The 66,525-nt window shown below is 46.9% G+C and overlaps 5 protein-coding genes and 1 pseudogene across 5 annotated transcripts; all 6 read right to left on the bottom strand.

Moving 5' to 3' along the window:
- Window positions 1–19,963: 19,963 nt before the first annotated feature.
- Window positions 19,964–20,802, bottom strand: LOC140262195 (feather keratin Cos1-2-like; annotated as a pseudogene).
- Window positions 20,803–33,898: 13,096 nt separating this feature from the next.
- LOC140262375 (feather keratin Cos1-1/Cos1-3/Cos2-1-like) lies at window positions 33,899–34,672 on the bottom strand. Its single transcript, XM_072356684.1, has 2 exons — window positions 34,586–34,672; window positions 33,899–34,225 (listed from the first exon to the last, which is right to left on the bottom strand). The coding sequence occupies exons 1-2, from the start codon at window positions 34,655–34,657 to the stop codon at window positions 33,899–33,901; spliced, it is 399 nt and encodes a 132-aa protein (XP_072212785.1). The 5' UTR covers window positions 34,658–34,672.
- A 6,097-nt stretch (window positions 34,673–40,769) lies between these two features.
- On the bottom strand, window positions 40,770–44,170 carry LOC140262521 (feather keratin Cos1-1/Cos1-3/Cos2-1-like). Its single transcript, XM_072356910.1, has 2 exons — window positions 44,111–44,170; window positions 40,770–41,096 (listed from the first exon to the last, which is right to left on the bottom strand). The coding sequence occupies exons 1-2, from the start codon at window positions 44,168–44,170 to the stop codon at window positions 40,770–40,772; spliced, it is 387 nt and encodes a 128-aa protein (XP_072213011.1).
- A 3,630-nt stretch (window positions 44,171–47,800) lies between these two features.
- Window positions 47,801–51,201, bottom strand: LOC140262520 (feather keratin Cos1-1/Cos1-3/Cos2-1-like). The gene is made up of 2 exons (XM_072356909.1): window positions 51,142–51,201; window positions 47,801–48,127 (listed from the first exon to the last, which is right to left on the bottom strand). Exons 1-2 carry the CDS (start codon window positions 51,199–51,201, stop codon window positions 47,801–47,803), a joined length of 387 nt encoding a protein of 128 aa, XP_072213010.1.
- A 3,630-nt stretch (window positions 51,202–54,831) lies between these two features.
- LOC140262519 (feather keratin Cos1-1/Cos1-3/Cos2-1-like) lies at window positions 54,832–58,232 on the bottom strand. Its single transcript, XM_072356908.1, has 2 exons — window positions 58,173–58,232; window positions 54,832–55,158 (listed from the first exon to the last, which is right to left on the bottom strand). The coding sequence occupies exons 1-2, from the start codon at window positions 58,230–58,232 to the stop codon at window positions 54,832–54,834; spliced, it is 387 nt and encodes a 128-aa protein (XP_072213009.1).
- Window positions 58,233–61,862: 3,630 nt separating this feature from the next.
- On the bottom strand, window positions 61,863–65,263 carry LOC140262518 (feather keratin Cos1-1/Cos1-3/Cos2-1-like). The gene is made up of 2 exons (XM_072356907.1): window positions 65,204–65,263; window positions 61,863–62,189 (listed from the first exon to the last, which is right to left on the bottom strand). The coding sequence occupies exons 1-2, from the start codon at window positions 65,261–65,263 to the stop codon at window positions 61,863–61,865; spliced, it is 387 nt and encodes a 128-aa protein (XP_072213008.1).
- Window positions 65,264–66,525: the final 1,262 nt, after the last annotated feature.

Raw genomic sequence — 66,525 nt, 5'->3', positions numbered from 1 at the left:
TTTGTACCTATTTCAAGAAGTCTCACCAAAAAAAGGGAAGCATAGTGTGATGGGAGCACAATTGGAGAATGCCTTCTGGTGAATGAAAGGAAAGGGGAGAACTCTGAAGATGATGCAGATGTCAGAAACTACCATGAAATTTTGGACTAAGAGGAAGCTGGACATGAGCCAGCAGTGCACACTTGCAGCCTGGAAGGCCAACTATGTTCTCTACTGCATTAAAAGGGGAGTGGCCAGTAGGAAGAGGGAGGTGATTGTCCCCCTCAACTTCTTTCCATCTGAGCCAGGAGTCTGGGTGGTCTTATGAAAGCGGATGAACACTGGGATCAGTAGGGAGGATTCAGAAAAAGACTAGATAAAGGCTGAAGGCACTGATTACTTAAAATCAAACACATCAGCCTTCCCTAAACACCTTCAGACTATGAGATGCCCAGGTTGTACTGGCATGTGACACCACTACACAGAGGAAACACTGAGCCTTCATACATGCTGAAGCTGTGCACATGGTCAGTCTAGTTCTGTGCACATGTGCACTGGCACCCAACACGTGTGTATGCACACAAATAAACCTGTATCTTCACACAGGTGTTGTCACATCAATGCATTCGCAAATGCATATGCATACAATGTGCACATAGAAACAAAAGCTCATGCATACTTCAGGTACTTGCACACATCACCCATGATTGTGAACACACATAGATGGAGAGGCAGAGGCTGAGGCCATGGGGAGCTGACTGAGGAGACACCAGGGACCTTTCTGGTAGGGCAAAACTGAAGGACAAAGCAGGACAAAGAATCAGGACAATGGGATGATGGGATGACAGCACAGCTTGCAGATGTGCAGGGACAGCCCAGTGAGAGGAGCCCAAGGAAGTTATGCAACTTATCCAGAGGGCAACTTGATGATGAATAGAATTGAAACCCAGCAGTCCAAACCATCTGTCTGAACATACAACCACATGAGAACTCTGGGGTGAGTTGGGATGGAGGGAAAGAGGAAGACATAGCAAATGTGCAAGAAGGGCCATCATCACTTGCCTGAGCTGGATCCATCTCAGCACTTGAGCTGAGTCCTCTGCCATCACTGACTCATTCCTCGCCCACAAACACTGAGGCCTCTCAATCACAGTACTCAGAAGAAGCCTCCATGAGGGTATGGGTGAGGCATAAGACAGAAAATGAATTAACAGCATTAAGGGAAGCAGCCACACAGCTCATGTCATTGTCTGTTTTCCATTCATCACAAGCACCTCAGAAAATTGTCACTTACATGAAAGCTATGCCTGGGCCTGAGGCAGTGCAGGGTCTATGTTAAAGGAAGCCTGATTCCTTCACCCTCTCATCAGTATCTCTCACCTCTTTCTTCTTGGTAACCAAATGAGTCTGAAGCCCTTCTCCCACATCCTTTTCTGATCATGCCTGTGTTTGCTTTGGAGGAGATGGATTTTCCACTAAGAGAGGGACAACAGTGTTGTTGTACCTAGCCAGTCCCTTCAGATAATTTCTGGATGAAGCAAAGACAAGATTTTACAATATAAATACATAATGGGCAGGTGTCAAGAGGAGCCAGGATCTTTTCAGTGGTGCCCAGTGACAAAACAGGTGGGAACAAGCACAGACTCATACACAGGAAGCACCATCCAAACATGGAAAGATCTTTACTTCAAACATCAAAGAGTAGAGCACTAGAACAAGCTGCCCAGAGAGCGTTTGGAATCTCCTTCTTGGGAGATACTGAAAACCCACCTAGATGCTTTCCTGTTTGACCTGATTTAGGGAACTTGCTTTAGCATGGCAGTTGGACTAGAAAAGGCCAAGCCCCTCCTCATCACAACCTCCCTTCAGGAAGTTGTAGAGTGCACTGAAGTCCTCCCTGAGCCTCCTCTTCTCCAGGCTAAACAATCCCAGCTCCCTCAACCACTCCTCATAAGACTTGTGCTCCAGACGCCTCACCAGTTTCGTTGCCCTTCTCTGGAAATGTTCCAGGGCTTTGATGTCTTGTTGTGAGGAGCTCAAAACTGAACACAATACATCATCTATCAGTGCTTCTTGGTGACTGGTGAAGTCCCAGAAGACTGGAGGCTTGCAAGTGTGACTCCCATCTACAAGAAGGGCTGTAAGGACGACCCAGGGAAACACAGGCCTGTTAGCCTGAACTCAGTGTCGTGGAAGGTAATGAAGCAGATTATCTTGAGGGAGATCATGCAGCAGCTATGCAGGACAACAGAGGGATTTGGCCTAGCCAGCATGGATTCACGGAGAGCAGGTCCTGTTTGACCAACCTAATCTTCTTCCATGATCTATTGATCTGCCTGGTAGATGAGAGAAAGACTGTTGATGTAGCAGTCTTCCTAGACTTCAGCAAAGCCTTTGACACTGTCTCCTACAGTATTCTGCAGAAGCTGGCAGCCTGTGGTTTGGACAGGTACACTCTTGACTGGGTCAGGAACTGTCTGGAGGGCTGGGCCCAGAGAGTGGTGGTGAACGGAGTTAAATCCAGCTGGCAACTGGTCATGAGTGGTGTTCCTCAGGAGTCAGTGCTGGGGCCCATCCTCCTCAGTATCTTTACTGATGACCTGAATGAGGTCATTGAGTGCACCCTCAGTAAATTTGCAGATGACATCAAATTGGCTGGAAGTGTCAATCTGCCTGGGGATAGGGAGGCCCTACAGAGGGATCTGGACAGGCTGGAGAGTTGGTCTGAAGCCAGTGGAATGAGGTTCAACAAGACCAAATGCTGGATCCTGCACTTTAGCCACAATAACCCCAGGCAACGCTACAGGCTTGGGGCAGAGTGGCTGGAAGACTGTGTAGAGGAAATGGATCTGGGGGTATTGATTGATGCTCAGCTGAACATGAACCAGCAGTGTGCCCAGGTGGCAAAGAAGGACACTGGCATCCTGTCTTGCATCAGAAGTGTTGCCAGCAGGAACAGGGAAGTAATTGCCCCCCTGTACTCAGCACTGGTGAGGTCGCACCTTGAGTACTTTGTCCAGTTTTAGGCCCCTCACTGCAGGAAAGACATTGAGGCCCTGGAGCATGTCCAAAGAAGGGCAATAAAGCTGGTGAAGGGTCTGGAGCACAGGCCTTGTGAGGAGTGGCTGAAGGAGCTGGGATTGTTCAGTCTGGAAAAGAGGAGGCTCAGGGGAGACCTTATAGCTCTCTATAACTTCCTGAAGGGAGGTTGTTGTGAGCTGGGGGTTGGCCTCTTCTCTTGTGTAACTGGTGATAGGACTGGAGGGAATGTCATCAAGCTGTGACAAGGGAGGTTCAGGCTGGACGTTAGCAAATACTACTTCTCAGAAAGAGTGGTCAAGCACTGCAATGGGCTGCCCAGACTGGTGGTGGAATCACTGACCCTGGAGGTGTTCAAGGAATATTTTGATGTTGTGTTGAGGGATGTGGATTAGTGAGAATTATTGGTGATAGGTGAATGGTCAGACTCTGTGATCCTGTGGGTCTTTTCCAACCTTGGTGATTCTACAATTGTATGATTCACCACCCACTCAGTGAAAGAGTATATCTGAGGGTGCATATCCAGTTACCATGCTCCAGATGGGGCTGACAGTCATCTCCCTTGCCTTGCTGGGCACTCCTCTTTTAATTCAGCTCTGGATACTTTTCTACCTCCTCATATGGGAGGGCCAAAAGAAGTGGCCACGAATGAGCTGAGGCAGCAGGGAAAAATAATGTGCAGGAGACCCTGGGCATCCAGCTGATACTTTCAGAATCTTATCCTGTGGATGGCATTTCCAACAGCCCCACTGCAGTGAACCAAGCTCAACTTGCTTGCTTTGGACCTATCCACCAATAGATCTGAATCATCTGACTCACCATGCAATCCTGAATGACAAATCTTTGGGTCTTTCATTGCAGTACTTCAAAGAATCCTTCATTACAGAATGGGCATGGCATAAATCTGGAAATGAAAAGGTAGCATTACAAGAAACCAAAACACAGCCCATGTAATGAGAAGGGGTAGCATGTATTCAAGGTTGGCTTGTCAGAAAATTATGGCCTTTATCAGTGGTGTCTCTGGGCATGCAGCAGTGAAGGATCAGTATAAAAGGCAGCCCGATTCCTAGCTCTCCCATCCACTTCTCTTGCATCCTTCTCAGTGAGAACCAGGTAAGTGTGAAGCCATCTCTTCCTCTCTTGCAAAGTGTGACTTTTGCTTCAATAGGAATCTAATCGGATAGTGGAACTCCACAGTATGGGAGACCATAGAGGGGATGACGTCTGTGCAGAGTGTGTTTGTGACACAGATTAAATGGCTTTAGGTTTATATTGTCAGTGAGAGAGCATCCTTGGGCCACACTGTTCTATGTAGGGCCCTGGCATAATTAAGGGATGTGGCATCCTGAGCCTTAGCCTCCATCCTTAGTAGCTGCCTTGGCTCCTTTGTGAGAGGCTACCAAGGCTGTCCCTCACATACCCTCATGCTTTATTTCCTTCTACCTCTCTCTCCCAGGTGTACCTCAAGTCCCAAGAGATGTCCTGCTACACCCAGTGCCAGCCATGCCGGCCCTGTGGCCCAACTCCTCTGGCCAGCAGCTGCAATGAGCCCTGTGTCAGGCAGTGCCAGAACTCCAATGTTGTCATTGAGCCCTCTCCTGTGGTGGTGACCCTGCCCGGACCCATCCTCAGCTCCTTCCCTCAGAACACCGTTGTGGGATCCTCCACCTCTGCTGCTGTTGGCAGCATCCTCAGCTGTGAGGGTGTGCCCATCACCTCGGGGGGCTTTGACCTCTCCTGCATTTCCAACCGCTACTGTGGCAGAAGGTGCAACCCCTGCTAAAGGCTCTGGCCGTGGTCCTGGAGAAATTCATCCGTAAATCACTAACATGGTTCTGAATCAAGTAGGAATCTATAAGCCACTGCTTCAAGATTACCTGACCATCCTCAGCTACTCTACAAAATAATTAGGGGATGGAGCAAGCCTGGGCTTTCTAAATATCTCACTCATGTCTTATCTTCTGTTCCTTTACCTACCTACATACCTGCCTCTTTTACAGCTTTTTCTCTTTTTATTTTCTTTCCTATGCTACTCTTAGCTGAGAGGCTCCTCAGAATCAGCTCATGCTCTGTCAGAAAAGAAGGCATTTGCCTTGCACGAACTGAAATACAAGGTCCAGCAAATCCTGCACTGTGGAGCCTCTTCTTGGAGTGACCTCATTTTTCTCTTTAAATATTCATTAAAGATTTCTGCATCTCAATTTGAGCTTTTGATATTACTTTCCACTGTGTACGGCCTCCAGAACTGCTCAGCTAGAATGGCTCTGCTCTTGATGGGTATGAGTTTTTAAGGAGAACATTTTCCATTCACAGAAGAATAGGAAATTGCAATGCACTGCACAGTCTCCTCACTTGTGCACCTTACCTTGCAGCTGGCTATTGCAAAGCATGAGAATATTGTCTTTTGCCTTGTGGTGTTTTCTGCCCTCAGTTTCCTCCAGATATTGGAAATGGAGAACACAACCTCTTCTCTGCTCACAGGAAAAGCTTTGACTGTGTGGAAGGCCATGGGGGATGCCACTCTGTAGACTCTTAGGAACAGGGCTCCTACTGGTCTCATCAGTGTGGTACTGGGAAATGAGGAAAGGGTGGAAGATCGAGTAGAACTGTGTGGAGATCTCTCTGGTGTCCAACACAGCTTGTATTGTCATATATGCCATTTTAGTCACCTCAAACATAGGCGTATCTGACTCATATTGGCCTCCGTCAGTGACTGCTATGGGGTGGCGCGCTCATTTCTCTCGGGAACTCAGGGAGGTGCACCCTGGTCAGGGTGGAGTTTGGCGGCCCTGGAGGCAGCGACACCTGCGGTCCCGGACGGCACTGTGCCCTTACCCCTCCCGCAGCGGTTCGTGCTCAGCCGCAGCCCCGACTCCTCCCCCCGTGCTATCAACGCGCAGTAATACACCACCGCGTCCCCGAGTCGGGGCCGGGAAGTCACAGGGAGCTGGAACGGAGATCGGCCGACGCCAACAGCCGCTCCGCCTGTTCCGGCGCCTCCTTAGAGGCTGTGACAGTGCTGACGAGGAACGTAGGGCCTCAGCCCGGGAGCTGACGGTACCAGTGGATGTATTCATATGTTGGGTTGTGAGCAGGTGATGCTGATGCCGGTGCCCTCGCTGGTCTCTGCCGATGGCTCCTTCCGCACCTGGGCTCTGCTCACAGCCACTGCCGAGAAGAAAAGAAGAAGAAAACACAAGAATTCCCTTTTCTCCAACAGAAAATGTTACACGTGATTTCAGGAGGAGAATGGAATGAGAGCGAAAGGGCTTACAGGAGGCAGAAGTGAGGAATTTTTAAAGGAATAGAGTAGCGCAGGAAAGGATCGGTGGGTTGGGCTCGCTGGAAGCAGGCGGGAAGAAGAGAATGGCACGAGATCTGAAAGAAGCCGGAGGAACGGAGGCGAGGCCGGCGCCGGTCCCCACAACCCCGTCAGCCCCGAACACCCAGGAGCACGGCGGCCAGCCCCGCCTGGCACTGCTGCATCCCGCCGCTCCGCCGCCCGCGCCGTTCTGCCCCCGCCAGCGCCGCCTCTGCTCCTCCCGCGGCTTCTCCTCCCCGCTGCCGCAGCCAGATCCGCCCAGCTCCAGTCACTCGGGGCTGCTCCGGGCTGCTAGTGCTGGGCACCAGTGCGCGGGGCTTGGGTTGCTGGGAGCTGGACACTGCTCATCTTTTTCTTGGGGTCTTACAGGGACAGCAACTCCATCACTTCCCCTGACAGCCTGTTCCAATAACTCACTACTTTTCCTGAGAATAATTATTTCCTAGTATCCAACCCGAACCTTCCCTGTGAAGGAAAACAAGGATAAACAGTCCTTGCAAATAAGATCTTTAAAGAACAAAGTAAAGATTGAGGTTCCTGCAAAAGAAGATAAAAGTTAGAATAAATGTTTTGGCCAGAAGGATCTGGTTAAACGGACTTATCTTGCAAGTATGTGTCAGTACACACTAGCTTAGCACCTTGCATAAATTTTGTTTACTGGAGAGAAGAAAGATTGATAGAATTTACAGGATACAAAGATAGTCCTAGTTGGGTGAAACAACAAACTCTGAATCCAGATTATGGTGTATGTATAAAAAAAGGAAACAAAGGGGAAGAGCTGCTGGGGGTGGGTGAGCACTAATAGATGAACAGAGAATAATGTGAACCCCAGGTACTTCAGCAAATTGGAATGGGCCCTCCACTGTCAGGGTACAGGGATAAAAGAGGGGCTGTGTAGCCCAATAATATGAGAGATCCCACAGGGGTATGCCCCAGCAGACTTTCCCTTTATTTGAATAAAAAGAGCTGAAGAGATTAAAGAGTTGGGTTGAAACCTGTACATCCAGTGCTTGGCAGTGGAGGAGGGAAAGAAGAAGAATCAAAGATGAGGATTGATGCATCACATTCCAGAGAAATATCTGTAATGCCACAATCTGCCCGCAGAATACCAGCAAAGAGTTTCCTGTACGGATGTCAAGGCTGCTAAAGCTCTCCAGGACGTGAGACTTTATGCTTAGGCTGCAGGGCAAGTCACAACAGAATGCTTTGCTGTAAGGATTTTATATGTCTTTCTCCATGTTGATGGAACAGGTGAACATGCGTAGATAGACTAGTACACACAAGCTCCCAGTGGAGTGGAAGAGAAGGCCAAGAGAATGGTATGAGACTTTTGCACAGGGGAATTCCTGCAGCTCTGCACAGATATGTACTTCCTTGAGAACCTGGGATTCCTCCAAGCATCCTTTGGGGAATAGGATATACTATATTGTGAGTGGGGATGTAAGCCCATAGCCTGTTCTTGACCCATCTCATTATGGCCAGAGCACCCAGGCAGAAGGGCTGAGGGATTCTAAACAGAAGCATAGCAGAAGCTAGAGGAATCTGGACTGGAATGTGAGTGCTGGGCACTCCTGCACAGGCTTTGTCTGCTGAAAGCTGTTCTCATCCTACAACACTGCTCAGGATAGGCAAGTGTGCAGAGAGCTGGGTAAGCTTCTTTGGTGGAGGGGAAAGCAGTTGCCTGCACGCAGCATCCCTACCCACCATGCTGCAAGAAGGATAGGCAGGAGAGCAGCAGGACAGAACAGGATGGGATGGGGTACACAGTATTGCTGAGCTGTGGTACACTGGCTGTGCCCAACACAGGTCAAAGCAGGATGAGCCACCGCACAGATCAGCCAGCACTGCCACAGCTCCAGAAAGCTGGCCACAGGTGTATGGGAACTGTTGAATCACAGCCTGAACCTCTGATTGATCAGCTGAGGCAAGCACTGAGACAGCCACAGGAGCACAGGTGAATGCAAATCACCTGTGTGACCAGAAGGGGTGGAGCCTGGCTTCACCTCTCCTAGATCCCATTTTAGGGCTGACTGCCATGGGGGAAGGATCTCCTTCTGGAGATTGATCCTCTTGGAGTTTTTTTCCTGTGAGCCTACAATATGGATATTTTCCACTTGTTTCCAATTATCCTTTTTTAATGTGGTAATCAGTCTAGCTTTACAGTCTATGAATGCCAATTTGACCACACCACTCTGTTTGTCTGTTGGCCATACACAAAGGAAAAGGCACCAGCTCATGAACATATGAATGGAATTATGTACAAATCTGCACCCACAGACATTTGCACAAATCCAGCACACAGAAGACAGATGTGTATCCTTATGTTCCTGTATATGTTAGTGATATTGTGTGGTACTCAGAGAGACTACATAGAGAGGAAAGGTGTACTGAAAGACTTGAAGACACTGGAGCTACTGATGCTGACAGTGTCTGCTCTATTAAGGCTTCCATTTAAGGCTTTAAAAGCACCTACCTACCTTATCTTGAAGAGCTACAAAAAGGCCTGGAAAGGAAGATACACGCATGCAGCAGTCAGGTGCAAGACTGATCTAGACATGGCCTTGACTGAAGAATGAATGTCAACAGAGTGCCCAGCCTTCCATTGCCCAGGGGAGTGATGGACTATGCAAATTCTATCTAAGTAATTGTTTTCTCACCTGACCATATTAAAAAGAAGAAGGAATTAACCACAGAAGAATGCAATGAGTGTTGCAGTGAACATTTAATGAGTCTAAAGAGAGAAATGATGTCAGTCAAGAGAAGACCCTGAGTGCAGGGAGCAGCAGGAGCAGATAAGGATCTCTTGCACTTTCCCCATCACAGAGTGCCACAGGGCATCCATCTAACAGTTCATCAAACCAGAGAGGCTACTAGGCCACACAGCTGGTTTCTGGGACCTTCAGTGTGAGTTCTGAGGGTAAACAGAAAACAACAAAGGAAAGAGGAAGAATGAGTGGAAGAGAGTATTGGTAGACTTTGGCCATGTGGTCACATAAGCCAGGCTAGGCCTTCTGTCTGTCCAGGCAGCATAAGCCAGAGATGGTCATTTACTCTGAAAACAGCAGCACAAAGTCTGTTCTTCTGTCCAACACCATGTCATGAGATTGTGGGGGTCCTTGTCTGATTCAGTGTCCAGCACCTTTAGCAGGGGTTGCACCTTCTGCTACAGTAGCGGTTGGAAATGCAGGAGAGGTCAAGGCCCCCAGAGGAGATGGGCACTCCCTCAGAGCTGAGGATGCTGCCAACAGCAGCGGAGGTGGAGGATCCCACAGCGGTGTTCTGCGGGAAGGAGCTGAGGATGGGCCCGGGCAGAGTCACCACCACAGGTGAGGGCTGGATGACGATGGTGGAAGGCGGGCACTGCCTGACACAGGGCTCATTGCAGCTGCTGGCCAGAGGGGTGGGGCCGCAGGGCTGGCATGGCTGGCATGGCTGGCACTGATCACAGCAGGACATGTCTTGGGGCCAGATGTGTACCTGTTGAGAGAGGGCAAGGCAAAGAAAGTAGAGGGTGAGGGGGAGTTGGCCATTCCACCATCAGGGAACTATGCACATGAAGTGCCAGGGGGGGAGGCTGTGCAGGGGTGGTCAAAGTCTTCTTGGCCTCTTCCTTCCAGGACTCAGAAAGAGTGACCCAGTACCTATCCAGCTACTTCTTAGATCCTAGCCCACCAAACCCTGCAGTTCAGGCCTGGTTTCCTCCATGCCAAATTTCTTGCATGAGAAGCGGCCCTGGGATTTGGCACAGAATAGTGGTGATAGCAAATAAGAAGTCCATTGAGCTCAGTCCTGAGTCCTCCGGAGACTGAGACAAGAAGGAGCCTCATACTCACCTTGTTCCCAAGAAGGAGAATTTGAGAGTAGTGAATGAGGGAGCAAAGAGCTGGATTCCTTTTTATAGTGGACCCAAGCTGACCAGAGGCATCACTTCATCACAGGTTTATTTTCTGACAAACTGCTCTTGAATGCAAAACATCCCAGCTGATGAAAGAGGCATGTGCTGGCTTCCTGTGCTTCTGTGTTTAATTTTCAGCTTTAGGTCATGCCCATTCCTCACTGAAGGCATCTTTTGAGTGGCATGAAGGGAGGCCCAGGCATTTCTGAACAACAGACATCAGTGTGGGAAACATACTCAGCTCACATGGTAGAATAGTCCAGTAAATGTAAATGATGTTAGCCTGAGTCACTCCTTAGTGGTTTCTAGGGGCCCTTCTGGCAAAAGTGTACCAGCCCCTGGGTGTGTCCCTATCTACACAGCTCTCTGGAAAACTCTTCTGCCCTGTTTTGTCTCATCCTATTTTGCCTCAGTGACCTTGGTATGGGCAGGAAGTTGTGCAGTGTCTTTTCCAGATCTCAAAAGAAAGGCCCGGTGTCAAATGGTGTAATAGAAGGTCTGTTTTAGTAAGAAAGATGATCTGAGATGGCCAGCACAGCTTCACAGGTTGTTCATGCCTGACCTACCTAGTCTAGCCTGCTGTGATGGAGTTATGACATCAGTGGACAAAGTGAAAGCAAGAGAAGTCATCTATCTGAACTTGTGCAAGGTTTTTGACATCATTCCCCAGCACATCTTTATCTCTAAATCAGAGAGATGTGAGTTCAAATGGTGGAGTATTTGGTGGATGAATTGGTTTTATGGTTGTAGCCAGAGTGGTGGTGTTGATGATTCTGTGTCCAGTTAGAGGTTCATATTTGGCCTGGTAGTCTGAAACATCTTAATCAATGACATATGATGGGATCTAGCACGTTCTCAGCAAGTTTGTGGACACTACAAAGGTGAGCAATGCAGTTCATATGGCAGAAGAAAAGAATGCTATCCAAAGGCATCTTGTCAAATTCAAAAGCTGGGCCACTATTAATGACTTGGATGTAGGACTAGAAGGTACTTTGACCAAATTGGTTGATGATACTAGATTGGAAGGAACTGTTGACTCCATCAAGGTTGGAAGGGCCTTGCAGAGAGATCTAGACAAATTAGAGGTCTGGGCAATCACCAACCAGATGAAGTTTAACAAGAGCAGGTGCCAGATTCAGCACCTGGGAAGGGGCAACCACCCTGGTTGTACATACAGACTGGTGGATGAGATACTGGAGATCAGCTTTACCAAAAGGAATTTGGGGATTTAGGTCAACAGCAAGCTGAACACAAGAAAACATTGTGCTCAGGCGGACAGGAAGTCCAGCTGTATCCTAGGGTGCATCATGCACATCACTGGTAGACAGCCAAGGGAAGTGATTGTCCCACTGGCCACTGCATTGATGCTACCTCACCTTGAGCACTGCATGCTGTTTTGAGAGCCACAATACAAAAAAGGCAAACTATTATGTAATGTCCAAAGGGGTACTAAAAAGATATTGAAGGGTTTAGAAGGGAAGCTGCATGGGGATGCACCAAAGAGACAAGTGGAAAAAGAAGAGGCAATCTCATGACTCTCAAGCAATTTTACCTTTCCCTCTGAGTGAAAAATGGAACAGTGAAATCTTTTGGGAGATGCAGTTCTTCTCTTCTGCAAAAGGTACCTGGAGCTATCAACAATCCATGGAACTGCAGCATGAACTTTTTAACTACCAGTGCACTACATGACATTATGTTGTGGAATACTGGTAACAAAGATCATAAAACCATGACACAGTTCCCTGTGGCCTTTAGGAAGTGTACCAAGAAACTCATGGGATCAGAATGCGTTTCATAAATTTATCCAACAGGCATTTCAAATTGCTAATAAGTCCAAAGAATGGGAATGGTTTCATTTGAAACCTGACACTGACACTTGGTTTCATTTGAAACTGACACTGTCTCCCATGGTATTCTCCTGCAGAAGCTGGCAGCCCGTGGCTTGGACGGGTACAGTCTCGGCTGGGTAAGGAGCTGGCTGGAGGGCCGGGCTCAGAGTGGTGGTAAATGGAGTTAAATCCAGCTGGTGACTGGTCACGAGTGGTGTTCCCCAGGGCTCGGTGCTGGGGCCTGTCCTCTTCAATATCTTTAATAATGACCTCGATGAGGGCATTAAGTGCAACCTCAGTAAGTTCGCAGATGACCCTAAATTGGCTGGGAGTGTGGATCTGCCTGGGGGTAGCGAGGCCCTACAGAGGGATCTAGACAGGCTGGAGAACTGGGCTGAAGCCAATGAGATGAGGTTCAACAAGACCAAATGCCAAGTCCTGCACTTCGGCCACAACAACCCCAGGCAGAGCTATAGGCTTGGGGCGGAGTGGCTGGAGGACTGTGTGGAGGAAATGGACCTGGGGGAACTGATTGATGCTTGGCTGAACATGAGCCGACAGTGTGCCTGGGTGGCCAAGAAGGCCAACGGCATCCTGGCTTGTATCAAGAATGGTGTGGTGAGCAGGACTAAGGAAGTCATCCTGCCCCTGTACTCGGCATTGGTGAGGCCTCACCTCGAGTACTGTGTCCAGTTTTGGGCACCTCAGCACAAGAAAGATATGGAAGTACTGGAGCAGGTCCAGAGAAGAGCAACGAGGCTCGTTAAGGGCTTGGAGAATCAGCCCTACGAGGAGAGGCTAAGGAAGCTGGGGCTGTTTAGTCTGAGGAAGAGGAGGCTGAGGGGAGACCTTATTGCCGTCTGCCAGTACCTGAAAGGTTCTTACAGTGAGAGTGGGGCAGGTCTCTTCTCACTAGTGACAAGTGACAGGACAAGGGGAAATGGTTTAAGTTGCGCCAGGGCAAGTTCAGGTTGGATATTAGGAAGAACTTCTTTACAGAAAGGGTGGTTAGGTACTGGAATAGGCTCCCCAGGGAGGTTGTTGAATTGCCATCCCTGGATGTGTTTAAGAGCCGTTTGGATGTGGTACTCAGGGATATGATTTAGCAGAGGTTTTTATAGAGATGGGGAACTGGTTAGGCTGCGGTTGGACTTGATGATCTTCAAGGTCTTTTCCAACCTGGGTAATTCTATGATTCTATGATTCTGTGATTTTCCAGAACATGTAAACACAGAATTTGGCATCAAATTTGGCAAAAGAAGGAGGTTTTGAAGCAATTAACATTAAGTGTTGCTTCTATGTAGACTGAAGTAGTAAGATTTCTACAGATTTGGGAGAAATATGGAAATAGACAAAAATATTGCATGGGGTTCAAAAAGGCAATACTTCTGAGTTTCAAGGAGGCTGACCTTGGCTGCTTGATTTAAGATTATGGATTAAGAAAGTCATAGCTGCATTTCTAGTAATGTTAGCTTTTGTCTGTTGGTGTGTAATATTGCAGTGTATATCTAAATATTACCTCATATTATCACCAAAACCTCAGAGAAAATGAGACTGTCTCACCTGTCTAAAGCAGGGGAATTGCCAAGCAACATTTGCAGAAGTCTTTGTGTGTGTATCTTTGGATATAACAAGTACAGACTTTTATCTAGGTTTGGATGACCATCACTGAAATTGCCAATGTGATCACAGAATCATAGAATGCTTTGTGTTGGAAGGACCATGTTTCTCAAAGCCTTATACAGCTGACCCTGAACCTTGCTAGGAATGGGGTTTTCACAGTTTCTCTAGGTAACCTGTTCCAGTGCCTCCCCATTCTTTTAAGTTCTTCAGAATATCTAATTCAACCTATACTTTTCTAGATAAAAGCTCTTAGCCCATGTCTCATTGTGCTTCCTCTTCTGTTTTCTTGTGCCCTTTAGGTACTGGAATGTTGCAAAGTTATCTCCCTTGAGCCCTCTCTTCTCTAGAGTGTACAACCTCAACTCTCAGCCTCTCTTCACAGCAGTGGTGCTCCAGCCATGTGAAATCATAATTATGGCCCTCCTCTGGACTTGATCCCACAGGTCCACATTGTTCTTGTGTTGATGATCACAGAGCTGAACACTGTTCTTAGTAGGGTCTTCTGTGAGAGGAGCAGACTCACCTCTCTTGAACAGCTGATCATGCTTGTTTTGATGCAGCCCAGGGCACTGCTGTCTTTCTGGGCTAGAAGAACACTGCTGGATCATGTGAAGTTTTTCAACAACCAATATCTTTAAACTCTTCTCCGCAGTGCTGCCCTCTGTCCATTTGTCTGCCCAGACGATATTTGTTCTTAGAATGGCCACCACCCACATTACATATGGTCTTCTTGATTTTTATGAGGCTTGCATGGGCAACCTCTGAAGCCTGTCAATCTTCTTCTAGATAGCATCCCTTACCTCCAGAATGTTAGCTGCACAAAACAACTTGGTGTTGCCTGAAAACATGCTGAGAGTGCACTCATTTCCATTACTGTGTAATAAATAAGGTGTTAAATACTGCTGGTCCCAGTATGGAAAACTGGAATATGCTATTTGTCACTGGTCTCTAGCTGGACATCAAACCATTGACTGCAACTTTCTCAGTGTGACCATTCTGGCAATTCCTTATTCATTTAGAGGGCCATTTGTCAAATCAACATCTCTTCAATTTAGAGCCAAGGATGTCTTGAGGACAGTGTCAAATGCTTTCCACATGATGAAAGGCTCCTGTAAGTCCTCACTTTATCACGTGCAGTCCAGGGCTGCCTTTCATTCCTAGAAAATTGAGGCCACCATGAAAATGATCACATGGAGGCAGAGGCTGGGATGCAGAAAACATTAGTGACTCTGAAGAGGGAAATGAGTTTTCTTCCAAGTGGAGCTGTTGTGCAGGCAGCACCAGAGCTGCCTAAAATCTTTGCCCATCACCCATAGTGAAGATCCTATAGGACATCCTTCTGTCAGCCCCATTGAGTGAGAGAGGATAGTATATTACTCTGGTTGGCTGAAGGGAATTGCACACCCAGAAGAAGGGAATACAAGGAAAAGAGAAAGGAGTAGAAGATGGGGAGCATAGCATATAGCATGGGAAACACTTTCTACCATAGTAATGTCTGAAAATACAGGAGAGATCAATGCACCCAGAGGTGATAGAGACCCCGTAACAGTTGTGGATGCTGCCAATTGCAGCAGAGTGTACAACAATCGTGTTCTGCAGGTAAGAGCTGAGGATGGGGCCAAGCAGGGCCACTGTCATGGAAAGAGGATTGGTGATGATAGTATGATTTTTACCCTGCCTGACTTAGGGTTACTTGCAGTTGTTGGCTGGTGAGGTCGTACGACAGGATAGGCATGACAGGCACTGGTCATTGCAGAGCAAGTCACAGAGAGGCAAGAGAGTTTATTGGCTTCATTCAAACACTTCAGATTATTTTAAAAAATATGTTGGCCCTGAACAGCCCTAGGCCTGGGGGTATCATACGCAGAAGTGATTATTCCCTGTAGTATTCATAATGAATGGAAAACATCCCAGCTAATGACATGGGCAGTGTGGCTGTTTCCACTTACACTGCCTTTTCATTTTCTTGCTTTTGCTACACCTGTTCCCAATTGAACTCTTTTTCTGAGTGCTGGAATTGAAAAGTCCCAGAATTTCTGGTCCAGGAATGAATCACCGGCTGCAGAAGACTCATTCACTGTTGTCCAGTGTGTCCAGTGAAGGAAACTGATGCTGACCCAGAGTCCCTAGTCATTTCTTAGTTCCTTTTGGCAGCTGCTAGGGACTCATCCTTTTCCATTATGCCAGCCTGGCTCCTGAAACAGGTAAAAGAACAATTCTATGAGACTCTGCTGGCTCCTAGGGATGAAATAGCTGTTAGATTCACAGGGCTCTTTCTCAGTGGATGCAACTGGGAGAGAAGGGAATGCCTAGAGAGACCAGTAGGAGAAATTTGATGACAATGACTCAGGCCAATGGCTTCAACAAAACACAAGTGACACTGGAAACATTCTGTGGCAACCCCATCTGCATCACCACCCAAAATCATCCAGGGAATCATTTCCCAATTGCCACCTCACAGGAGAGATTTCCCAGGAGCAGCCCTTCCCTTCATTCAGGCTTGGATTCACTGCAGATTTTTCGGTGGGTTTCCAGAGCCTGAGGGAAATCAGGGGAATTCCAGCATCATTTTCTATTACTCCACAGGGTAAAACACACACACTCCTTTCTTTGAAAACTTTCCCTGAAAAAAAAACAAAACAAACATGCCTAGACAAAATGGTTTGGCATTTGTCAGATGAAATTTCTCCTTTGGAGGCATTACAGATCACATTTCTGAGTTCCCCAGTGTGATCCTCTGCTACTGTTGCCAAACTACTTAAAATTCCTGCTTCCTCAAATGCATATACTGCTCCAGGAAATATGATCACCCACACATTTTCTGCTGTTCTTGCTGTTCTTCTCATTGGACTCCGTCAGCCCTGCTGCCTTGATGCTCTCAACCTGAAGAGATGGAGCCAGGACTAGCCATGGCCCCAATTACACTTCCCACTCATCATAAAGCACATATTATTTTCCTCAAAGGATGCTGGAAAAACCTCAGAAGCACTAGGGAGGCTTGGAAGAACATGAAACTCTATAGGAAAGGCAGTTCTTTGTAGAGGTGGAAGATCTGCCTTCTATACAGGCTTAATCTCTCTCATCCTTACTTTGGTCTATGCTCCTGCCCCACCTCAAATCTGTGTTTGCTTGTGTGTGCGTATGTTCATCTGCTCCATCAACAAGGATAAAGACAGGAACAGAAAGTATTCCTTTGTCTTGCACTGCAAGACAGAATTCTACTACAGAATATTAATCAGACTTTATTACTGGAAATTGATACAAAATAAAGTGAGGAACAAGAAAATATACTGTACTTTAGAGACTGTACTTTGTAGCTCACTTCCAGGAACTGTCATTAAGTAACGAATAGCTGAATGGATAACTGGAGAAGGGTGGTCTAATATTTCTATACCTGTGTCTGGAAGAAGTGAGGGAGACAGACTGTAGAAACTGATACCAGCAGTGATCATCAGAGACCATGAAAAGAGCCACATAAGCTAGGAAAAGACATTCTGCTTGAAGCTTGTTGCTGCTATAATTCAACTATAAAACCTCACTCTGACATCTCCTTTTGAAATCATAGAGCCATGGCAGAAAAGAACAGGACATTTGTGACTGAATTCATTTTCTTGGGCTAAATAAACCATCCCAGGTGGCACTTGTGATTATCTGCTGCTGCACATCTTTCTTAATCCTAATGGCCTGACCTTCGTCAAAGGGTAAGTGACCAGAATCTGAAGATCTCAATGTTTTTCTTGTATCGGCACAGACTGGGTAGCAGGAACATGTTTCTACTATGATTTTATGCCTCTTCTGAGGCTGGCATGTGGGACTACAATCAGTGCCAATTTAATCCATAGAATTTATGGTTTCCATCCTCATCATCCAAAGCACTTGTCTTTTCATGTTAATTTCTGACATCAGCATCATCTTTGCAATTCTCCCTGTTACCTCTCCTTTTACTCAACAGAAGGTATTGTCCACTTCTGCCTCATGTGTCACTGTCATTCTCATTTTCTGAACAGCTTTCTTGCAATGTTTGCTAAAATTGTTTTGCAGTTGACACTCAAATTGTTTATGCACTGGAACAGGCTCTCCTGTGAAGTAGACACAGTACCAAGCCTGCTAGATTTCAAGGAGTATTTGGATTACGCCCTCTGACACAGGGTTTAATTTTGCATTAGCCATGTGCTGAGACTTCAGGTGAAATCATTGACCTTTGTGGGTCACTTCTATCTCAGGATATCCTATGATTCTGTGATGCTATGTGATTCAGAGAAAATAAGATGTGTTTTGTCATCAATTCACATACTCTGCAGCCATGGAAATAGGAAAGTTCTTATCAGTAATCTAATTTATACTCTAGGAGGATTTTGCTATTATCAAGAGAAGGTTGAACCGCAAAAATGTGAGTCTGTTAATCCATCACAGACCTCACCTTTAGATAACAGGTAATTCCAGCCTAGAAGCACCTACTGGTATCATAGAATCACAGAATCATAGAATGGCCTGGGTTGAGAAGGTCCTCAGAAATCATTTAGTTTCAACCTCCCTGCCATGGGCAGAGTCACCAACCTCCAGACCAGGCTGTCCAGAGCCACATACAGCCTGGCCTTGAATTCATCCAGGGAAGGGACATCCACAACCTTCTTGAGCAACCTGTTCTGGTGTGTCACCACCCTCTGAGTAATAATAATATCTAATCCTAATATCTAACCTAAACTTGCCATTTCTCAATTTAAAACTATTCCCCTTGTCCTACCACTACCCAGCCTCATAGATAGCCATTCCCCCTCCTTTTTATATGCCTCCTTCAGGTACACAATGAGATCTCCCCAGAGCCTTCTCTTCTCCAAGCTAAACAAGCCCACTTCCCCCAATGTTTCTCCATAGGAGAAATGCTCCAACCCTCTGATAATCTTAGTGGCCTCTTCTGGACCCACTGAAAGAGCTCCACATCCTTCCTGTACTGCGGGCCCCAGGCCTGGACACAGTAGTCCAAATGGGGCCTCACAAGAGCTGAGTCGAGCAGGACAATCACTTCCCTCTCCCTGCTGGCCACTCCTCTTTTAATACAGTCCTGGATATAGTTGGCCTTTTGGGCTGCAAATGCACACTGCTTGTCCACCAGGACCTCCGAGTCTTTCCCCATGGGGCTACTCTCAAGGGGTTCTTATCCTGGTCTGCATAAGTACTCAGGACTGCCCTGGCCCAAATGCAACACCTTGTACTTGACTCTGTTGGACCTCATTAGGTTCATACGGGCCCACTGAGAAGTCCTGTCCAGGTCCCTCTGGATGGTATCCCTTCCCTCCAATGTATTGAATGGGCATATCAACTCATATTGGTAATTGCCCTAAGGCAGGCACAACGTGTGTTATGTGAAGGAGGTCTCTCAGTTGGAGTGAGAGCTGGCATCCAGACCAAGTCCAGATCCAAGAGTGGCCTTTCTGATGGCTCCACCAAGTCACTGCAGTGGACCAACAGGGAGCCTGACCAAGCCAGAAGGACAACAGAAGGCAAGGCCAGATACAGGTTGCCACTGGTAAAGATTGCCATCACAAGATGTGGTCCAGGCTCTAGGGGACATGTCTAAGCAGAGGCACATCAAGGCAAGGATGAATAGGCATTTGTTACAGTGTAACCAGAGGTGACTTCCTCTGCCTTGAAAGAGGGTGTATGAAAGATGAAATCTGCAGCGTGCACTGGCCTTGAGTATCTAGAGCTTTGATGAAACCTACCTAGCTAACTCCTCCTACAAGCCATGGTTTTCTATGTTTGTCATCGCTATACAGATGGAAAAAACAAACAAAGAAAAACAAATAAACAAACAAAAATATGGAAGGACACACTAAAGAATGCAGTAAATGTTTAATGAATATGAAGACTGAAAGGATGACACTCTAAGTGCATACACCAAGTGTGGGGATAGATAGCCATTCCCCCTCCTACCGTGGGGAGTAGCAGGAACAGGCAAGAATCTGTTCCCCTTTCCTATGGCAGTGTCACCACAGGGCCCACACTTATTGGCCGAGAGATAAAGAGAGGCAGGCAGGTCATTGAAGTCTGGTTTTGATGGGTAATAACAGAGATCTGAGAGGGGAAAAACAGCAAAGCTATCAGATAGGAAGAGTGACTGAGAGTATCAGTAGACTTTCTCCATCCTGTCCATGAAGCCAGGCTGGTCGGTACGTGTCTGTTTTGCAGGGCAAAAACAGCAGCACATTCCTTCTTCTATCCAGTGCCACAATCTGATTTCCTGGGTGTCCTTGTCTGGGTCAGTGTCCAGCACCTTTAGCAGGGGTTGCATCTTCTGCTACAGTAGCGGTTGGAAATGCAGGAGAGGTCAAGGCTCCCAGAGGAGATGGGCACTCCCTCACAGCTGAGGATGCTGCCAACAGCAGCAGAGGTGGAGGATCCCACGGCGGTGTTCTGTGGGAAGGAGCTGAGGATGGGTCCGGGCAGGGTCACCACCACAGGAGAGGGCTGGATGACAATGGTGGAGGGCGGGCACTGCCTGACACAGGGCTCATTGCAGCTGCTGGCCAGAGGGGTGGGGCCGCAGGGCTGGCATGGCTGGCATGGCTGGCATGGCTGGCATGGCTGGCATGGCTGGCATGGCTGGCACTGGTCACAGCAGGACATGTCTTGGAGCTGGAGTTGCACCTAGAAGAGCAGGCAGGGAGGAAACAGAACATGAGGATATATGAGGAGATGAATGTCACCACACTATGAAGGAGCCATGAACTGCTGCAGTCTGCAGGCTGTGCATGGATAGTTAAGGCTGTCTTGGTCTCATCCTGACATAGCTCAGGCTGCGCCAAAAGTACCTATCCAACTCATATCTGTACTCTAGTTTGTAAGCTACATTCTTACAGACCTATATTCCTTCCATGACAAGCCTTCATCTTACTTCCCTTCCCCCTGACAAGCAGTCCTATGTTTTGGCATAGAACAGACTGATATCAGCTGTGACATCCACCACTGTGTGACCTTTCTTGGCAGAATGAGGGGTACAAGAAGGATCTTCACACTCACCTGGTTCCAAAGAGAAGGAAAGAGTGGTGGATGAGAGGGGGATGAGCTGGGCTGTCTTTTATAGTGCATGTAAGCTTCCCAAGCTCTGAAGTCATCACTTATAGCAGTGACTATTTTCTGACAAGCTCATCTTGAATGAAAAACATCCCACTTAATGATATAGACTGATCATTGACTTACTCCGCTTCTTGATTTCATTTCCAGTTTTACTATGTCCATTCCTGGCTGAAGGCATCTTTTGAGTTGCAGAAAGAGAGGCCCAGTCACTTCCTGGTAATGAATATTAATTTAGGCAAAATATTCAGCTTCCATGATGGAAGAGTCCAGCAAAGTCAAATGGTGATCCCAGATAATGGTATAGACTGTACATTGTTTTCCTTTGCAGCTGTGTCTCATTTCCAGCTTTATGTCATGCCCATTCCATATAAAAGTCATCTTTTGAGTGGCATAAAGGGAGTTTGAAGCATTTCCATGCAACAAAAACCACTGTCAGCAACAAACTCTGCTCATGTGCTAGTAGAGTCCAGCAAAGGCAAGTGATGTCAGCCTGGGTCATTCTATAGGGGTTTTTAGGGGATCTTTTGGCAAGAGAGGTACCATTTCCTGTGTGAGACCCTATCCCACTTGGTACTGCTCTCTGGAAAATTCTGCTGCCCTGTTTTGTCTCCTCCTGTTTTCTCTCAGGGATCTTGATATGGGGAAAATAGTAGTGCAGTGTAATTCCAGATCTCAAAAGAAAGGCCTAACAGCAAATGGGGGAACAAAAGGGCTGTTCCAGTAAGAAGGAAAAAGAACTATATAGACAGCAAGTTAATCTTCTATCCCTTCATGTGATAGGAATGCCAATTTTGTGCAGAATGATACAAATTCAGGTGAATTTTTCCCAGGTTTCACTGTATAGATCCTTTCCATAGAGGGCTCCTTCTTCCTTTCCATATTGTGGTGTCTTATTTTCTGAGTGAACAACTGAAAAAAAATTGTACGTATTTTTCTTTTAGTGATGGAAGCTTATTTCTGTCATTAAGACCATTAGTTCACAGCACTGGTGATTATTAGCACCCCTGCAGCTCCTCAGGATAACTAACAGGCTTCTCAAGTCTTGAACAGAAGTCCCAATAAAGCAAACATGTCTTGTCAGCATCACTGTCTCCAGTGTCTTAGTCAAAACTCTCTGTACATGTCCCCACGTCTCTCTGAGTACCACACAATGTCATTAACACATACAAGGCCACTAGCATATGCTCATGTCTTCTGTGTGATGGATTTGCACAAATGCTTGTGGGTGCTGATTTGTCCCCCCATCAGGAGTGCAGAGCCTACAGCCAGCCCCCAGCAGCCCCCAGAAGAGCCTTCACCATCTCTGTCCCCACTTCCCCATGCTTTTAACCACAATATTGGGAACTGTTTCCACCAATGTCAGAGTGCCCTTCCCAACCACAGTTTTTGTACCTCATCATCTCATGGCACTGGACAGGCTTGTATATGGCCATTTACTCTATCTGCATAGGTCAAGGCATACTTTCATAGAATCACAGAATTGTTTGAGTTGGAATGGATGTTTAAAAGTCAGCTAGTCCAACTCTGCTGCAACGAACAGGGACACCTACAGCTAGATCAAGCTGTCTTTCTCTGTAGTGAGTTAGAAAGAAATAATGGGGGAAAAATTAAAATTTAAGAATAGAATCTGAGCTGCTCTGGGTGCAGTGATTACAGCTGCTTCAGTTCCTCCATCAGGGACATGGAACAGAGAAGTAGTGTGACCCAGAAGGCAGAGTCTTACAGGAGAACAGAGAAAAATTAAAAATAAAAATAAAAATCTGAGAAAGCAATAGCAGTTTTATTTGAAAAGATGCAAAATCTTACAACATATTTTATTGCCTTTAAAAGGATAAATAAAAAGTCAGATCATACTACAGTCTGCCCACACCCAGACGAGCCACCATTGCTATTTCAGAGCAGGGAAAGCCCAAGAGAGTAGAACTGTGAGCCCAGCTGACACTCCATAAGCTCAGCTTGGGGTTATGAGCCCAGAATCACACTCCATGAAGTGGGAATCTTGTGTGTCCAGGGAAGCCAAAGGGGCTGTCTCATCTCCTGCATCACACCCTCAGAGAGCTAGCATGATTCCAGCACCATTTTTGTGCACACAATATGAGGAGACCTGGCATGCATAGCCTGGACTTGTTTTCTTCTGAGCTGCTTTTGAGGAAGACAGCCTGCAGCTGTTATGCTTTCCTGTCATTATTCCTCCCCAGATGCACGTCCCTGCTCCTGCTGAATGACCTGACATTCCCATCAGAGTGTTTCTCCAACCTGTCCAGGTCCCTGTGACTAGCAGCCCTGCCCTACAGTGTCCTGACTGTTCTTCCCAGCTGTGGGTTCTCCACACACATGCCACAATTGCACACTATCCCATCATCAGGCCATTATTGGAAACATTAAATACTATTAAGTACTGATCTTTGAGAGACATTTTCATAGAAACCATTCCCCAGATGTATTCTGAATAGCTGATCTTGGCAGTTAGAGCCCAGCAGATCATCTAGTTTTTCAGCTACCTTGTTTTTCTTCCTCCTTCTGAAGATACGTGTTTTTTGGGGGTTTTCTTTTGTTTGTTTGTTTGTTTTTCCTATCTAGGAGGGCCATCCCTCAACCATCATGACCTTTGAGAGATGACAGACAATGGCATCACCTGATCAAATACCCAAGGATGCATCCCACCCATCCTATGGACACACGTGTGATCAAGTGGAATAAAACTTCCATAAGATTTTCTTCCCTTACATGCAGTATTTTTTCACTCCCTAAAATTTTGTGGAGAGTCTCTTATGTAGGCCTGAGAACAAGCCTCACCCATGAGAACTGAGGAAAAGGCAGCATACTGTATTTCAGCCATTTCCATTTTCCTTCTCATCATTTCCCCTGTCTCATGCCAATGGGCATACACTCTCCTCAGCCAGAGGATTGTATCCCTGCCAGACCCAGTACCAGCAAGCGCACAGAAGGGGGTGGCACATTTAGAAACATGTCACATAGTATACTTAGCCAACAAACCCTTTCAGCGGGGATTCTGGGGAAATTTCATTTGAAGACAGTGCCCTAAATGAGCTCATTGTGTTGTATGGTAACCAGAGAGACTGCAAAGAGATGGGAAGTATACTGAGAGCCTTTCAGAAGACACAGAAGTCACTGATCTTGTCTAGATGAGTCTGTTCTGTAGGGCCTTGCATTTAGGGCTTGAGAAGCCATGTTATCCTGAGAAGCTGCATAAAGGAAAACAGCTGGAGTGCACAATGCCCAGCAGTAATGTGGGCTGGTAGGTGTAATGACAGAAAGAGTTCCATCATATATGACAGGTATGTCCAACCCACAGACTTCATGCAGCCCAGCTCACCCATCACTCAGCAACAGCCAAATATTGGCATGCAATTGGCAATGTCTGAGCTGAAGCTATGGCATGGAGAGGACACAGTGCAGTGCTAACTTAAGAGCTGAATCTTTTGCCCAAATTGATGTTTATTGTCCGGAAATGCCTTGACCTCTGTTCCTGCCACTCAAAAGATGCCTTAAGCCAGGAATGGACATAGAAAAGCTGGAAATCTAATTAATCAGCACAGGAAGGCAACGTACAGCCTATATTATTAACTATGACGATTTGCATTCAAGAGAGGTTTGTCAGAAAATAATCACAGCTGTAAGTGATGTCTCTGGACCTGGGGCAGTTTATATCCATTATAAAAGACAGTCCAGCTCCTTTCTCAGTCATCCCCTACTCTTGCCTTCTCTTTGGAACCAGGTGAGTGTAAAGCTCTTTCTTTTCTTGTGGCTGCTTGTCATGACAGAGGGAAGTAGGGATAACATTCATCATGAAGGGCATCAGGAACTGTGAGTAAGTAGGCTATGGACTAGAGTCCAAAGACTAGCTGGATATGTTCCACTGCCTGTTTTCAAGCTTGGGCAGGATGAGACCATGAAGCAAATATCAGTTTCTCCAACTCCCAGCAGTGCATGTGCCTTGAAAGTCTCATAGAGTGTTGACAGTCATCACCATGTTCTGCTTCCTCCCTGCCTGCTCTTCTAGGTGCAACTCCAGCTCCAAGACATGTCCTGCTGTGACCAGTGCCAGCCATGCCAGCCATGCCAGCCATGCCAGCCATGCCAGCCCTGCGGCCCCACCCCTCTGGCCAGCAGCTGCAATGAGCCCTGTGTCAGGCAGTGCCCGCCCTCCACCATTGTCATCCAGCCCTCTCCTGTGGTGGTGACCCTGCCCGGACCCATCCTCAGCTCCTTCCCACAGAACACCGCCGTGGGATCCTCCACCTCTGCTGCTGTTGGCAGCATCCTCAGCTGTGAGGGAGTGCCCATCTCCTCTGGGAGCCTTGACCTCTCCTGCATTTCCAACCGCTACTGTAGCAGAAGATGCAACCCCTGCTAAAGGTGCTGGACACTGACCCAGACAAGGACACCCAGGAAATCAGATTGTGGCACTGGATAGAAGAAGGAATGTGCTGCTGTTTTTGCCCTGCAAGACAGACACGTACCGACCAGCCTGGCTTCATGGACAGGATGGAGAAAGTCTACTGATACTCTCAGTCACTCTTCCTATCTGATAGCTTTGCTGTTTTTCCCCTCTCAGATCTCTGTTATTACCCTTCAAAACCAGACTTCAATGACCTGCCTGCCTCTCTTTATCTCTCGGCCAATAAGTGTGGGCCCTGTGGTGACACTGCCATAGGAAAGGGGAACAGATTCTTGCCTGTTCCTGCTATCCCCACACTTGGTGTATGCACTTGGAGTGTCATCCTTTCAGTCTTCATACTCATTAAACATTTGCTGCATTTTTTATTGTGTCCTGTGTTATTTTTCCATATGCATATAGATGGTCAAAGGAGAAAGCCTTGGCTTTGGCTAGGGAGGCTCCATCCCTGTTCTGGACACTGGAGGCCAGTGCATTCTGCAGAGATTTCATCTTTCAGGCACTCTCTTTTAAAGCAGTGGATGTCATCCCTGGTTACTCGGTAACCAATGGCTCTTAGTCCTTGCCATTATGTGTCTCTGCTTAGACACATTCCTTAGAGCTTGGAGCACATCATGTGACAGGAATTTTTACAAAAGGCTGACTATGTTATTCCTGGTCTTCTGTTGTTCTGGCTTGGCCAGGCTCCCTGTTAATCCACTGTAGTCACTGTACAGAGACTTCACTCAGGCCAATGTTAGATCTGACCTCGGCCTGGATGCCAGCTCTCCAACAGTGAGTCTTTCTTCACATAACACACATGGTGCTTGTCTTAGGGCAGTTTCCGGTAGGTTCTTCTGTGCTGGAATTACCCATCATCTAAAAGTGAGATCTGTGATAGAATAACAAACTCACATGTTGGTGATTTACCCTTCTCTTGATAATGGCAAAATCCTACTATGGAATAGGTTAGATTATTGATACTATCTCTCCTATTCTTTGCCTGCAAGTATATTAATTGAGGAGAACCAGATTAATTATTTGAAAAGAATCTTGTTCTCTCTGAAAAGCATAGAATCACAGAATCATTGGATATCCTGAGATAGAACTGAACCACAAAGGTCAGTGAGTCCACCCGTGCAACACATTAAACCATATGTCTGAGAACATAGCCCAGTACCTCGAACTCCAGTAATCTTGGTAATGTGGCTGATTCACAATGATATAGGCTGGTTTAGCAGTAGGGATCAGTATATTAATTTCTCCAAAGGAATCAAGGAGTGCTGGTTCTAAAACTTTCCATTTTAACTTTGCTTGTCTGGTTTAGCAATAGGGATTAATATATTAGTTTAAGGACCAATATGTTGGTTTATCATAAGAAATAGACAAGTGCTACTTCTAAAACTTTCCAGTTTAACTTTGCTTGTTGTGTCAGCAGCCTTTCTCTCTCTCTCTTCCCACCCCAAACTTCCCCCTTTTGTTTTCTTTTTTTTTTTCTTTTTATTTTTTTCCTCTTTCTCAGTGATTCTGCTTCACAGGAGCATTAGGACCACAATAGGCTACTTTTGTCTTTGCATCCACCTGGTTCAAGGAGTTTTTCCTCACATTTCACATATATTGTCTTGGATTCAAGTGCACTGAGAGAGAAAGTTGCTCATAGTGGCCTAAAAAGCAATAGAAATCTACCAAACTGAGAAAAAAAAACAAACAGCTGAAAGATGGCCAAGGGTCATGGAGAAGCTGAAGCTGAAATAAAGGGGATGAAGTACACTGTCTTAAGACCACCAGCACTGCATGTGCTCAAAGGAAATTATCTTATGTTAATGAGTTTTTGTAAAAGAATGACTGTCTATGCTGATGTATGTCTTAACGGTTCAAGTGTAGAATTTGAACTGTGAGCACACAGCCTTGTTTTGTCAAATTTCCTGGTACATATTGTGAGGCATAAAGCAATGCTACTATCTAATACTACACTGGAGTTAGTTTTCTTTCTGGATTTTGGATGGCAGTTTTCATGATGCAGATGGGACTCTGCTACTGAGATCTTGTGAACCGAAGGACTGGAGTGGACTTCCACTCAGCGTGTATATCAAGTGATTCTTCCCCCTATCCCAGCTCCATTAGGTCTGGCTGCAAGTTCCCTGGAATATGGTAAGGCATTCTTTCTATTGCTCCCAGCAAATCATGACAGAAGTCCATATCATGTACAGAGAGCAAGTGTAATGGGATCCCAGGGCAGGAGTAGATAGTGTATCAAGGGTCACTATACACTATCAAGGAGCGCACCCCTATATATAGTGAGCCTGCAATTTAAGTCCCTGGGTAAAAGGCCAAGAGTGTTCTGATGTCCCCCAGAATACTGTTATAAAGTGATGCCTGAGAGATGCAGGCTTCCCTGAGAGAAACTGTAGCACTTACTGGTAATTGTGTTGTGTTGTGGTTGCCAGCATCCTAATTTTATATGTGAGCACATGTACATGAGTAATACTGTAATGGTGCCAAGCTTTCTACTTTTTGTGTTATGAGCGTGGTTTGAATCTCTAGATTGTGTTAAGCTTTACTCTTTGTTGTGGCATGTGTGTTTGTTACAGCATGTGAATTAGCACATTCCAAACACTCACCATTAGGATGCATTATCAAACATTGGTGGGAGTTTAGAGAAGATCCACTCTGGTGGAAGAAACTCGAGTATGATGAATCCACAATGCCTGTTCTTTCACCTTGATTGCTGCATGTGATGTTAATATCACCAAAAATGGTCCTTCCCACTTGGACTCAAGTGGTGAATCTGAGAGGGATTTGACATGTACATGGTCTCCAGGTTTAACATTATGGCAGGTCCATCCAATCCTCTTGCCTTTATGCCGAAAGCCAACTTTTCTGTTTCTTTTAAGTACCATTGCAGGCCTATTATATATCCTGTCAAGGTCTCTGCACCTACTTGATTTGAGGTACAATTCTTAATCATATTCAGCCTACCATATAATATTTCAAATGTGCTTAGTCCTTCCCTTTCTTGAGGTTTGGTTCTTATTCTCAGTAAAGCCAATGGTAATTCTTGAAGCCAAGTCACCCCAGCCTCCTGCCCTAACTTAACAAATTGCAATTTGATCAGATGGCTCATTTTCTCTACTTGACCACTTGACTGTGGCCGATAGGGAGTATCTAATTGCCAGTCAGTCCCTAACAGTTGGCTTACTTGTGCTACTACCTTAGCTACGAAGTGAGGCCCTTGATCAGAGGAAATAGTCACTGGAACCCCAGATCTTGGAATTATCTCCTGTAACAATACTTAGTTACTTCCTGTGCTTTGCTGGTCCTGCATGAGAAAGTCTCTGGCCAACCTGAAAAGTTATCTGTTAATACCAACATATATCTATACCTCCCTTTTCCTGGGAGTTCTGAGAAATCAATTTGCCATTGCTGCTCTGGATAATTTCCTTTTCCTATCTGCCCCATGGGCATCAATAGGACCAGTCCTAGGATTGGTTTGCAGGCATATTTCACAACCTTGAGCTACCTGTGTGACAGTTGTATATAAATTACAAGCTGTGATCCTTTGATTTAAATATTTATACAGGGCTTCTACTCCCCAGTGTGTTTTCCTGTGTTCAGCCATCACCATAGCCCACAACAGGGCTGAGGGAACTACTGCCCTATCCTGAGGAGTAATTGCCCATCCCCCTTCTCCTACTTGCCATTCTAAATTTTCAGTCAGCTTTGATCCTCCCTGGAAAATTTTGGTTCACCATCAATTTGAATTTTACCCTCTGGAATCAGGGGATGTACTTCCACTGGATCCTCCTCTACTGCCCTCTGTGCTTCCTGGTGATTCTCCCCTTTGGTGCACCTTACAATGCATGATGACCTCCTCCTTTGGTAGCTGTACTGCTTCCAAGAGTCTAAGGATCTCCTTGGCACATTTGATACCTTTTCCTTGATCTAATAAAAGTCTTCTCTCTTTCCATAATGCTCCATGGGCATGTACAACACCAAAAGCATATTTTGAATCAGTCCATATGTTAATTCTTTTTCCTTTTGCCAATTCTAATGCTTGGGTCAAGGTTATAATTTCTGCCTCTTGCACGAACATGTTTGGAGTAAGAGATTTTGACTCGGTTACCTTGCTAGCAGTTGTCACAGTGTAACCAACTTTGCATACACCTCATGTCAGTTCCCTTTCTCAAGTCTTAAATTCTTCCTTCCTTCCTCAAAAAAGAAATAATTTCTCTCTTCCTGGCCTGGCTCTCAGTAATGAAATTGTATTTTCAGGATGCCTCCTATTAGAAGGATGCTGCCTGACCAAGCTACTGACCTTCTATGGTGGCATAACCGTGTCAGAGAACAAAGGAAGAGCCAATGATGTAGTATATTTGGACTTCTGTAAGGCCTTTTACATGGTCCTCCACAACATCCTTCTCTCCAAATTCAAAAGATATGGATTTCATGGATGAACTGTTCAATAGACAAGGAATAGATTGTGAGATCATATCCAGGGACTGGTGATCCATGACTCAATGTCCAAATGAAGGTCAATGATGAGTGGTGTCCCTCAGAGGTGAGTACTGGGACTAGTGTTGTTTAATATCTTCATTAATAACATTGACAGCAGGATCAGTTCACTCTCAGCAAGTTTGTGGTTGGCACCAAGCTGTGTTGTGAGGTCAACACACCTAAGGGACAGGATGCCACCCAGAGAGACCTAGACAGACTTGAGCAGAGGGCCCAGGAAAACTTCATCAGGTCCAACAAATCCAAGTGCAAGGCTTTCACCTGAGTCATAGTAATCCCCTCTCAATACAAGCTGGGAAATGAAAGGATACAGCACAGCCCTGCTGAAAAGGACTTCAGGGTACTGGTGTGTGGGAAGATGGATATGTGTCCTTGCAGCCGAGAATGCCAACTGCATCCTGGGTTACACCAAAAGGAGCAGCTAGCAGGTTGAGTGTGATAATCCTGCTCCTCTACTCTGTGCTGGTGAGACCTCACTTGTAGTACTGCATCCAGATGCATAGACATCAGTACAGGAGAGAAATGGAGCACATACAGAGGAGGGCCACAGAAATGATCCAGGGGATGTAACATGTCCTCTAAGAAGACAGGCTGAAAGAGGTAGGACTGTTCAGCCTGGACAAAAGAAGTCTCTTGGGAGACCTGATAGCAGACTTTCAGTATCTAAATGGACTATAAGAAAGAATGAGATAGACTTTTTTTGACGGGTCTGTGGTGATAGGACAAGAGAAAATGGTTTCAAACAAAAAGAGGAGATTTAAATTGGTTAAAAGGAGGAACTTTCCTACAGTAAAGATGGTGAGGTACTGGGAATGGCTGCAAAGAGATGTGGTGGAAGCATCATACCAGGATGACATCAGGCTGGATCAAGTGGCACTGGCAGGTTTTGTCTCCCAAACCAACTACTGTGGATATTGACAAGGGTGAGCCAAATGTGGGGCTCTGTATGCACATCTAGAGCACATTTACTGATCACAGCCTGTGTGCCGGCTGAGGACTGAGTGTCTGAATCTTCCCCACACTAAGACTGTACATTTCTGTGCATCTGTAATCAGATGCAGTACTGGTTGATCCAGTTAGGGCAGGCAGCCCAGCCCATCACATTTTGTGTCTGCTTCCTGCCCTGCACCATCATGGCAGCAGATATTCCCCTCCAAATTACCCAGTCCAGCCCAGGGCATGCACCCATCACTCAGCAACAACCAAGCATCAGTGTGCAATTGGCAATGGCTATGTTGAAGCCTGGACATGGGGAGTGTACAGTGCAATGCTGACACAAATTATTGAAAGTAATCTTATGCACTTTGATGCACTGGCTAAACACAGTCAGAACAATGAACAGTCAGAACACAGAACAATAAACCAATTGAATTGGTTTCAAAAAGTCATCAAAATCAAAATATGTTTTTGATTCCTTTTACACTTGACATAAATACATTACCTGTGAATTTTCAAATAGAATGTATACAGTGGCAATCAGACATTCAACATGAAAAAAAAAAAAAAAAAAAAAAAAGATCATGTCTCTTTTCCATAATTTTATAAGCCCTATCTTACCAGAGAGAAATATTCCTTTCTTCACAATAATGCCTTATTTATGTCAATTCTTTCTGACGATCCGTATATTTGTGAAGAATTATTGTCAAGGATGAAGCAAAGAAAGAGTAAAATTTCATCAAAAATCTACGATGAACATCTTCAGAACTCACTAAGATCTGCAGTCACTGCCATCATACCAACTGATGCATTAGTATCACAAAAACAAGGTCATTTATCCCACTAGTGTTATCATCATAGTATCATAGTATCGTGCGAGTTGGAAGGGTCCTTAGAGATCATCGAGTCCAACTCCCGGGATTCGAGCCTTCTGTGTAGCAGAGCGGCACTTTACCACTTGCGCCACAGGGGGGATTCGAACCTGGGCCTCCAGTGTTGCAAGCGGCAATTCTACTGCTGTGCCACCGGGGCACACAGTGTTATGGTATTGTGGCTCCCTTTTTTGAATGTTTTTATTAAGAAAGTACGAGTTAAAATAAGTTTTGTTCCTTAAATTCATTAACTGTATTATATATGTTATGAGGCCTGCTTCAAAACTAATGCCTTCTATTTGTTTTGATTAGACCATACCTTCCAAGGCAGATGATGGTGGTTTGGCAGGAGAGGTTGAAGTTTCTCCCTCCAGTATTCTGTTGCATTTTGTGTTACCTTAATCAGGTAACCTTAAGAATCACGTCCTTCGGTAATGTGCTTTTGACGGCCCCGTGGCCAAGTTACACACTGATCCTTACACCAATATGGTGAGTGGTAAAATGGTGTTTATTAGATTGTGTGAGTCCCTTATATAGGTTTCCTATTTCATTTACACCTCTTATACATATGCATGACCTCTTCTACATATACATGACGCCATCTACATATGCATGACCGAGCAGGGGAGGGTGTCTCCATACATCTCGAGTGACCATCCAAGTCTGATACAACAACTTTGTTGCTGCATGACAGATGACAGCAGAGAGGCAATCTGACAGAATGGCACCTGACACAGAATTCTTTGTGAAGCAAGAAGGTGTCATGGAATTCCTCCATGTGGAAAGAATTATATCCACTGGTGTTCATCGGTGCTTGCTGAACTTTCATGGAGACCAAACCGTGGATGTGATCACAGTGAGGCAGTGGATGGTGTGTTTCAGTGGTAGTGACAACATCAATGGTTCACCTTCACTTGTGCAAATATTTACAAATGTGGCACACAGGCATTTGCTCATCACTGCTGAAAATGCATAGTAAGTGGTGATGACTGTTGAAAAATAGAGTTTTGTAGCTGAAAATTTGTCCTATCAAAAAGTTACCATACTCATTGAATCAGTTGCAATTTCCTTGAAAATGAAGAAGAGATATTACTTTCAGAGAGACCTACATGTACTTGGGCTCAAGACAATTCTTCTTCAAACAACATGGCGTAGGCAAGCCAAAAGTTTGGATAAACATGATCTAGGTGAAAGCAGCAGCTGCACCCCTCAGCCTGGGCAGAGACACCTGATTCCTGAGCATGGAGCTGAGCTACAGAAGCCAGGCTGGTGGAGCCTGGGCCAGGGCTACTGGAGGAATCAGCTGCCCCTGTCATCCCATAGGGGATGGGGAGAAGAGCCGGTGCTACTGTAGAGGGGGTCTGGTGGGGGCAGGGGCACAGTTCCATCAGGACCCACAGGAGATGTCAAAGTCCATCCTGACCAGGGTGCACATTCATGAGTTCTCAAGAGGAATGAGCACAGGACCTATAGCAGCCATCCACAGAGGCCATTATCAATCAGACACAGTTGGGTCTGACATGGGCAGGATGATTGGGGTGGGAGACAGCACAACTAAACAACACAAGCTGTATTAGCCACCAGAGAGATATCCACACAGTTCTACTTCAATTCTGTGCCCTCTTTCTTCTCAACTGCAGCAGAGATGAGAGTGGGAAGAGGCCTGTTACAAAAAGCCTGCAGGGTAGCTTGCCCCCACAACCTTCAACACACTGCTAGTTTTTCCTGTAAGCAAAGCAGAGATTGTGTTCTCTATTTCCAAGACTTGAGTGGGGGTAGTTGAGGGCAGAAACACGGCAAAGCAAAGGCCAATACACACTTGCTGTGCCACTGACAGGGATATCTTCTAAATCTGCAAGGGACAGTGCACAAGAGAGGAGCCTCTGCAGTGTGTCACAACCTCCCATTCTTTCAGGAGTGGAGAAAGGTGCTTTTAAACAATCATCTCCTACACACCAGGAGCAAAGTTGTTTTCCCTGGGCAGCTCTGAAGGACATTCACTGTGGGAAGTAACACCAAAAGACCAAACTGATATGCAGAAATCTTTACTGATTGCTTAGAGAGGAAAACAAGCTCGCGCTAAATACAGTGCAGGATGTGCCTGATGTTTGAGTTCATGCAAGGCATGTGCCTGACTTTCTGGAAGAAGATGGGGTGCCTCTGAGAAGCCTCAAAGCCCAGAGGAGCATAGAGAAAAAAGAGAGAAAAAAAGTAGGTTTAGAGAGAGATGTAGAGAAATGGAAGAGACATGAGTGAGGTATACAGAAAGACCAGGCTTCCCCTTCCTGCCAGCACTTGCTAGAGTAGCTGAGGATGGTCAGGTATTCTGAAAGCAGAGGCTTGAAGATTTCTTCTTTATCCAGTGCCATGTTTGTAGCTTCTGGAAGAGTTTCTCCAGGACTATGGCCAGAATATTTAGCAGGGGTTGCACCTTCTGCCACAGTAACGGCTGCCGAAGCTGGAGAGGTTAAATCCCCCAGAGTTGATGGGCACACCCTCAGAGCTGAGGATGCTGCCAACAGCAGCAGAGGTGGACGATCCCACAATGGTGTTCTGTGGGAAGGAGCTGAGGATGGGTCCGGGCAGGGTCACCACCACAGGAGAGGGCTCAATGACAACATTGGAGTTCTGGCACTGCCTGACACAGGGCTCATTGCAGCTGCTGGCCAGAGGAGTCGGGCCACAGGGCCGGCATGGCTGGCACTGGGTGTAGCAGGACATGACTTGGGACTGCAAGTATACCTAGAAAAGAGGGTTAAGAGGAAGAAGAGCATATGGCTGTGTGAAGGGCAACCTGGATAGCCTCTCACAAAGGAGCCAAGGCAACTGTTAAGAACACAGGTGGAGGCTGTGACTAGAGATAATATCCCTTTATTATGCCAGAGCCCTGCAGAGAATAGCCTGGTCCAAAGAATCTCTCTTTGAGTGGATAAATCACAGTCCATTTTAGCCATGCTCCAGCCTCTCTGAGCAGACCTTATCCCCACCATACTCTCCCGATAGCAAGGAGCTCCAATCCCCAGCACAGGACAGAGTCACTATCAAATAAGATGCCCATTGAGGCAAAATCTCACTTTGCAAGAGAAAGGGCTTCACACTTACCTGGTTCCCAGCAAGAAGGAAGCAAGAGAAGTGGATGGGAGAGCTGGGAACTGGGCTGCCTTTTATACTCATCCCTCATTGCTGCAGGCCCAGATGCACCATTAATTTTTGGACAAACTCATCTTTAATACAAGACATCCCTGCTAATGATATGGGCCATGGTTTCATTTCCTTCCTACCTTCTCATTTCCAGATTTATGCCATGCCCATTATCTAATGAAGGCTTCTTTGGTATGCTGGGATTAAAGGTTGCAATGCAAAAGAGCCAGCACTACTGCATATGCTTTACCTATCTCTCTGAATGTACATAAAGTTATTATTCATTTGTTAAATATAAACTCACATTACTGGGAAGGCTGGCTAGTAGTGTGTCTACTCTGTTGTTTTCTCCAAGCAGATACCTATGGTGACAGGCCAGCAAGATGTCCTTCCTTGTGCACTGTACAGTCCATTTAAAAGGTAGGTGTTGTCAGCCATACTGACAAAAGATTTACATGGATTCTTATTCTAGGATTTGGGCAAGGTAATGTTCTCACACCGGCTTTTGAGTAAACACCCTACTCACACATTAATTCCCCTATAAGAGATCTATTTGACACAATATGGTTTCTGATGTTTTATCCTCACTGTCAGAGGTGAGATCCAATCTACATTATTCCATATATGGTGACAGTCTGTCAACAGGGTGGCAAAGTAATGCACAGTTCCCCATTCAGACTTCATCCATTATTTTGGCAGTCATTTCACTGAAAGTCTGATATTCATTTTTTGCTTACAGTTCTATTCCACTGAAAACTTCCTTGTACAATAAAAATCAGTGTGTCAGGTATTTTAGTGAGCAAATTACTGATCACCTGAGAGGTTACAAAACCTCTTTTTTTCACAATGTCCCCCAGGGAGCAAGGGTGCCACACTATTTTGGCTGTTACTGTATGAAGTAGGGCCATCCTCCCATGTGGTTACTTGGTTACAAGCCCAACTGGCACAGGGAGCAGAAAGATATTCATGATACCAGTGTGCAGCTTTACACGTTTTTCTGTCCCCTTGTCTGTGTCCTAGCAGAGAAACCCAGATAGTAAGTAGCACATATAAAGCACTGGCTCAGGCATCTCAAGGTCTTTCATTTATGTCTCCTAATACCTCATGTAGTTATGTTGTCCACCCCTTCATAGACTATCAGCCTGAAGCACAGTTTCCAATATGCCATTATAATGTTCTGTAAGACCTGCTCTGGTGAGATTGTATGGTAGGTAGAACTGCCATTAAATGTTATTATCTTTGGCCCATTTCTGTACAAAACTTACATTAAATTGTGTTTCTTGATTACTTTCTGCAGCATCTGATGCACAGACTCAGATGTGAACAATCCAAATCTTTTATTACAAGTTCTCACATTTTTTATATACCTTCAAAAGTTTTCTTTTTCTAGCTTTCCCATTTGCCCCTACATGTCAACAGAGCATTCCACAAACATTCTTCAACTGCTCATGCGGGCACTTATGCAATCAGAGCTGTGAGCTGTTCTTTCTTCTTCTGGAGGTGTCCTTGGTTCTCATGCTGCTTATCTTGCTCCACAGTTGCTGCTCTGTACAGTCCTTCTTCTATCCCCACAACTTTCCATGTGGGGTGACGTGCAATGCCATATTGTTGACTTAATCAGCTTGTGGAACTAGGTAGGCCTGTAGAACTCCACTTACAGCATCAATATATGTCAAGGTATATTTTGCCCCCCTCAGACTGGGGCAGAAAGCCTCTGTAGTTGATTTTGCATCACTGTGATAGACTTCATCCTCTGGAAAGAGGGGCTGTTGTTTTGGGTATTGGGTGTGGTTGCGTCTGCTTCTTCATTACCTGGTAATTGTAATGGCTGATGTCCAGAAACATGGAATGCATACACTTCTGTGCACAACCATGTTTCAGATATCTTACTGTATGTCACAAACCCTTATCAGTGCGCAAATAGTCCAGTTCTGGGTGGCCAACTGCACAATCCCTAGTGAGATCCTTCAACAGACTGCCCAGTTACCCATGTAAATATACAAAACACCATCACCTTGTTCTTGCTTGGTAATCATTCATTTTGCTTGTAACAGCCTACCAGCTACTTCGTCCATTTCCTATTTCAAACCCGATTGCTTCAGTAAATGGTTGGTTATGCAACTACACGCTGCAGGTGTGGGTGTCATCTGCTAGCTTTGCCAGTATGCCATGCACCCACTGGAATGGGGTATTTGCCTTCATGTACAGGACTTCCTCCTGGTGATGTAACTGCAGTAGATTCTGGCAAATGGCTGTGATAAATTACTGGACCTAATATTTTCTGTAATTCTTTTTATGGAGAAAAGGGCAAAGAACTATGTTGATTCAAATAGTAACACAGCATGCTACTGTTTGAGATTGAGCTACCCCTGTCTTAGGAATACATGTCATATCTTTCATGTACCTTTGGATAGATGTGTCTTTTTTACTATAACTTCAGCTGTCAGTATTATTGGCTCCACTGCTTGTAATGCAGAATATGAGGATATTCTCTCTCTCTCTATCATGTTACATTTTTTCCTGCTCTATGCCAGATCTGGGACCAAAACTATAGGAATGTGAATAGAACTCAGTCATTGCCACAAGTACCACTCAAATCCCACATGAATTACACGTGTATAACTCAGCAGAAGAAGTAGGGTAAAAAATGCCCAATGTCTGTACCCGTTTTACTGCTAGCTTCACCTGCTCAAAGACATCATGTTTTTGTTGGCCCCAGTCCTACACTAGGCCTTCTGTTAAAAATTGGTATAAAAGCCTTAAAATCTATGCTAAGTGTGGTATTAATGACCATCAGTATCCAAATATACATAAAAACTGTTGTAGATGTTCTAATGTATTTGGCACAGGGAATGCTTGTATCTTGTTTTTATTACTGCATTAGGTTGGACTTTTGACTTACCCAATCATACAACACCCAAAAATGTTACAGATAATTCAGGTGCTTGTACCTTCTGAGGATTGATAGCCCAGCCTTTCTCCTGTAAATAAGAAGACCAAGAGTCTATAGTGTTCTCTATTGCAGATAGAGATGCTGAGGTTAACATTAAATCATTATTGTAATGATGTAACTTCACATCAGGTGATTTTTTCCCAGTTAAGCAGGTCCTGAGATATTAGGTTGAAGCTGTAGGTAGGACTATGCAGACAACCCTGTGGAAGGGCCTAAAAAGTCTATTGCCTGTCCTTCTACAAAATAACATTAATTACAAAATTGCACTATAATTTAGAGTATCATATAGTAGCCACTTTCCTTGATCTTCCAGAGTATACATTTGCCACCACTGATTATAATACGTACAACCACAGTTCTCTGGTATGGGCTAGGGTTCAGCTTATGCCCTCCTGACAGGAGCAAGAACTTGGAAATTCAGTCTGACTGTCCTTGTAATATTTTATGTATGGCCACCTGGGGTATTTGAGGAGAAACATTCAGGAAGGTTGTTATATCTTAGTTAAGCTGGACATCTGGAACTTAAAGTAAGGGGCTTCAACTTAAACAAACTTTCTCAGCCAGACAAAAATATTAAATAATTGGCAATTGAAGTATCAGTTTTCCTTCTTTGGAAGTTTCATATCCCTTATTTGAGAATTCCATACTCTTCATAATCTCTGTAATCTCTAAGTAGTAAGTTGTGAGCAAAGAACATCCACATCAGTGCAGTTTTTATATTCTCCAGTATCATAATCATAACTATTATCACTTCAGATAGCATCAGGAGTAGTTAGATTTGAGAACCAAAGCAATGGACTTTGTCATATATGTAACAGCAGAGACAATCATACAATCAAAAATGCTAGAGAGGACCTTATAGATCATCTAGTTCCAAGCCCTCTTGACATGGGCAAGGTTCCCAGTAAATAGATCAGGCTGCTCAGGAACCCATCCACCCTGGCCTTGAGTGCTTTCAGACTTGGGCCATCCACAGCTTCACTGGGCAACCTGCTCGAGGGCCTCAACACACTATGAATAAATAATTTCATTTTAATATCTAACCTAGATTTCTGCTCTTTTAAATTAAAGCCATTCCCCATTATCCTATCACTATCAGATTGTATATAAAGTTGGTCCCTTCCTGCTTGTAAGGTCTCTTCTGGTACTGGAGTGCTACAGTGAGGTCTCCCCAGAACTTTCTCTTCTGCATGAGAATTAAGCCCAACACTCTCAGCATTTCTTCATAGAAGAGGTGCTGCAGCCCTCTGATCATCTTCATGGCCCTCCTCTAAACCCACCCAAACAGCTCCACATCCTTCACTTGCTGGGAGCCCCAGGCCTGGACAGAGTACTTCAGGTGTGGCCTCACGAGAGCAGAGACAGACAGGATTATCCCACTCTGTGCTAGACACTCCTGTTCTGATGCAGGCCAGGATACTGTTGCCCTTCTGGGATACAAGCCCTCATTGCTGCCTCATGTCCTGCTTTTTGTGCACCAGGACTCCCCCCAAGTCCTATTCTGCGGCGCTGCTCTCAGTGAGTTCTTCTCCCAGCTGGAAAAGTGCTGAAATTTCGTGGGCCCAATTTTCAAGCTTCTCCAGGTTCCACTGGATGTCATCCCTTATTTTGTTGCATCAAGTGCTCCACTCAGCTAGTGTCACTAGCAAACTTTTGGAGGGTATGTTTGATTCTGCACCAATAAAAGATCTGGAAGAACATCAGTTAAAACAACAGACACCTGGAGAACAACACTCATTGTTAGCCTCCATCTGGACATAGAGCCATTGTCCACAGCTTTCTGGCTGAAAACATCCAACCAACTCCTTATCCACTGACTAATCCAGCCTTCAATCAGTATTTCTCCTACACAGAGATAAGGATATGATACAGGACCACAACAAAGGCCTCACACAAGGCCAGGCAAATGACATCCTTGGTCCTCTGGTATTATCACTTTGTCATACAAGGTCACCAGATTGGTCAGTCATGATCTTCCCTTGCTGAAACCATGCTAGCTGTCTCAGATTGCGTCATTTCATATGTGCCTTAAGACGTACTCCAGGAGGACCTACTCCATGATCTTCCCAGGCACAAACAAGAGGCTCTCGGACTTGTGGTTACCTGGACCTTCTATTCTTATTTTCAAAGGACAGTCTCCAAGGGCAGTCTCCCAGTTGACACAGGGTGCAAGCAGGGAATAAGAGAGGTGACATCAATAATCAAAAATTCTCTAGAAAGAGCACAACCAAAAAGTGATTCTGCTGATGTACAACAGATTCCATTTTTAAACAGCAAATGATTCTAAACAGATGCACCTATAAAGTACTTGCAAAAAGTAGACAACATGTATGTTATGCCCAGATGGTTTTATGGCCAGAGCAGGGATGGGCATCCAGGCTGAGGCCAGACCCAAGAGAGGCCCGGCTGAGGGCTCCACACACTGACTGCATTGGACCAGCAGGGACCCTCGCCAAGCCAGGAAGTAACAGAATGCCAGGCCAAACACGGGCCGTCACTGGTCAAGATTCCCATTCACGTGATGTGCTCCAGGCTCTTGGGCGCATGTCTAAGCAGAGAAACATCAAACAAGGAGAAACAGCAGCTGGTTAAAGAGTAATCACGGATTACTTCCTCAACATCAAAAGAAGCTGCCTGAAAAATGAAATCTCTGCGGTGTGCACTGGCCTCTAGAACAGTGATGGAGTCTCCCCAGCGGATTCCCACTAAAGCCATGCATTTCCCCTTTGGACTTCTGTGTGCAAACAACAAAAACAGAAACTTGGAAGGACACAGAAGAGGATGCAGCAAGTGTTTAATGAGTCAGAGTGGGGAAACGATATCACCGGAAATGAAGATGGCAAGCACGGTGAACAGCAGGTACAGAGATGAATCTGCTCCCCTGTCCTACAACGGCATTGCCACTGCACCCGCACATACAGGCCAAGAAATGAAGAGAGGTTGTAGGTCCCTCAGTTCTGGCTTTCAGATACTACCAGAGATCTCTGAGGCAAAAAGAAAACCAAGACATTAGATAGGAAGAGGGAGAAAAAGAGAATATCGGTAGACTTTCTCCATGTTGTCAGCAAAGCCCAGGTGGCCCCGCCCTTTCTGTCTTGCAGGGCAAAAACAGCAGCACAGCATTTGTCCTACTGTCCAGTGCCATGTTGTGATTTCCAGGGGGACCTTGCCTGGGATCAGTGTCCAGCACCTTTAGCAGGGGTTGCACCTTCTGCCACAGTAGCGGTTGGAAATGCAGGAGAGGTCAAAGCCCCCCGAGGTGATGGGCACTCCCTGGCAGCTGAGGATGCTGCCAACAGCAGCGGAGGTGGAGGATCCGACAGCGGTGTTCTGCGGGAAGGAGCTGAGGATGGGTCCGGGCAGGGTCACCACCACGGGAGAGGGCTCAATGACAATGGTGGAATTCTGGCATTGCCTGACACAGGGCTCATTGCAGCTGCTGGCCAGAGGGGTGGGGCCGCAGGGCTGGCATGGCACACACGGGTTGCAGCAGGACATGTCTCGGGACTGGAGGTGCACCTGTTGGGAGAGAACCGGAAGGAAGCTGAACGTGGGGGTGTATGAGAAAGAGATTTCCAGCAAGCGATAAATGAAACAACGCCCATGCAACTCTTGCTACCTTGAGGATGTGAAGTGGTAGCCTAGGGGTTCTCAGACCCCAGATATCTATCTATCTGCAGGGGAAACCCTGCAGAAATGCCCTCCCATGCCAATCCAGCTACTTTCTCAATTGGAGTCCACAAGCTACCTACACACAGGCTCACAGTCCTGGAAAAATCTTCACTTCTCTGCCCCGTGACAAGCAGTCCCAGGATATGGCATGGAACAAAGGCATCTCTTTTATTCACTCAGATTTTCACTGAGCTGAGACCTCCTTTAGTTGAACGACAGGGACAGGAAGGAGATTCCCACTTACCTAGTTCCAAAGGAGAAGGAGGTATGAACAGTGTATGAGAGAGCAAGGAACCGGGGTCCCTTTTATAATGGACATAAGATGACCTATATCCAAAGGCACTGCTTACAGTGGTGATCATTTTCTGACGAGCTGTTCTTGTCCAGCATGCAAATCATCCCAGATAATGATATGGGTGGTCTGCCAGCTTCCTGTGCAATTCAGTTTCATTTCTGGCTTTATGCCCTGTCACTTCCTGACCGAAGGCATCTTTTAAGAGGCATGATGAAGAGAAGCCCAAGCATTTCCGCACAACAAACAGCGGTGCGGGCAACACACTCATTTCACATGCTACGGGAGTCCAGCAAAGGCAGAAGATGTCAGCCTAGATCATTCCTTTAGGTTTCTCAGGGGGACTTCTGTGAAGAGGTGTACCAGATCCAGAGTGTGACGCACTCCCTGTTGACCCTTCTCTCTGGAAAATTCCGCTGCCCTGATTTGTCCCCAGCTCTTCTCTCACTCTGATCATGGAACGGGGCACAATCTTATGCAGAGTGGTCTCCAGACTTCAAATAAAAAAGACACAAGAGCAAACACTGTAAAAGAAGGGTTGTTTTCGTAAAAATAATATAAAGCATATAATAGAGGGAGGCACACAGGCAGCAGGTAGATACCACCTGGGTGATGAGAACGGTGATTTAGAGTAGAATGACACAGTACTATGAGAATTTTTCCCATGCTTCTCCATGTTCAGTGATCCGGATCCAGGTCTTCAGGGTTTAGGTTGGATGTTGGAGGGAAGTTTGTTAATATTAGAGTGGTGTGGTGTTGGAGCAGGCTACCCTGATAGGTTTTGGTGCCCCATCCCTGGAGGTGTAGGACCCCACATTTGATTCTCTTGAAGTTCATCAGGTTCCTCTCCCCCCAGATCTCCAGTTTTTCCCGGTCTTGCTGAATGACAACACAGCTCTCTGATGAGTCAGCCACTCATTCCAATTTCACACTGGCAGAAAGTGGGCTGAGGGGGGACTTGATGTTTCTGTCTTGCTCACTGATGATGACATTCAACAGGACCAGACCCAGTACAATCTCGAACGGAACACCACATCTTATGCACCTGTAACTAGATTCGGACCCATTTACTGTGACACTGATATCCACTCATCAGTCTGTCCTCAGCCTAACTCACTGTGCTCTCACCTATCCCACACTTCCAACGCCTTGTTACAAGGATGCAGTGTCAAATGCCTCGTTGGAGTCAAGTTACGCCAGATTCACTGCTCTCCCCTCATCTACCCAGCGAGTGATGACGTTCCAGAAGCCTATGAGGTTGCTCAAGCATCATTTTCTCTTTGGTGAATCTACGTTGACTACTTCCGATACATTTCTTTTCTGCAACTGCTTGTGCATAGCATCCACAGCAAGTTGCTCCGTCTCCTTTTCCGGGGATGGACGGGAGGCTGACTGCCCTCTGGTTTCCTGGGTCATCTTTCTTGCTCTTACTGAAAACAGGTGTAACGCTGGCTACCCCCCAGTCTTCAGGCATCTATACCACACTGCAAGTTTTGTGTTTTTTTTAAATAAAAATAAAGAACAATTTGGGTTACACTTTTATGAGATCCATAATTCCTCTAAGGTGAATCCCATCGCGGCCTTGGACTTGAGTGCATTTATTTTGCCAATACCACCTCTGAGCAGTTCCTCCTCCGCCACTGGGAAGTCATCTTTTGTCTCTAACCTGCGGGGTCTGGAACATACAAAGGGCAGTCTGAGCAGTAGAGACCGAAGCTAAGAAGGCATTTCACAGAAAGGGAATCGATTGCACTGTGTGGTTCTCACCAGTGCTGAGAATTTATGCTCAGAATGGTAGAAATGAGCTTCTGTCGCGGAAAGGAAAATATGTAAGATGTTTCTAGTCGATGATCTGGAAAACAAAAGACACCACAATACGGAAAGGAAGAAGGAGCTCTACAAGGGCAGGAGCTCCAGAGAGAAACATGGGGAAAATCCAGTTGATTCCACGTTAGTCTGCACGTGAGATTCACTGGCTATCTTTATAGATCTTCTTATTCTTTCCCTTTGAAAAACACTATTGATATACAATTTGCTGTTCAGTCTTTCTTGTGAGATGTGGAAAGTACTCCACACAACCTTTTAGCCCGTTCCTCGGTCCCAGGGCAAAACATGAGGAGACAAGCCAGAAAGGCAGAATTTTGCAGAAACACGAGGTGTCAAGTGGGACCGGATCGCACTCAGGAAATGGTACATCTCTTGCAAGACAGGCTCCTAAGAAACCCGAAGGAGTGACCCAGCTGACATCATTTCCACTTCCTGGACTCTTCTAACACATGAAATGAGTCTGATTCCCACACTGGTCCTTGTTGTGTGGGAATGCTTGGGCCTCCCTTCATGACACACAAAAGATGTCTTTGGTGTGGAATGGAAATTACACAAAGCTGGAAACATAACAGTGCTGCAAAGGAAGCCAACACACAGTCCATATCATTAGCTGGGATGTTTGGCATTCAAGAGGTTCTTGTCAGAAAATAATCACTACTGTAAGTGACGTCTCTGGATATGAGACAGCTTCAGTCCATTATAAAAGGCAGCCCAGTTCCTTAGTCTCCCATTCACAACTTGCCTCTTTCTTCTTGGGAACCAGGTAAGCGTGAGCCCCCTTCTTGTCTCTTTCTGTCTTCATCGGGAGTCCTGATACTTAACAGACGTCTCAACAGCCACCAGCACTGTTCCATGACAAAACTTGGAGCTGCCTGTCATGGTAAAGGGAAGCGGGCAGAAGTTTTCTTCTGGAGGGAAGTTGGAATTGCACTCAGGGGCTTCTGGGCTAGGGTGTAAGAAGTAGCATGATAGGCACTGGGCGCCTCTATTTGGGTCCTGGCAGGAAGAGACCAGGAAGTCGATGATCATCCCCGCACAGCCTCCAACTCCCTATTCTGCATGTGCGGGGTTCCCTCCTGTCGGTATGGTAGATGCATCGCAACTCTGCACATTCTCCACTCTGTCCTCTCTCCCAACAGGTGCGTTGCCAACCCCAAGACATGTCCTGCTGCAACCCGTGTGTGCCATGCCAGCCCTGCGGCCCCACCCCTCTGGCCAGCAGCTGCAATGAGCCCTGTGTCAGGCAGTGCCAGGACTCCACCATTGTCATTGAGCCCTCTCCCGTGGTGGTGACCCTGCCCGGACCCATCCTCAGCTCCTTCCCGCAGAACACCGCCGTCGGATCCTCCACCTCTGCTGCTGTTGGCAGCATCCTCAGCTGCCAGGGAGTGCCCATCACCTCGGGAGGCTTTGACCTCTCCTGCATTTCCAACCGCTACTGTGGCAGAAGATGCCCCTGCTAAAGGTGCTGGACACTGTCCCAGACAAGGACCCCCACAACCTCAGAGCATGGCGCCGGACAGAAGAACAGACTTTGTGCTGCTCTTTTCGGAGTAGATGACCAGAACTGGCTTGCCCTGTCAGGACTGACAGAAGGGGCCAACCTGGCTTCTTTGGCTACGTGGTCATTGGCTACCACTTCTCTCTTCCACCCATTCTTTCTTTCACTTATGTCTTCTGCTCTCCACAAAATTCCCTCTGAAGGCCCCTGAAATCCTGCTGAGTGACCAGCTAGCCTCTCTCCATTGATGGGGATTTAGTTGGATGTCCCGTGGCAGCTCTGCCATGGGAAGAGGGCAACAGATTCTTCTCTGTTCCTGCTGCTCCCTGCACTTGGAATCTTCGCTTGCTCTGACATCACTTTCCTCCTTAGTCTCATTAAACATTTGCTGCATTGTGCCTCTGTATTAGTGAGTCCTTCTTTTTCAAATGGTCAGATGAGAAGTCTCTTTCTTCGATGGAAATGATCACAACTATGTAACTACCATATTTGCCAGATGGGGAGGCAACCATAGACATGCATCCTTCAGTCAAGGCCACACTGAGAGCACCCCTGTCACCACTGCGGGTGAGGGACTGTGAAAGTTAGAGTTGAATTCATGTGCGTTAGCAACTGAGTACGGATTTATTGCTGTGCAAGCTAGGTTTTATACACGAGGTACAGTCGTGGCATAAGACAATTTGGTAAATAGTATATGGTGCAACGTATGGTTGGTTGCCTTCTCCCAACTACACAGTCCAAGACAATCCAGACACAGTGATAACTCATGACCCTCGCCACGGCCTATTTCTTGTTCTTCTGCTTCAGTTGTTCATTAAGTCCTGCTAGGTTTGGATGGCCACAGACTACAAACAGTTGTCAGGAAACACTCTGTGTCCAGGACACCTGTGCTTGGCATCAGAATTAGGGAAGAAGATGGACAGTAGATGGAGGTGCTCCCGAGAAAAATCCCAAGCATCACAGAATCACAGAATGACCTGGCATGGAAGGGACCTCAAGGAGAATGAAGTTCCAACCCCCCTGCCTGACAGGGCCACCAAACTTCCAGATTTACTAGATCAGGGTGCCCAAGGCCCCATCCAAACTGGCCTGGATCACCTCCATGGAAGGGGCATCCACAACCTCCCTGGGCAGCCTGTTCCAGGACCTCATCACTCTCCTAGTATAGAACTTCCCCCTTAATGTCACTCTATGGCTCTGTTCAGGCTAGATCCATGAGAAGGAAGTGGAGAGACCCACAGACCCAGGAAAGATGGGAAAGAAAATGCAGGGAGATGGGCCCAGACGAATGAAAACACAGCAACAACGTAGGTGTCATGGTTTTGTGCTGTTGCTGTCAATATTCTACATCATGTATTGACAACAACAGCACAAAACCATGACAGTAGGGGAAACAATTAGACTACTAAATATAAAGGCAAAACATCAGACTTTGCAACAAAATACAAAGGCTAATCAACCAAGTGAAATGAGAGATTGAGTTTCCAAAACCAAAGGCCTTTCTCCAATACTGTAGGCTAGAAACCAAGGGAACAGGGAGAGGAAAGAGGGCAGCTTTGTGACTCTCAGTCAGTTTTAACTTTCCCTCCAAAAAGAGGAAAACAGAAACGGAAAAATGAACTCTTTGGGAAGCTATAGTTTATCTTTCTCTTCTGAGATCAAGTGATCAGACATGTCCCATGCAATCAGAAGAGTGTAGAGCAACAGCTATGTCAGGAAATATTCAATCCAGTAATACCCTATCATGCTTTAAGTCATTTTCAAGTAGTGGCAGTCCTTCTCCACAGGCCTACTCTCAGTGAGTTCTCTCAGACAGTGTACAAATGGGAGACTGCAATTACCCAAACACAATAACTGGCACTGGGCATACAGGAATTTCAAATGTTCACATTTTTAAGCTAGTCACGATCCCTTTAGACTTTATCGATTATTCCCTCTGACACATCTTGTGCCCCATTCATCTTATTCCAGTTGGCTGTTTTGCTGAGGGTACAATCGATCACACTATCTCCATCCCAGCTTTAGTTCAGATGCACCTACTGGGAATTTCCCCAAAGTAGGCCACATGTATGTTATGCGTAGAAGATTTCATGGCCAGAGCAGGGATGGGCATCCAGGCTGAGGCCAGACCCAAGAGAGGCCTGGCTGAGGGCTCCACACACTGACTGCATTGGACCAGCAGGGACCCTCGCCAAGCCAGGAAGTAACAGAATGCCAGGCCAAACACGGGCCGTCACTGGTCAAGATTCCCATTCACGTGATGTGCTCCAGGCTCTTGGGCGCATGTCTAAGCAGAGAAACATCAAACAAGGAGAAACAGCAGCTGGTTAAAGAGTAATCACGGATTACTTCCTCAACATCAAAAGAAGCTGCCTGAAAAATGAAATCTCTGCGGTGTGCACTGGCCTCTAGAACAGTGATGGAGTCTCCCCAGCGGATTCCCACTAAAGCCATGCATTTCCCCTTTGGACTTCTGTGTGCAAACAACAAAAACAGAAACTCGGAAGGACACAGAAGAGGATGCAGCAAGTGTTTAATGAGTCAGAGTGGGGAAACGATATCACCGGAAATGAAGATGGCAAGCACGGTGAACAGCAGGTACAGAGATGAATCTGCTCCCCTGTCCTACAACGGCGTTGCCACTGCACCCGCACATACAGGCCAAGAAATGAAGAGAGGTTGCAGGTCCCTCAGTTCTGGCTTTCAGATACTACCAGAGATCTCTGAGGCAAAAAGAAAACCAAGACATTAGATAGGAAGAGGGAGAAAAAGAGAATATCGGTAGACTTTCTCCATGTTGTCAGCAAAGCCCAGGTGGCCCCGTCCTTTCTGTCTTGCAGGGCAAAAACAGCAGCACAGCATTTGTCCTACTGTCCAGTGCCATGTTGTGATTTCCAGGGGGACCTTGCCTGGGATCAGTGTCCAGCACCTTTAGCAGGGGTTGCACCTTCTGCCACAGTAGCGGTTGGAAATGCAGGAGAGGTCAAAGCCCCCCGAGGTGATGGGCACTCCCTGGCAGCTGAGGATGCTGCCAACAGCAGCGGAGGTGGAGGATCCGACAGCGGTGTTCTGCGGGAAGGAGCTGAGGATGGGTCCGGGCAGGGTCACCACCACGGGAGAGGGCTCAATGACAATGGTGGAATTCTGGCATTGCCTGACACAGGGCTCATTGCAGCTGCTGGCCAGAGGGGTGGGGCCGCAGGGCTGGCATGGCACACACGGGTTGCAGCAGGACATGTCTCGGGACTGGAGGTGCACCTGTTGGGAGAGAACCGGAAGGAAGCTGAACGTGGGGGTGTATGAGAAAGAGATTTCCAGCAAGCGATAAATGAAACAACGCCCATGCAACTCTTGCTACCTTGAGGATGTGAAGTGGTAGCCTAGGGGTTCTCAGACCCCAGATATCTATCTATCTGCAGGGGAAACCCTGCAGAAATGCCCTCCCATGCCAATCCAGCTACTTTCTCAATTGGAGTCCACAAGCTACCTACACACAGGCTCACAGTCCTGGAAAAATCTTCACTTCTCTGCCCCGTGACAAGCAGTCCCAGGATATGGCATGGAACAAAGGCATCTCTTTTATTCACTCAGATTTTCACTGAGCTGAGACCTCCTTTAGTTGAACGACAGGGACAGGAAGGAGATTCCCACTTACCTAGTTCCAAAGGAGAAGGAGGTATGAACAGTGTATGAGAGAGCAAGGAACTGGGGTCCCTTTTATAATGGACATAAGATGACCTATATCCAAAGGCACTGCTTACAGTGGTGATCATTTTCTGATGAGCTGTTCTTGTCCAGCATGCAAATCATCCCAGATAATGATATGGGTGGTCTGCCAGCTTCCTGTGCAATTCAGTTTCATTTCTGGCTTTATGCCCTGTCACTTCCTGACCGAAGGCATCTTTTAAGAGGCATGATGAAGAGAAGCCCAAGCATTTCCGCACAACAAACAGCGGTGCGGGCAACACACTCATTTCACATGCTACGGGAGTCCAGCAAAGGCAGAAGATGTCAGCCTAGATCATTCCTTTAGGTTTCTCAGGGGGACTTCTGTGAAGAGGTGTACCAGATCCAGAGTGTGACGCACTCCCTGTTGACCCTTCTCTCTGGAAAATTCCGCTGCCCTGATTTGTCCCCAGCTCTTTTCTCTCTCTGATCATGGAACGGGGCACAATCTTATGCAGAGTGGTCTCCAGACTTCAAATAAAAAAGACACAAGAGCAAACACTGTAAAAGAAGGGTTGTTTTCGTAAAAATAATATAAAGCATATAATAGAGGGAGGCACACAGGCAGCAGGTAGATACCACCTGGGTGATGAGAACGGTGATTTAGAGTAGAATGACACAGTACTATGAGAATTTTTCCCATGCTTCTCCATGTTCAGTGATCCGGATCCAGGTCTTCAGGGTTTAGGTTGGATGTTGGAGGGAAGTTTGTTAATATTAGAGTGGTGTGGTGTTGGAGCAGGCTACCCTGATAGGTTTTGGTGCCCCATCCCTGGAGGTGTAGGACCCCACATTTGATTCTCTTGAAGTTCATCAGGTTCCTCTCCCCCCAGATCTCCAGTTTTTCCCGGTCTTGCTGAATGACAACACAGCTCTCTGATGAGTCAGCCACTCATTCCAATTTCACACTGGCAGAAAGTGGGCTGAGGGGGGACTTGATGTTTCTGTCTTGCTCACTGATGATGACATTCAACAGGACCAGACCCAGTACAATCTCGAACGGAACACCACATCTTATGCACCTGTAACTAGATTCGGACCCATTTACTGTGACACTGATATCCACTCATCAGTCTGTCCTCAGCCTAACTCACTGTGCTCTCACCTATCCCACACTTCCAACGCCTTGTTACAAGGATGCAGTGTCAAATGCCTCGTTGGAGTCAAGTTACGCCAGATTCACTGCTCTCCCCTCATCTACCCAGCGAGTGATGACGTTCCAGAAGCCTATGAGGTTGCTCAAGCATCATTTTCTCTTTGGTGAATCTACGTTGACTACTTCTGATACATTTCTTTTCTGCAACTGCTTGTGCATAGCATCCACAGCAAGTTGCTCCGTCTCCTTTTCCGGGGATGGACGGGAGGCTGACTGCCCTCTGGTTTCCTGGGTCATCTTTCTTGCTCTTATTAAAAACTGGTGTGACGCTGGCTACCCCCCAGTCTTCAGGCATCTATACCACACTGCAAGTTTTGTGTTTTTTTTAAATAAAAATAAAGAACAATTTGGGTTGCACTTTTATGAGATCCATAATTCCTCTAAGGTGAATCCCATTGCGGCCTTGGACTTGAGTGCATTTATTTTGCCAATACCACCTCTGAGCAGTTCCTCCTCCGCCACTGGGAAGTCATCTTTTGTCTCTAACCTGCGGGGTCTGGAACATACAAAGGGCAGTCTGAGCAGTAGAGACCGAAGCTAAGAAGGCATTTCACAGAAAGGGAATCGGTTGCACTGTGTGGTTCTCACCAGTGCTGAGAATTTATGCTCAGAATGGTAGAAATGAGCTTCTGTCGCGGAAAGGAAAATATGTAAGATGTTTCTAGTCGATGATCTGGAAAACAAAAGACACCACAATACGGAAAGGAAGAAGGAGCTCTACAAGGGCAGGAGCTCCAGAGAGAAACATGGGGAAAATCCAGTTGATTCCACGTTAGTCTGCACGTGAGATTCACTGGCTATCTTTATAGATCTTCTTATTCTTTCTCTTTGAAAAACACTATTGATATACAATTTGCTGTTCAGTCTTTCTTGTGAGATGTGGAAAGTACTCCACACAACCTTTTAGCCCGTTCCTCGGTCCCAGGGCAAAACATGAGGAGACAAGCCAGAAAGGCAGAATTTTGCAGAAACACGAGGTGTCAAGTGGGACCGGATCGCACTCAGGAAATGGTACATCTCTTGCAAGACAGGCTCCTAAGAAACCCGAAGGAGTGACCCAGCTGACATCATTTCCACTTCCTGGACTCTTCTAACACATGAAATGAGTCTGATTCCCACACTGGTCCTTGTTGTGTGGGAATGCTTGGGCCTCCCTTCATGACACACAAAAGATGTCTTTGGTGTGGAATGGAAATTACACAAAGCTGGAAACATAACAGTGCTGCAAAGGAAGCCAACACACAGTCCATATCATTAGCTGGGATGTTTGGCATTCAAGAGGTTCTTGTCAGAAAATAATCACTACTGTAAGTGACGTCTCTGGATATGAGACAGCTTCAGTCCATTATAAAAGGCAGCCCAGTTCCTTAGTCTCCCATTCACAACTTGCCTCTTTCTTCTTGGGAACCAGGTAAGCGTGAGCCCCCTTCTTGTCTCTTTCTGTCTTCATCGGGAGTCCTGATACTTAACAGACGTCTCAACAGCCACCAGCACTGTTCCATGACAAAACTTGGAGCTGCCTGTCTTGGTAAAGGGAAGCGGGCAGAAGTTTTCTTCTGGAGGGAAGTTGGAATTGCACTCAGGGGCTTCTGGGCTAGGGTGTAAGAAGTAGCATGATAGGCACTGGGCGCCTCTATTTGGGTCCTGGCAGGAAGAGACCAGGAAGTCGATGATCATCCCCGCACAGCCTCCAACTCCCTATTCTGCATGTGCGGGGTTCCCTCCTGTCGGTATGGTAGATGCATCGTGACTCTGCACATTCTCCACTCTGTCCTCTCTCCCAACAGGTGCTTTGCCAACCCCAAGACATGTCCTGCTGCAACCCGTGTGTGCCATGCCAGCCCTGCGGCCCCACCCCTCTGGCCAGCAGCTGCAATGAGCCCTGTGTCAGGCAGTGCCAGGACTCCACCATTGTCATTGAGCCCTCTCCCGTGGTGGTGACCCTGCCCGGACCCATCCTCAGCTCCTTCCCGCAGAACACCGCCGTCGGATCCTCCACCTCTGCTGCTGTTGGCAGCATCCTCAGCTGCCAGGGAGTGCCCATCACCTCGGGAGGCTTTGACCTCTCCTGCATTTCCAACCGCTACTGTGGCAGAAGATGCCCCTGCTAAAGGTGCTGGACACTGCCCCAGACAAGGACCCCCACAACCTCAGAGCATGGCGCCGGACAGAAGAACAGACTTTGTGCTGCTCTTTTCAGAGTAGATGACCAGAACTGGCTTGCCCTGTCAGGACTGACAGAAGGGGCCAACCTGGCTTCTTTGGCTACGTGGTCATTGGCTACCACTTCTCTCTTCCACCCATTCTTTCTTTCACTTATGTATTCTGCTCTCCACAAAATTCCCTCTGAAGGCCCCTGAAATCCTGCTGAGTGACCAGCTAGCCTCTCTCCATTGATGGGGATTTAGTTGGATGTCCCGTGGCAGCTCTGCCATGGGAAGAGGGCAACAGATTCTTCTCTGTTCCTGCTGCTCCCTGCACTTGGAATCTTCGCTTGCTCTGACATCACTTTCCTCCTTAGTCTCATTAAACATTTGCTGCATTGTGCCTCTGTATTAGTGAGTCCTTCTTTTTCAAATGGTCAGATGAGAAGTCTCTTTCTTCGATGGAAATGATCACAACTATGTAACTACCATATTTGCCAGATGGGGAGGCAACCATAGACATGCATCCTTCAGTCAAGGCCACACTGAGAGCACCCCTGTCACCACTGCGGGTGAGGGACTGTGAAAGTTAGAGTTGAATTCATGTGCGTTAGCAACTGAGTACGCATTTATTACTGTGCAAGCTAGGTTTTATACACGAGGTACAGTCGTGGCATAAGACAATTTGGTAAATAGTATATGGTGCAACGTATGGTTGGTTGCCTTCTCCCAACTACACAGTCCAAGACAATCCAGACACAGTGATAACTCATGACCCTCGCCACGGCCTAGTTCTTGTTCTTCTGCTTCAGTTGTTCATTAAGTCCTGCTAGGTTTGGATGACCACAGACTACAAACAGTTGTCAGGAAACACTCTGTGTCCAGGACACCTGTGCTTGGCATCAGAATTAGGGAAGAAGATGGACAGTAGATGGAGGTGCTCCCGAGAAAAATCCCAAGCATCACAGAATCACAGAATGACCTGGCATGGAAGGGACCTCAAGGAGAATGAAGTTCCAACCCCCCTGCCTGACAGGGCCACCAAACTTCCAGATTTACTAGATCAGGGTGCCCAAGGCCTCATCCAAACTGGCCTGGATCACCTCCATGGAAGGGGCATCCACAACCTCCCTGGGCAGCCTGTTCCAGGACCTCATCACTCTCCTAGTATAGAACTTCCCCCTTAATGTCACTCTATGGCTCTGTTCAGGCTAGATCCATGAGAAGGAAGTGGAGAGACCCACAGACCCAGGAAAGATGGGAAAGAAAATGCAGGGAGATGGGCCCAGACGAATGAAAACACAGCAACAACGTAGGTGTCATGGTTTTGTGCTGTTGCTGTCAATATTCTACATCATGTATTGACAACAACAGCACAAAACCATGACAGTAGGGGAAACAATTAGACTACTAAATATAAAGGCAAAACATCAGACTTTGCAACAAAATACAAAGGCTAATCAACCAAGTGAAATGAGAGATTGAGTTTCCAAAACCAAAGGCCTTTCTCCAATACTGTAGGCTAGAAACCAAGGGAACAGGGAGAGGAAAGAGGGCAGCTTTGTGACTCTCAGTCAGTTTTAACTTTCCCTCCAAAAAGAGGAAAACAGAAACGGAAAAATGAACTCTTTGGGAAGCTATAGTCCATCTTTCTCTTCTGAGATCAAGTGATCAGACATGTCCCCTGCAATCAGAAGAGTGTAGAGCAACAGCTATGTCAGGAAATATTCAATCCAGTAATACCCTATCATGCTTTAAGTCATTTTCAAGTAGTGGCAGTCCTTCTCCACAGGCCTACTCTCAGTGAGTTCTCTCAGACAGTGTACAAATGGGAGACTGCAATTACCCAGACACAATAACTGGCACTGGGCATACAGGAATTTCAAATGTTCACATTTTTAAGCTAGTCACGATCCCTTTAGACTTTATCGATTATTCCCTCTGACACATCGTGTGCCCCATTCATCTTATTCCAGTTGGCTGTTTTGCTGAGGGTACAATCAATCACACTATCTCCATCCCAGCTTTAGTTCAGATGCACCTACTGGGAATTTCCCCAAAGTAGGCCACATGTATGTTATGCGTAGAAGATTTCATGGCCAGAGCAGGGATGGGCATCCAGGCTGAGGCCAGACCCAAGAGAGGCCTGGCTGAGGGCTCCACACACTGACTGCATTGGACCAGCAGGGACCCTCGCCAAGCCAGGAAGTAACAGAATGCCAGGCCAAACACGGGCCGTCACTGGTCAAGATTCCCATTCACGTGATGTGCTCCAGGCTCTTGGGCGCATGTCTAAGCAGAGAAACATCAAACAAGGAGAAACAGCAGCTGGTTAAAGAGTAATCACGGATTACTTCCTCAACATCAAAAGAAGCTGCCTGAAAAATGAAATCTCTGCGGTTTGCACTGGCCTCTAGAACAGTGATGGAGTCTCCCCAGCGGATTCCCATTAAAGCCATGCATTTCCCCTTTGGACTTCTGTGTGCAAACAACAAAAACAGAAACTTGGAAGGACACAGAAGAGGATGCAGCAAGTGTTTAATGAGTCAGAGTGGGGAAACGATATCACCGGAAATGAAGATGGCAAGCACGGTGAACAGCAGGTACAGAGATGAATCTGCTCCCCTGTCCTACAACGGCGTTGCCACTGCACCCGCACATACAGGCCAAGAAATGAAGAGAGGTTGCAGGTCCCTCAGTTCTGGCTTTCAGATACTACCAGAGATCTCTGAGGCAAAAAGAAAACCAAGACATTAGATAGGAAGAGGGAGAAAAAGAGAATATCGGTAGACTTTCTCCATGTTGTCAGCAAAGCCCAGGTGGCCCCGTCCTTTCTGTCTTGCAGGGCAAAAACAGCAGCACAGCATTTGTCCTACTGTCCAGTGCCATGTTGTGATTTCCAGGGGGACCTTGCCTGGGATCAGTGTCCAGCACCTTTAGCAGGGGTTGCACCTTCTGCCACAGTAGCGGTTGGAAATGCAGGAGAGGTCAAAGCCCCCCGAGGTGATGGGCACTCCCTGGCAGCTGAGGATGCTGCCAACAGCAGCGGAGGTGGAGGATCCGACAGCGGTGTTCTGCGGGAAGGAGCTGAGGATGGGTCCGGGCAGGGTCACCACCACGGGAGAGGGCTCAATGACAATGGTGGAATTCTGGCATTGCCTGACACAGGGCTCATTGCAGCTGCTGGCCAGAGGGGTGGGGCCGCAGGGCTGGCATGGCACACACGGGTTGCAGCAGGACATGTCTCGGGACTGGAGGTGCACCTGTTGGGAGAGAACCGGAAGGAAGCTGAACGTGGGGGTGTATGAGAAAGAGATTTCCAGCAAGCGATAAATGAAACAACGCCCATGCAACTCTTGCTACCTTGAGGATGTGAAGTGGTAGCCTAGGGGTTCTCAGACCCCAGATATCTATCTATCTGCAGGGGAAACCCTGCAGAAATGCCCTCCCATGCCAATCCAGCTACTTTCTCAATTGGAGTCCACAAGCTACCTACACACAGGCTCACAGTCCTGGAAAAATCTTCACTTCTCTGCCCCGTGACAAGCAGTCCCAGGATATGGCATGGAACAAAGGCATCTCTTTTATTCACTCAGATTTTCACTGAGCTGAGACCTCCTTTAGTTGAACGACAGGGACAGGAAGGAGATTCCCACTTACCTAGTTCCAAAGGAGAAGGAGGTATGAACAGTGTATGAGAGAGCAAGGAACCGGGGTCCCTTTTATAATGGACATAAGATGACCTATATCCAAAGGCACTGCTTACAGTGGTGATCATTTTCTGACGAGCTGTTCTTGTCCAGCATGCAAATCATCCCAGATAATGATATGGGTGGTCTGCCAGCTTCCTGTGCAATTCAGTTTCATTTCTGGCTTTATGCCCTGTCACTTCCTGACCGAAGGCATCTTTTAAGAGGCATGATGAAGAGAAGCCCAAGCATTTCCGCACAACAAACAGCGGTGCGGGCAACACACTCATTTCACATGCTACGGGAGTCCAGCAAAGGCAGAAGATGTCAGCCTAGATCATTCCTTTAGGTTTCTCAGGGGGACTTCTGTGAAGAGGTGTACCAGATCCAGAGTGTGACGCACTCCCTGTTGACCCTTCTCTCTGGAAAATTCTGCTGCCCTGATTTGTCCCCAGCTCTTCTCTCTCTCTGATCATGGAACGGGGCACAATCTTATGCAGAGTGGTCTCCAGACTTCAAATAAAAAAGACACAAGAGCAAACACTGTAAAAGAAGGGTTGTTTTCGTAAAAATAATATAAAGCATATAATAGAGGGAGGCACACAGGCAGCAGGTAGATACCACCTGGGTGATGAGAACGGTGATTTAGAGTAGAATGACACAGTACTATGAGAATTTTTCCCATGCTTCTCCATGTTCAGTGATCCGGATCCAGGTCTTCAGGGTTTAGGTTGGATGTTGGAGGGAAGTTTGTTAATATTAGAGTGGTGTGGTGTTGGAGCAGGCTACCCTGATAGGTTTTGGTGCCCCATCCCTGGAGGTGTAGGACCCCACATTTGATTCTCTTGAAGTTCATCAGGTTCCTCTCCCCCCAGATCTCCAGTTTTTCCCGGTCTTGCTGAATGACAACACAGCTCTCTGATGAGTCAGCCACTCATTCCAATTTCACACTGGCAGAAAGTGGGCTGAGGGGGGACTTGATGTTTCTGTCTTGCTCACTGATGATGACATTCAACAGGACCAGACCCAGTACAATCTCGAACGGAACACCACATCTTATGCACCTGTAACTAGATTCGGACCCATTTACTGTGACACTGATATCCACTCATCAGTCTGTCCTCAGCCTAACTCACTGTGCTCTCACCTATCCCACACTTCCAACGCCTTGTTACAAGGATGCAGTGTCAAATGCCTCGTTGGAGTCAAGTTACGCCAGATTCACTGCTCTCCCCTCATCTACCCAGCGAGTGATGACGTTCCAGAAGCCTATGAGGTTGCTCAAGCATCATTTTCTCTTTGGTGAATCTACGTTGACTACTTCCGATACATTTCTTTTCTGCAACTGCTTGTGCATAGCATCCACAGCAAGTTGCTCCGTCTCCTTTTCCGGGGATGGACGGGAGGCTGACTGCCCTCTGGTTTCCTGGGTCATCTTTCTTGCTCTTATTGAAAACTGGTGTGACGCTGGCTACCCCCCAGTCTTCAGGCATCTATACCACACTGCAAGTTTTGTGTTTTTTTTAAATAAAAATAAAGAACAATTTGGGTTACACTTTTATGAGATCCATAATTCCTCTAAGGTGAATCCCATTGCGGCCTTGGACTTGAGTGCATTTATTTTGCCAATACCACCTCTGAGCAGTTCCTCCTCCGCCACTGGGAAGTCATCTTTTGTCTCTAACCTGCGGGGTCTGGAACATACAAAGGGCAGTCTGAGCAGTAGAGACCGAAGCTAAGAAGGCATTTCACAGAAAGGGAATCGGTTGCACTGTGTGGTTCTCACCAGTGCTGAGAATTTATGCTCAGAATGGTAGAAATGAGCTTCTGTCGCGGAAAGGAAAATATGTAAGATGTTTCTAGTCGATGATCTGGAAAACAAAAGACACCACAATACGGAAAGGAAGAAGGAGCTCTACAAGGGCAGAGGCTCCAGAGAGAAACATGGGGAAAATCCAGTTGATTCCACGTTAGTCTGCACGTGAGATTCACTGGCTATCTTTATAGATCTTCTTATTCTTTCTCTTTGAAAAACACTATTGATATACAATTTGCTGTTCAGTCTTTCTTGTGAGATGTGGAAAGTACTCCACACAACCTTTTAGCCCGTTCCTCGGTCCCAGGGCAAAACATGAGGAGACAAGCCAGAAAGGCAGAATTTTGCAGAAACACGAGGTGTCAAGTGGGACCGGATCGCACTCAGGAAATGGTACATCTCTTGCAAGACAGGCTCCTAAGAAACCCGAAGGAGTGACCCAGCTGACATCATTTCCACTTCCTGGACTCTTCTAACACATGAAATGAGTCTGATTCCCACACTGGTCCTTGTTGTGTGGGAATGCTTGGGCCTCCCTTCATGACACACAAAAGATGTCTTTGGTGTGGAATGGAAATTACACAAAGCTGGAAACATAACAGTGCTGCAAAGGAAGCCAACACACAGTCCATATCATTAGCTGGGATGTTTGGCATTCAAGAGGTTCTTGTCAGAAAATAATCACTACTGTAAGTGACGTCTCTGGATATGAGACAGCTTCAGTCCATTATAAAAGGCAGCCCAGTTCCTTAGTCTCCCATTCACAACTTGCCTCTTTCTTCTTGGGAACCAGGTAAGCGTGAGCCCCCTTCTTGTCTCTTTCTGTCTTCATCGGGAGTCCTGATACTTAACAGACGTCTCAACAGCCACCAGCACTGTTCCATGACAAAACTTGGAGCTGCCTGTCTTGGTAAAGGGAAGCGGGCAGAAGTTTTCTTCTGGAGGGAAGTTGGAATTGCACTCAGGGGCTTCTGGGCTAGGGTGTAAGAAGTAGCATGATAGGCACTGGGCGCCTCTATTTGGGTCCTGGCAGGAAGAGACCAGGAAGTCGATGATCATCCCCGCACAGCCTCCAACTCCCTATTCTGCATGTGCGGGGTTCCCTCCTGTCGGTATGGTAGATGCATCGTGACTCTGCACATTCTCCACTCTGTCCTCTCTCCCAACAGGTGCTTTGCCAACCCCAAGACATGTCCTGCTGCAACCCGTGTGTGCCATGCCAGCCCTGCGGCCCCACCCCTCTGGCCAGCAGCTGCAATGAGCCCTGTGTCAGGCAGTGCCAGGACTCCACCATTGTCATTGAGCCCTCTCCCGTGGTGGTGACCCTGCCCGGACCCATCCTCAGCTCCTTCCCGCAGAACACCGCCGTCGGATCCTCCACCTCTGCTGCTGTTGGCAGCATCCTCAGCTGCCAGGGAGTGCCCATCACCTCGGGGGGCTTTGACCTCTCCTGCATTTCCAACCGCTACTGTGGCAGAAGATGCCCCTGCTAAAGGTGCTGGACACTGCCCCAGACAAGGACCCCCACAACCTCAGAGCATGGCGCCGGACAGAAGAACAGACTTTGTGCTGCTCTTTTCAGAGTAGATGACCAGAACTGGCTTGCCCTGTCAGGACTGACAGAAGGGGCCAACCTGGCTTCTTTGGCTACGTGGTCATTGGCTACCACTTCTCTCTTCCACCCATTCTTTCTTTCACTTATGTATTCTGCTCTCCACAAAATTCCCTCTGAAGGCCCCTGAAATCCTGCTGAGTGACCAGCTAGCCTCTCTCCATTGATGGGGATTTAGTTGGATGTCCCGTGGCAGCTCTGCCATGGGAAGAGGGCAACAGATTCTTCTCTGTTCCTGCTGCTCCCTGCACTTGGAATCTTCGCTTGCTCTGACATCACTTTCCTCCTTAGTCTCATTAAACATTTGCTGCATTGTGCCTCTGTATTAGTGAGTCCTTCTTTTTCAAATGGTCAGATGAGAAGTCTCTTTCTTCGATGGAAATGATCACAACTATGTAACTACCATATTTGCCAGATGGGGAGGCAACCATAGACATGCATCCTTCAGTCAAGGCCACACTGAGAGCACCCCTGTCACCACTGCGGGTGAGGGACTGTGAAAGTTAGAGTTGAATTCATGTGCGTTAGCAACTGAGTACGCATTTATTACTGTGCAAGCTAGGTTTTATACACGAGGTACAGTCGTGGCATAAGACAATTTGGTAAATAGTATATGGTGCAACGTATGGTTGGTTGCCTTCTCCCAACTACACAGTCCAAGACAATCCAGACACAGTGATAACTCATGACCCTCGCCACGGCCTAGTTCTTGTTCTTCTGCTTCAGTTGTTCATTAAGTCCTGCTAGGTTTGGATGACCACAGACTACAAACAGTTGTCAGGAAACACTCTGTGTCCAGGACACCTGTGCTTGGCATCAGAATTAGGGAAGAAGATGGACAGTAGATGGAGGTGCTCCCGAGAAAAATCCCAAGCATCACAGAATCACAGAATGACCTGGCATGGAAGGGACCTCAAGGAGAATGAAGTTCCAACCCCCCTGCCTGACAGGGCCACCAAACTTCCAGATTTACTAGATCAGGGTGCCCAAGGCCCCATCCAAACTGGCCTGGATCACCTCCATGGAAGGGGCATCCACAACCTCCCTGGGCAGCCTGTTCCAGGACCTCATCACTCTCCTAGTATAGAACTTCCCCCTTAATGTCACTCTATGGCTCTGTTCAGGCTAGATCCATGAGAAGGAAGTGGAGAGACCCACAGACCCAGGAAAGATGGGAAAGAAAATGCAGGGAGATGGGCCCAGACGAATGAAAACACAGCAACAACGTAGGTGTCATGGTTTTGTGCTGTTGCTGTCAATATTCTACATCATGTATTGACAACAACAGCACAAAACCATGACAGTAGGGGAAACAATTAGACTACTAAATATAAAGGCAAAACATCAGACTTTGCAACAAAATACAAAGGCTAATCAACCAAGTGAAATGAGAGATTGAGTTTCCAAAACCAAAGGCCTTTCTCCAATACTGTAGGCTAGAAACCAAGGGAACAGGGAGAGGAAAGAGGGCAGCTTTGTGACTCTCAGTCAGTTTTAACTTTCCCTCCAAAAAGAGGAAAACAGAAACGGAAAAATGAACTCTTTGGGAAGCTATAGTCCATCTTTCTCTTCTGAGATCAAGTGATCAGACATGTCCCCTGCAATCAGAAGAGTGTAGAGCAACAGCTATGTCAGGAAATATTCAATCCAGTAATACCCTATCATGCTTTAAGTCATTTTCAAGTAGTGGCAGTCCTTCTCCACAGGCCTACTCTCAGTGAGTTCTCTCAGACAGTGTACAAATGGGAGACTGCAATTACCCAGACACAATAACTGGCACTGGGCATACAGGAATTTCAAATGTTCACATTTTTAAGCTAGTCACGATCCCTTTAGACTTTATCGATTATTCCCTCTGACACATCGTGTGCCCCATTCATCTTATTCCAGTTGGCTGTTTTGCTGAGGGTACAATCAATCACACTATCTCCATCCCAGCTTTAGTTCAGATGCACCTACTGGGAATTTCCCCAAAGTAGGCCACATGTATGTTATGCGTAGAAGATTTCATGGCCAGAGCAGGGATGGGCATCCAGGCTGAGGCCAGACCCAAGAGAGGCCTGGCTGAGGGCTCCACACACTGACTGCATTGGACCAGCAGGGACCCTCGCCAAGCCAGGAAGTAACAGAATGCCAGGCCAAACACGGGCCGTCACTGGTCAAGATTCCCATTCACGTGATGTGCTCCAGGCTCTTGGGCGCATGTCTAAGCAGAGAAACATCAAACAAGGAGAAACAGCAGCTGGTTAAAGAGTAATCACGGATTACTTCCTCAACATCAAAAGAAGCTGCCTGAAAAATGAAATCTCTGCGGTGTGCACTGGCCTCTAGAACAGTGATGGAGTCTCCCCAGCGGATTCCCATTAAAGCCATGCATTTCCCCTTTGGACTTCTGTGTGCAAACAACAAAAACAGAAACTTGGAAGGACACAGAAGAGGATGCAGCAAGTGTTTAATGAGTCAGAGTGGGGAAACGATATCACCGGAAATGAAGATGGCAAGCACGGTGAACAGCAGGTACAGAGATGAATCTGCTCCCCTGTCCTACAACGGCGTTGCCACTGCACCCGCACATACAGGCCAAGAAATGAAGAGAGGTTGCAGGTCCCTCAGTTCTGGCTTTCAGATACTACCAGAGATCTCTGAGGCAAAAAGAAAACCAAGACATTAGATAGGAAGAGGGAGAAAAAGAGAATATCGGTAGACTTTCTCCATGTTGTCAGCAAAGCCCAGGTGGCCCCGTCCTTTCTGTCTTGCAGGGCAAAAACAGCAGCACAGCATTTGTCCTACTGTCCAGTGCCATGTTGTGATTTCCAGGGGGACCTTGCCTGGGATCAGTGTCCAGCACCTTTAGCAGGGGTTGCACCTTCTGCCACAGTAGCGGTTGGAAATGCAGGAGAGGTCAAAGCCCCCCGAGGTGATGGGCACTCCCTGGCAGCTGAGGATGCTGCCAACAGCAGCGGAGGTGGAGGATCCGACAGCGGTGTTCTGCGGGAAGGAGCTGAGGATGGGTCCGGGCAGGGTCACCACCACGGGAGAGGGCTCAATGACAATGGTGGAATTCTGGCATTGCCTGACACAGGGCTCATTGCAGCTGCTGGCCAGAGGGGTGGGGCCGCAGGGCTGGCATGGCACACACGGGTTGCAGCAGGACATGTCTCGGGACTGGAGGTGCACCTGTTGGGAGAGAACCGGAAGGAAGCTGAACGTGGGGGTGTATGAGAAAGAGATTTCCAGCAAGCGATAAATGAAACAACGCCCATGCAACTCTTGCTACCTTGAGGATGTGAAGTGGTAGCCTAGGGGTTCTCAGACCCCAGATATCTATCTATCTGCAGGGGAAACCCTGCAGAAATGCCCTCCCATGCCAATCCAGCTACTTTCTCAATTGGAGTCCACAAGCTACCTACACACAGGCTCACAGTCCTGGAAAAATCTTCACTTCTCTGCCCCGTGACAAGCAGTCCCAGGATATGGCATGGAACAAAGGCATCTCTTTTATTCACTCAGATTTTCACTGAGCTGAGACCTCCTTTAGTTGAACGACAGGGACAGGAAGGAGATTCCCACTTACCTAGTTCCAAAGGAGAAGGAGGTATGAACAGTGTATGAGAGAGCAAGGAACCGGGGTCCCTTTTATAATGGACATAAGATGACCTATATCCAAAGGCACTGCTTACAGTGGTGATCATTTTCTGACGAGCTGTTCTTGTCCAGCATGCAAATCATCCCAGATAATGATATGGGTGGTCTGCCAGCTTCCTGTGCAATTCAGTTTCATTTCTGGCTTTATGCCCTGTCACTTCCTGACCGAAGGCATCTTTTAAGAGGCATGATGAAGAGAAGCCCAAGCATTTCCGCACAACAAACAGCGGTGCGGGCAACACACTCATTTCACATGCTACGGGAGTCCAGCAAAGGCAGAAGATGTCAGCCTAGATCATTCCTTTAGGTTTCTCAGGGGGACTTCTGTGAAGAGGTGTACCAGATCCAGAGTGTGACGCACTCCCTGTTGACCCTTCTCTCTGGAAAATTCTGCTGCCCTGATTTGTCCCCAGCTCTTCTCTCTCTCTGATCATGGAACGGGGCACAATCTTATGCAGAGTGGTCTCCAGACTTCAAATAAAAAAGACACAAGAGCAAACACTGTAAAAGAAGGGTTGTTTTCGTAAAAATAATATAAAGCATATAATAGAGGGAGGCACACAGGCAGCAGGTAGATACCACCTGGGTGATGAGAACGGTGATTTAGAGTAGAATGACACAGTACTATGAGAATTTTTCCCATGCTTCTCCATGTTCAGTGATCCGGATCCAGGTCTTCAGGGTTTAGGTTGGATGTTGGAGGGAAGTTTGTTAATATTAGAGTGGTGTGGTGTTGGAGCAGGCTACCCTGATAGGTTTTGGTGCCCCATCCCTGGAGGTGTAGGACCCCACATTTGATTCTCTTGAAGTTCATCAGGTTCCTCTCCCCCCAGATCTCCAGTTTTTCCCGGTCTTGCTGAATGACAACACAGCTCTCTGATGAGTCAGCCACTCATTCCAATTTCACACTGGCAGAAAGTGGGCTGAGGGGGGACTTGATGTTTCTGTCTTGCTCACTGATGATGACATTCAACAGGACCAGACCCAGTACAATCTCGAACGGAACACCACATCTTATGCACCTGTAACTAGATTCGGACCCATTTACTGTGACACTGATATCCACTCATCAGTCTGTCCTCAGCCTAACTCACTGTGCTCTCACCTATCCCACACTTCCAACGCCTTGTTACAAGGATGCAGTGTCAAATGCCTCGTTGGAGTCAAGTTACGCCAGATTCACTGCTCTCCCCTCATCTACCCAGCGAGTGATGACGTTCCAGAAGCCTATGAGGTTGCTCAAGCATCATTTTCTCTTTGGTGAATCTACGTTGACTACTTCCGATACATTTCTTTTCTGCAACTGCTTGTGCATAGCATCCACAGCAAGTTGCTCCGTCTCCTTTTCCGGGGATGGACGGGAGGCTGACTGCCCTCTGGTTTCCTGGGTCATCTTTCTTGCTCTTATTGAAAACTGGTGTGACGCTGGCTACCCCCCAGTCTTCAGGCATCTATACCACACTGCAAGTTTTGTGTTTTTTTTAAATAAAAATAAAGAACAATTTGGGTTACACTTTTATGAGATCCATAATTCCTCTAAGGTGAATCCCATTGCGGCCTTGGACTTGAGTGCATTTATTTTGCCAATACCACCTCTGAGCAGTTCCTCCTCCGCCACTGGGAAGTCATCTTTTGTCTCTAACCTGCGGGGTCTGGAACATACAAAGGGCAGTCTGAGCAGTAGAGACCGAAGCTAAGAAGGCATTTCACAGAAAGGGAATCGGTTGCACTGTGTGGTTCTCACCAGTGCTGAGAATTTATGCTCAGAATGGTAGAAATGAGCTTCTGTCGCGGAAAGGAAAATATGTAAGATGTTTCTAGTCGATGATCTGGAAAACAAAAGACACCACAATACGGAAAGGAAGAAGGAGCTCTACAAGGGCAGAGGCTCCAGAGAGAAACATGGGGAAAATCCAGTTGATTCCACGTTAGTCTGCACGTGAGATTCACTGGCTATCTTTATAGATCTTCTTATTCTTTCTTTTTGAAAAACACTATTGATATACAATTTGCTGTTCAGTCTTTCTTGTGAGATGTGGAAAGTACTCCACACAACCTTTTAGCCCGTTCCTCGGTCCCAGGGCAAAACATGAGGAGACAAGCCAGAAAGGCAGAATTTTGCAGAAACACGAGGTGTCAAGTGGGACCGGATCGCACTCAGGAAATGGTACATCTCTTGCAAGACAGGCTCCTAAGAAACCCGAAGGAGTGACCCAGCTGACATCATTTCCACTTCCTGGACTCTTCTAACACATGAAATGAGTCTGATTCCCACACTGGTCCTTGTTGTGTGGGAATGCTTGGGCCTCCCTTCATGACACACAAAAGATGTCTTTGGTGTGGAATGGAAATTACACAAAGCTGGAAACATAACAGTGCTGCAAAGGAAGCCAACACACAGTCCATATCATTAGCTGGGATGTTTGGCATTCAAGAGGTTCTTGTCAGAAAATAATCACTACTGTAAGTGACGTCTCTGGATATGAGACAGCTTCAGTCCATTATAAAAGGCAGCCCAGTTCCTTAGTCTCCCATTCACAACTTGCCTCTTTCTTCTTGGGAACCAGGTAAGCGTGAGCCCCCTTCTTGTCTCTTTCTGTCTTCATCGGGAGTCCTGATACTTAACAGACGTCTCAACAGCCACCAGCACTGTTCCATGACAAAACTTGGAGCTGCCTGTCTTGGTAAAGGGAAGCGGGCAGAAGTTTTCTTCTGGAGGGAAGTTGGAATTGCACTCAGGGGCTTCTGGGCTAGGGTGTAAGAAGTAGCATGATAGGCACTGGGCGCCTCTATTTGGGTCCTGGCAGGAAGAGACCAGGAAGTCGATGATCATCCCCGCACAGCCTCCAACTCCCTATTCTGCATGTACGGGGTTCCCTCCTGTCGGTATGGTAGATGCATCGTGACTCTGCACATTCTCCACTCTGTCCTCTCTCCCAACAGGTGCGTTGCCAACCCCAAGACATGTCCTGCTGCAACCCGTGTGTGCCATGCCAGCCCTGTGGCCCCACCCCTCTGGCCAGCAGCTGCAATGAGCCCTGTGTCAGGCAGTGCCAGGACTCCACCATTGTCATTGAGCCCTCTCCCGTGGTGGTGACCCTGCCCGGACCCATCCTCAGCTCCTTCCCGCAGAACACTGCCGTCGGATCCTCCACCTCTGCTGCTGTTGGCAGCATCCTCAGCTGCCAGGGAGTGCCCATCACCTCGGGAGGCTTTGACCTCTCCTGCATTTCCAACCGCTACTGTGGCAGAAGATGCCCCTGCTAAAGGTGCTGGACACTGCCCCAGACAAGGACCCCCACAACCTCAGAGCATGGCGCCGGACAGAAGAACAGACTTTGTGCTGCTCTTTTCGGAGTAGATGACCAGAACTGGCTTGCCCTGTCAGGACTGACAGAAGGGGCCAACCTGGCTTCTTTGGCTACGTGGTCATTGGCTACCACTTCTCTCTTCCACCCATTCTTTCTTTCACTTATGTCTTCTGCTCTCCACAAAATTCCCTCTGAAGGCCCCTGAAATCCTGCTGAGTGACCAGCTAGCCTCTCTCCATTGATGGGGATTTAGTTGGATGTCCCGTGGCAGCTCTGCCATGGGAAGAGGGCAACAGATTCTTCTCTGTTCCTGCTGCTCCCTGCACTTGGAATCTTCGCTTGCTCTGACATCACTTTCCTCCTTAGTCTCATTAAACATTTGCTGCATTGTGCCTCTGTATTAGTGAGTCCTTCTTTTTCAAATGGTCAGATGAGAAGTCTCTTTCTTCGATGGAAATGATCACAACTATGTAACTACCATATTTGCCAGATGGGGAGGCAACCATAGACATGCATCCTTCAGTCAAGGCCACACTGAGAGCACCCCTGTCACCACT

Source organism: Excalfactoria chinensis, chromosome 24 (assembly GCF_039878825.1).
Source record: "Excalfactoria chinensis isolate bCotChi1 chromosome 24, bCotChi1.hap2, whole genome shotgun sequence".
Lineage (NCBI taxonomy): Eukaryota > Metazoa > Chordata > Aves > Galliformes > Phasianidae > Excalfactoria > Excalfactoria chinensis.
The sequence above is the reverse complement of the archived record's forward strand: the minus strand, read 5'-3'. Positions and strand labels throughout refer to the sequence as shown.

Bases quoted from the DNA above. Each gene is read 5' to 3' on its own strand.
- LOC140262375 (XM_072356684.1), bottom strand. From the start codon at position 34,657: ATGAGTATAAAAGGCAGCCCAGTTCCCAGCTCTCCCATCCACTTCTCT. The intron at 34,226-34,585 runs GTAAGTGTGAAG...CCTCTTTTCTAG, and splicing joins TCCTTCTTGCTGGGAACCAG to GTATACTTGCAGTCCCAAGT.
- LOC140262521 (XM_072356910.1), bottom strand. From the start codon at position 44,170: ATGAAGACAGAAAGAGACAAGAAGGGGGCTCACGCTTACCTGGTTCCC. The intron at 41,097-44,110 runs GCAAGTTGTGAA...CTCTCCCAACAG, and splicing joins TGGTTCCCAAGAAGAAAGAG to GTGCACCTCCAGTCCCGAGA.
- LOC140262520 (XM_072356909.1), bottom strand. From the start codon at position 51,201: ATGAAGACAGAAAGAGACAAGAAGGGGGCTCACGCTTACCTGGTTCCC. The intron at 48,128-51,141 runs GCAAGTTGTGAA...CTCTCCCAACAG, and splicing joins TGGTTCCCAAGAAGAAAGAG to GTGCACCTCCAGTCCCGAGA.
- LOC140262519 (XM_072356908.1), bottom strand. From the start codon at position 58,232: ATGAAGACAGAAAGAGACAAGAAGGGGGCTCACGCTTACCTGGTTCCC. The intron at 55,159-58,172 runs GCAAGTTGTGAA...CTCTCCCAACAG, and splicing joins TGGTTCCCAAGAAGAAAGAG to GTGCACCTCCAGTCCCGAGA.
- LOC140262518 (XM_072356907.1), bottom strand. From the start codon at position 65,263: ATGAAGACAGAAAGAGACAAGAAGGGGGCTCACGCTTACCTGGTTCCC. The intron at 62,190-65,203 runs GCAAGTTGTGAA...CTCTCCCAACAG, and splicing joins TGGTTCCCAAGAAGAAAGAG to GTGCACCTCCAGTCCCGAGA.